Source organism: Oncorhynchus clarkii, chromosome 10, assembly GCF_045791955.1.
Source record: "Oncorhynchus clarkii lewisi isolate Uvic-CL-2024 chromosome 10, UVic_Ocla_1.0, whole genome shotgun sequence".
Taxonomy (NCBI): Eukaryota; Metazoa; Chordata; class Actinopteri; order Salmoniformes; family Salmonidae; genus Oncorhynchus; species Oncorhynchus clarkii.
In genome coordinates this window covers 60,436,638-60,497,585 of record NC_092156.1, presented here as the reverse complement: position 1 = coordinate 60,497,585, position 60,948 = coordinate 60,436,638, and the positions used below count along the sequence as shown (strand labels likewise).

At 46.1% G+C, this 60,948-nt stretch overlaps 5 protein-coding genes across 9 annotated transcripts; 2 read left to right on the top strand and 3 right to left on the bottom strand.

Moving 5' to 3' along the window:
* Positions 1-1,690: 1,690 nt before the first annotated feature.
* On the bottom strand, positions 1,691-9,196 carry LOC139418876 (NADH:ubiquinone oxidoreductase core subunit S8a). Its single transcript, XM_071168636.1, has 7 exons — positions 9,122-9,196; positions 7,575-7,619; positions 7,137-7,202; positions 6,745-6,834; positions 6,230-6,402; positions 3,156-3,284; positions 1,691-2,887 (listed from the first exon to the last, which is right to left on the bottom strand). The coding sequence occupies exons 2-7, from the start codon at positions 7,615-7,617 to the stop codon at positions 2,756-2,758; spliced, it is 633 nt and encodes a 210-aa protein (XP_071024737.1). The 5' UTR covers positions 7,618-7,619; positions 9,122-9,196; the 3' UTR covers positions 1,691-2,755.
* A 20-nt stretch (positions 9,197-9,216) lies between these two features.
* Positions 9,217-12,232, top strand: LOC139419303 (pinopsin). The gene is made up of 7 exons (XM_071169249.1): positions 9,217-9,223; positions 9,932-10,077; positions 10,403-10,592; positions 10,904-11,042; positions 11,354-11,518; positions 11,838-11,919; positions 12,008-12,232. Exons 1-7 carry the CDS (start codon positions 9,217-9,219, stop codon positions 12,218-12,220), a joined length of 942 nt encoding a protein of 313 aa, XP_071025350.1. The 3' UTR covers positions 12,221-12,232.
* Positions 12,233-12,264: 32 nt separating this feature from the next.
* LOC139418875 (transmembrane protein 187) lies at positions 12,265-13,621 on the bottom strand. The gene has a single exon (XM_071168635.1). It carries the CDS (start codon positions 13,499-13,501, stop codon positions 12,752-12,754), a length of 750 nt encoding a protein of 249 aa, XP_071024736.1. The 5' UTR covers positions 13,502-13,621; the 3' UTR covers positions 12,265-12,751.
* Positions 13,622-22,171: 8,550 nt separating this feature from the next.
* Positions 22,172-36,208, top strand: LOC139418873 (uncharacterized). Of its 2 annotated transcripts, none has more exons than XM_071168634.1 (8): positions 22,172-22,350; positions 23,037-24,506; positions 24,744-24,919; positions 26,726-27,224; positions 27,694-27,784; positions 27,889-28,109; positions 29,364-29,475; positions 36,056-36,208. In XM_071168634.1, the coding sequence occupies exons 2-7, from the start codon at positions 23,037-23,039 to the stop codon at positions 29,460-29,462; spliced, it is 2,556 nt and encodes an 851-aa protein (XP_071024735.1). In that variant the 5' UTR covers positions 22,172-22,350; the 3' UTR covers positions 29,463-29,475; positions 36,056-36,208. The 2 variants fall into 2 exon arrangements, with proteins under 2 accessions (XP_071024735.1, XP_071024734.1); XM_071168633.1 differs by having other exon boundaries at positions 22,234-22,350; positions 35,549-36,208.
* Positions 36,209-43,098: 6,890 nt separating this feature from the next.
* Positions 43,099-52,293, bottom strand: LOC139418872 (lectin-like). 4 transcript variants are annotated; one of them, XM_071168631.1, is made up of 7 exons: positions 52,226-52,293; positions 51,567-51,668; positions 50,447-50,598; positions 46,294-46,434; positions 43,797-43,911; positions 43,443-43,558; positions 43,099-43,253 (listed from the first exon to the last, which is right to left on the bottom strand). In XM_071168631.1, exons 2-6 carry the CDS (start codon positions 51,640-51,642, stop codon positions 43,485-43,487), a joined length of 558 nt encoding a protein of 185 aa, XP_071024732.1. In that variant the 5' UTR covers positions 51,643-51,668; positions 52,226-52,293; the 3' UTR covers positions 43,099-43,253; positions 43,443-43,484. The 4 variants fall into 4 exon arrangements, with proteins under 4 accessions (XP_071024732.1, XP_071024733.1, XP_071024730.1 ...); XM_071168632.1 differs by having other exon boundaries at positions 51,567-51,659; positions 52,226-52,291; XM_071168629.1 differs by having other exon boundaries at positions 43,099-43,558; positions 52,226-52,292.
* Positions 52,294-60,948: the final 8,655 nt, after the last annotated feature.

Sequence of the window (60,948 nt, the reverse complement as noted above, 5' to 3'; positions counted from 1 at the left end):
CTCAGAGAACTAATAGGATGTCCAGCTTGTACAAAATGAGCAGCAACCGGATCTTGCCACCTCAACTGCCTTCCATTTGGTTTACCTCTAAAAGTGTAAGCCATTGCGGGTGGGGGGGGGGGGGGTTAAGATGGTCATACCATGGAACATTTAGCTATTTGACTTAGAATTGTAGGATCCCTTTAGGTATTTAAAAAAAAAAAGCTAAAATATTGAATTTGGCTACTACTACTACAACCAACATAAATGCACTGAATAACACATTCATAAATGGCAAACAAGACAGTAAAAAAATGTATCATAAGGAATAAGGTTTTAAAGTGTCTGTCCTATTTCTATGAGATATAAGAAAGCTCAGAAAATATTTGTATATGTTTTTTTTACACATTTAACTGATTATTTTTTGGGGCACAAAACTAACTCCGTACTTCCACGTGTTTGTATCGGTTACCTTCAGACGTGTCCCGTGACACTTGTGTGGGTCGTAGAGCAAAATGGAGAACACCATCATGTTCATCGTGTAGGCTAAACCGTTTGGACACTATAGACATTTTTGTGAGAAGACCCATTTTTCGGGATGTCTCATGGTCTGACAAACACTGCTGTAGCTCGGCCACCTTCCACCACCGATGCGGAAGAGGTGGATTGAGACAAAGCCCATGCAAATAAAAATGATATCTCTATCTTAATGATTTGTTGAGCGAGAAGACTATTGATAGTCACAACTATAATATCTTCATTTTTCATAAAGATGCTGGTTAAAATTATAAAGAAAACAAGAGCTTGTATACATTTAAACTTTTCCATCTTACATCATATGGACTGAAATTGAGGTTCTTATTGACAATTTTCAATTCAATTTCACCACAGCACACTGAACTGTTAATGATGGCATGGACAAGCTGAGGCCCCCTATGAAGCCTGGTCAAAAGTAGGGCAATATGTAGGTAATAGGGTGCCATTGTACTGTACTGAGCCAATCGACTAAGCACACTGACACATCATCCACAGATACTGGCACACGTTATGCATCAATGGCATTAACCTAAACCATAAATCAACCACGTTTTCAGATGCAAGAGCAGCCTTCATGGAATTGTAACCTTATTTAGACAGAAAGGTCCAATGCAGCCGTTTCATCTCAAGATCAAATAATTTCTGGGTAACAGTTTAGTGTGATTGTTTTCAATTAACATGGTCAAAAAGAAACAATAATAGCTTCTTTGCAAATAGCAATTTCTCAGGCAAATATTTTTGAGAAGATTGCCTGGGAGTGGTCTGAGTGGGGAGGAGAAAACTGGATATGAGCTGTTATTGGCAGAGAGGCTTGGAACTCTTTCTTATTGGTCTATTAACTGGTCCTGTATGGCTCAGTTGGTAGAGCATGGCACTTGCACCGCCAGGGTAGTGGGTTTGATTCCAGGGACCTACCAATACATCAAATATATATACACAGGACTATAAGTCGCTTTGTATAAAAGCGCCTGCTAAATGGTATCTATATGTAACTAATTTACCGGATGAAAAACAGGCAGTCTTATTAAACAGCTCTTACACTGAAAGGGAATTATCATAAATGTCACAGTATACTTCATACCCCACTGTGAAAATATATATTTTTTAAACACAAAAACACAGGAAATCACATTTTGACTACATTGGGACTTTAAAAGACAACACTGCAACGCCATTTGAAAACTTCGGACAGAACAATATTTATTCTTCATAATTTGAAGTCCACAAGTATTGAACCTTTGTACAATTCATGACAACAAACCCCCATTTAACTTTGTGTTTGCAGCAGGCTAATATATCTACTAGTTTGACGATATTATAATCGAGCCTGAGTATCATGTGCCAACTGGTTGTGTAACGCTTTCTGACCAAATGATAACACTTTGCCCTTAAAACAGTAGGACTGCATCCCAAATGGCACCCTATTCCTTAAATAGCGCATTACTTTTGACCAGAATCTTATGGGCCCTGGTCAAAAGTAGTGCACTATATAGCAGGTAAGATGCCATTTGGGACAAAGTAGGTAGTTGTCCCTAACCACTAACACATGGTCAGATTTATTTCCTTGCCCCTAATGGTTAAGGTTACTTAAATCTGATCCTAGATCTGTGGTTAGGGGTAATATCTTACCTCGAATCAGATAAACAGTACTGCTGAGGAAAGACATAAGGGGTGTGTTCAGTAGGGCACAGCACTGTGGAACAATCAGATAGAAATATGGTACGTAGAACAAACATGCCTCTCTGACAAGTAGAATAAAGAATCATGTCAACTCTATTCATGTAATTTCTTTCTGCAAATTTCCACAACGTATCCCTATTGAATGTGCCCCAGGATAGGCATATGTGGGCGGGATGCCGGTACTGGAGACTGAGGGTGCTTCTCTCTGTGGGTGAACTGAGCTTATTAATACAGTGGTCCACACAGACCTCGTTCTGGAGAGCTGTGGGTTCCTGCTGTTTATTTGTCCCATTCAATATTTATGCAGTATAGATATATGCAATATAGATAAACAGTGCTGTCTGGATCTCTGGAAACACATCTGGGTGTGAACCATTGATCTGGATCAACTGTACAGTATGAATGGATGTGTGTCTGTGTCAAAGAGGCTGACGAATATCTATACAATGTGTGTGCCAGTCTGTCATACTGCATCTGTGTGCGTTTCATGGTTATCAACAGAGTATGGTCAGTCAGTCGGTCGGTGTGTGGGTGTGTGTGTATCTGCGCACCAGTCAGTCTATCGATAGAGGTAATCAGCTTGTATGTTGGCAGCAATCTCAGCCTCCCACTTGTCTCCGTTATTGAGCAGTTTCTCTTTGTTGTAGAGCAGCTCCTCATGAGTCTCTGTGGAAAACTCAAAGTTGGGGCCCTAAGGGAGAGAGAGGTGAAAGAGAGGGTGGAAGAAGAATGAGAGTGGAGACACCAAACCAAATAGTTTTACAGGTCCTTTACGCCAACCTCAGTCACAGGGATCTGAACAGCCAGACATCTACAGAGGAAGAGGGGTTGGTAGAGGGGTAGAGGGGTTTTGTGCCAAATGGCACCCTATTTCCTTTTGGTCAAATGTAACGCACTAAGTAGGGAATAGGGTGCCATTTGGGACACCGGCCACAGTAGAGGTAGAAGGTCCAGCTCACCTCCACGATGGCGTCAACAGGACAGGCCTCCTGGCAGAAGCCACAGTAAATACACTTGGTCATGTCGATGTCGTAGCGCGTCGTCCTCCTGCTGCCGTCCGATCGGGGCTCTGCCTCGATGGTGATGGCCTATGTAATGGGGGGTGGGTAAATCACGTTTAGGGCAGTGAGCCTGAAGGTGTTGTGGTATAGCAGACATAGGAAACGGTAAACGGTGCACTTCTTTTGACCAGGGCCTATAGGGTGCACTATGCAGGGGTCTATGTACGTGCACCAATTTTGGACGCAGCCATGGAGGTATTTCCGTTGCAAAGTGCAGGTGTTTTGATGCCCTGGGAGGGTTAGGGATATGCAGATGCGAATAGTACAGGAGTGTAAACACTACAGGGGCCGGTTGCACCAGTTGGGCCGTAACTATGTCAGATGTAAAATGCGCTCAATGCCGGACCAAAAAAAAACTATACCCGTTGCACCACCTGGGAGCAAGCCTTCTATGAGCGGTCTAGCAGGGAGCAGGCGGCGTAGGGTGTTCAATTCAGACTGTCTTCCCAATACCGATAGAAATAACAGTCATCCATTTTCAAAAGCATGTGAATCTCGCGTTCGTAATTCACAACGTCCGCTGACCTTTGGAGTTGCCTATGCACGAGTCATTAGCAAAATAATACTGTAGATTTGGGCAACATTATAGCATGCTAAAATGTTTCTGATCAGTGAATAGATGATCAGAAACATGAATAAATGAGCTAAATTAATGAATAAATGAGCTGCCACCTCCACTTATTTTCCCAGCCAGAGACCAAATATACAGACGGAGATTCGTTGAAACAGAATCACATCGGACAAGTCATCGGCTTTTGGTCAGGAGTAAACAGCAAAATCATCAACTTGTTATAGGCTACATAACATGCTATCAAAATGGTCTGATCAGTGGTAAATAACAGATGAGTCATCTAGACTAGAGGTCGACCGATTAATCGGAATGGCCGATTAATTAGGGCCGATTTCAAGTTCATAACAATCGGAAATTGGTATTTTTGGGCGCCAATTTTTTTTTTTTAACCTTTATTTAACTAGGCAAGTCAGTTAAGAACACATTCTTATTTTCAATGACGGCCTAGGAACGATGGGTTAACTGCCTTGTTCAGGGGCATGACTACAGATTTTCACCTTGTCAGTTCGGGGGATCCAATCTTGCAACCTTACAGTTAACTAGTCCAACGCAATAACGACCTGCCTCTCTCTCGTTGCACTCCACAAGGAGACTGCCTGTTACGCGAATGCAGTAAGCCAAGGTAAGTTGCTAGCTAGCATTAAACGTATCTTATAAAAAACAATCAATCATAATCACTAGTTAACTACACATGGTTGATGATAATACTAGATATTATCTAGCGTGTCCTTCGTTGCATATAATCTGACTGAGCATACACGAATCTAAGTATCTGACTGATTAGTGGAATTTATTTCCTTAATGCGTTTGAGCCAATCAGTTGTGTTGTGATGGTATACAGAAGATAGCCCTATTTGGTAAAAGACCAAGTCCATATTATGGCAAGAACAGCTTAAATAAGTAAAGAGAAATGACAGTCCATCATTCATTTAAGACCTGAAAGTCAGTCAATATGGAAAAGTTCAAGTACGTTTAAAGTTTCTTCAAGTGCAGTCACAAAATTGCTGAAAAGAAACCACTACTAAAGGACACCAATAATAAGAAGAGACTTGCTTGGACCAAGAAACACAAGCAATGGACATTAGATTGGTGGAAATCTGTCCTTTGGTCTAATCAGTCCAAATTTTCGATTTTTGGTTCCAACCGCCATGTCTTTGTGAGATGCAGAATAGGTGAACGGATGATGACCCTATAAGTGGTACCCACTGTGAAGCATGGAGGAGGAGGTGTGAGGGTGCTTTGCTGGTGATACTGATTTATTTAGAATTCAATGCATAGTTAACCAGTATGGCTACCACAGCATTCTGCAGCGATACGCCATCCCATCTGGTTTGCCCTTAGTGGGACTATCATTTGTTTTTCCAACAAGACAATGACCCAACACTTCCAGGCTGTGTAAGCAGTATTTGACCAAGGAGAGTGAGTGCTGCATCAGATTACCTGGCCTCCACAATCACCCAACCTCAACCCAATTAAGATGTTTGGGAAGAGTTGGATCGCAGAGTGAAGGAAAAGCAGCCAACAAGTACTCAGTATATGGGGAAACGCCTTCCAGACTGTTGGAAAAGCATTCCAGGTGAAGCTGGTTGAGAGAATGCCAAGATTGTGCAAAGCGGCCATAAAGGCAATTGGTGGCTACTTTGAAGAACCTAAAATATATTTAGATATTTCCATCATAAGTTTTTGGTTACTACACGATTCTGACAGTTAGCCTAGTGGTTAGAGCGTTGTGCCAGTAACCGAAAGGTTGTTGGATCAAAACCTTGAGCTGACAAGGTAAAAACCGGTTGTTCTGCCTTTGAACAAGGCAGTTAAACCCACTGTTCCCCGGTGGGCCATCATTGTAAAATAAGAATTTGTTCTTAACTGACTTGCCTATTAAATAAAGGTTAAATGTAAAATAAATAAATAATCCATGTGATATACACACACTTTATGGGGGAATGTTGGAGTTGAATATGTTGTCCTCAGGGCACTATTGAAAATGAGACCCGTGTCTCAATGGGCTCCCGATTTAAATAGAAGTTAAAAGATATCATATTAATTCCCACAGTAACTCTTTATGGATCCATCTAGTTGTGGTTAAGAAAAGGTTCATGCATAGTGGTGGGCTATGCAAAGGGATGGACTGTTCTCTCTATGGAAGTGACATGCCGTGCAAAGTTTAGAACTGCCACGAGGATGGCAACAGCCTAGTAACGGGCGCAGCCTAGCAACCATAATTATGAAGCATTAAATCTCATGCTTACACTGGACTAAGCTACGACAAGTCTTATTTTGGATTGGTGCAAACAGGTGTGAATTCTGATCGAAGTCTGACGTAGCTACACCTGACCTAGCATTTATGACCACGTTTTTACACCCAACTGGTGCAACAGGTCACAGGTGTGTTTCTATGTACCTGGGCAGGGCAGATGGCTTCACACAGCTTGCAGGCGATGCAGCGCTCCTCTCCAGAGGGGTACCTGCGCAGGGCATGCTCACCGCGGAAACGGGGCGACAGGGGCCCCTTCTCAAACGGGTAGTTTATGGTGGCCGGCTCTCTGAATAGGTAGCTCATGGTCATGCCCAATCCTGGGGGAGCAAGAAGCAGGAAGTGATGTTATACACTGCACTGGCTGCATCCAAAATGGCACAGTACAGATTTAAGGTAAACTCTACTTTGTCAGTATGTAGCCTTTATCAGTCATTGAAAGGCTGATCCCTGATCTTTTGGTGCCCTCTTGTCAACCCCTATGAAATGTGTCACAGGAGTTTGCAAAATAGCAACAAAAAAACCTGGGACCAGGTTATTCAGTGGCTGTGTCTGAAATGACACCCTGCTGTCCCTGGTCAAAAGTAGTGGACTATATAGGGAATACAGCACCGTTTCAGACATGAGGGTTGGTGTCACGAAGAGTCAGGAGTAAAACTGACCTCTGAAGAGCTCTGTCCACAGCAGAGTCTGAGCGGCTCGGTCTGTTATGGACTTCATGTCTGTGGGCAGATCCTGAGCATTCACATACTCTACAGAGAGAGGAAGAGAGAAGGCGAGAAGGAGGGAGAAAGAGAGGGAGGTAGAGAGACAAAGAAAGGGAGATTAATGTTGAGTGAGTGTCTGAACATTCATACTAATCAAAGGCAAACAAAGTGCAGCTGTGTGGGGATCACAGTGGTCAGGTGTATATGAGAGACACTGGGTGTGCTCGTTTTGAATTCCCAGGTGCCCCAGATGGGTGGGGATTTCCCTTTAGGACTAATGGAATGCCGCCCACCCAGTGATGCAAAACGAACGCACCTTGAGAGCCGGGGTAAGAGATCGTACTTACTGAATCCCTCTCTCTGGGCCGACAGACTGATTGGACGCACCAGATTGTGTCCAGCCGCAAAGGCGCCTGTGGGGGTGGGGGGAGGAGTCAAATTATGACCTAAAAGGCAGAGGATGGAATGGAGCTACCGGGGAAGTGTTTTCACCACAAGAGGTCAACAATTAGCAAGTAGACTTCAATGACAGCTAACAGCATTGACTCGTCTTAAATTATTACATTGAGAGCATTTAGCACACACTCTTATCCAGAGCGACCTACAATCAGTATCTTCATAGATAGTTGAGATGTGTTTTGGGTATCTGTATCCACTGTTTACCCCAAATAACTAAGTATTGCCTACATTTCCTCTTGAACTGTTGATGACCAGAGTGACTTTTCTATCACCAAAGCAGTGCACCACACCATCAATATCCATCCCTCCCTCAGGTGAGGTCTTACCTGGCCGGGACACGGAATATAGTACACGCAACGCCGCAGACATGTCTGGAACATGTCAACAACACAGGAAGAGGTAGAGAAAGAAAAACAGAAACAAGTAATTATTAATCATGTGACACACAAGTGCAATACAGGGTATGTGCATATAAATTGGCATATCATTTAAAAAAACTGACCTATTGAAACCTGTAGCCAGATCATACATTGCACACATTCAGAAAACCTGTATTGGTCTTACTTTGTTTGTCATGACATAATGTAAAGATGTGCCTTATGTTATCATCCAAATAACTTGTCTGTTTGTCAACAAACAAACCATAGGTAGATAGCTAACTTAAGTTCCATAGCTAAGAGGTTAGTATGTGTTCTTGTTACTAAAATCGTTTGTGTGTGATGATCATTATGACCCTTTACTTTTTAATTTAAAAAAATGTATTCATAATACAAAAATCCGCTTACATTGCTACATCAAACATGTCTAACAAAACAAAACACAGGTATTAACAAGAAAATACTCAAACATACAAAAAATATCATCAAAATAATACAAAAAATAAACAATTTTAGTGCAATTGTATTTACTCTGAAAAAATATTATTATAAAGATTCAGGAAGATGTTATTCTTGTTATTCACTAGGGTTAATGTTTTAATAAGATAATTAAATTCAATCAGAAAAATGTGTAATTTTAGTATAGAATTTTTGTTTGTGTAGGAAGTATTTGACAACAAGAATTTAAAAAAAATTAACAATCATTTCAGTGGTCTTATCATTGCAATAGTAAAATATATCTTTCATGTCAAAAACATAGGCAGTGTTCATAATGGTAAATAAGTATTTAGCAAGGTTTCCCCAAAATTCTGACACAAATTTACATTCAAAGAACAAGTGAGACAGATTCTCACCTTTTTCACAGAAAACGCAGATATCAGTAGCCACACATTTGGATATCATAGAATTACATGGATATATCTTATGTAAAATGTTGAAGTGCACTTCCTTAACTTTGTTTGGTATACAGTATTTGTTATTATGACCCTTATATGTCAAGCCCTCTGCTGGTCCTTGTGACGACAGAGAGAAGAAGTTACTACACTAAAATTAATATATGTTAACAGCATAGGTTAGTTAGTACGTTAGCTTGCTAGTTGAGGGCATGAGTGTTCTAGCAAGACAAATGTTTTCCCAGAAAACAAAAGCCAACCGTCTACCCAGGTGACCCAGGCCCTGTTCAACGCAATTTTTACTGCGTGACATGATATATTGTAGCAAAATGTATTACTACCATAACGCTTTACGCTATGACAAATGCATGTTGTTAGATAGGTACTAACAAGCATTGGCGAGCCGGCTAGCAACAACCGGTTAGCCATAAAATCCTCAAGGACTTTTCCAATGACTGACGTTATGTAGCTTTAGCTGTAAAAGCAGCGGTCATACAAGTACCAACAGGCAGTAGAAATATCAACAAAGATATTATGTGTTGTAAAATATCTTTAAAACCATTGCAAATAAGTATGTAGTTGATAAAATAACGTAAAACTCACCGACGTGTCGCTATTTGGCCTTCTAAACCAGAACAGCGGACGATTTGAGAAGTGCAATTTGCGTAAGCAGGAAGTGAAAGAACGTTATGACAGATATGTCGCGTTGGACGTCAAAAAGTCGCCATTTTTGTTGTGGCACAGGTGGTAAGTTCAAAAGTTTGAAAATATGATTTTCTGTCCTAAAATACAGTGCTACGTAAAATTATTAAATGTATTGTTGTTGTTTTGAATTGATTGTGCTTCATTCAGTATTCAGTAGTGATATTTTACACACGCACACACACACACACACACACAGCTCGAATCCCTGAGCTGACAAGGAACAAATCTGTCGTTCTGCCCCTGAACAGGCAGTTAACTCACTGTTCCTAGGCCGTCATTGAAAATAAGAATTTGTTCTTAACTGACTTGCCTAGTTAAATAAATGTAAAATAAATAAATAAAAATAAAGAAACACACACACACACACACACACTCACACAATGCTTAATAAGGGATTTGCCAGTGGCTAATGAAGCAGGATAGTTTTAATTGGAGATTGTTTTTGATGACGGTCTCACTTTGTGTAATCTTCACTCTCCCATCCATAATTCCCTCTATCTCCTCATGGTTGTGGACTCTAACCAGCCGTCTTAAAAGTAAGTACGGTACTTTATTACAATTACATGAATTATTCTATAATAGCAATGATTTTCTACACATTGTGAGGCTTTCAAGATTGTATAATTTGACTAACCAACAGTAATTGACTGCATTCATTTATATCCTTATAACTTATAATCACTGTTCTTTCTCTTCTCCATCGCTCAGTGAACGATTGGGCCAACAGCAGCACATCGGTAGTGTTGGAGCGGTCCTGGACAAGGGTTGAGAGGTCAGTGCTGGTGGCAGTTCTGAGCGTGGAGATGGTGCTGGGGGTCATTGGGAACTGTCTGGTACTACTGGTAAAAATCATGGTAGGTAACTGTTATTAACTCTGAGTGTGTGTGTGACTACACACACACTTCTCTCCCTGATATACTGTTAGGAGATCTAACCAAGGACTCGTATATCCTCTTTGTAACCCAGTGTTCTGACTGTAGCTTACTTCTGTGAGTGCGTTATAGTTTACATATGCCTGCCTGATGGTGGCACTCTTTTACAAAATGTCACAGTACAAACAAGCTCTATCTGCTGATGAAGAGACACTGAGCAATGCCAATGAGCAGAGCCCATATATATATATATATATATATAAAAAAGCTTGAAATAGAATAATCTCTCTCTCCGTCTCTTTCTTAGTGTAGGGGTCGGTTTCCCTGTAGATACTGGGTCCCGTTCGTCAGTCTGACCCTCTCCGACCTTGGCTCCTCCCTGCTCATCATCTCTGGCTCCCTATTGGCTATGTTGACTAAGGGTCAGAGGTCACCATGGTGCGAGGTCGTCAGCTTGCTCAAATTCGCCTTCATCACTTCCTCTATTGGAAGCATAGGTGAGACTCTCCTGGGCCTAGGTTGTAGGCGTTTTGAATCCGCATTTCACTTGGAGAAACAATAGTGTTACGGGACTGACTTTGATGACCACGTAATGCGCTAACCAACTTCTCTACACACACACTTTCCATTCTCATCATTCTCACTATTCACTTATAAACACCCACTCCTCTCCTCACACATGCAGATTTTACATCCAATTCAACAATCCTCAATCCACTTACATCTAATGTTTGTCCCAAATGGCACTCTATTGCCTATGTAGTGCACTACTTAAAAAAAAAAAAACTAATTCCTCCACTCTCCACAGCGATTCTCTGCGTACAGCGAGCCAAGGTCGTGGCCTCCACAGGAAGAGGCGCCTCTGTTGTCGTGGCTGTGGCTTGCCTGGCTTCCTGGTTGACAGGGGTGGTGTTTGGGAGCATCCCTGTGGTCTACAACTGGATCAGGTGAGGGAGGGTTGTGGTGTCTTGTAGTTTTTGGGTCATACTAGACATACAGTGAGGAAGACTAGGTCATTGTTAATTTATCTTCTCTTCCATGAATGTACTCTGGTCTATCTTTAGCCCAGTTAGCCAATCTAAATGAGGGGTTTTGCACAGAATTATAATTATTTGGCCAATAATGGGGGCCCAAGGGAAAAATGGGCTGGTGTCAGGCCCTCAAGGAAAAAAATAGGCAGGTCTGTTAGAAATGTCCAGGCCGAATTTGATCCGGTCCGTCCCTGCCTCTGAACTCTCTGTCTCTCTCTAACTCTCAGGTACGACCCTTCAGAGATGCTGTGTGCAGTGTTCTGGGAGAGCAGTTACTCTGACATGCTAGTCTATATCCTCTGTGCTTTCTTCATCTGCATCTTCCTCCCCTTCATCCTCATCCTCTTCTGCTCTCTCTTCACCGCTGCTGGCTGCAAGAGGAACTGCGACAGGTATGTGTTGTGATTTGTGAGCATTTGGGTGCATTGTAATAGTCTGAAATGGTCACCTCCCCCTCGTCTCGTTTACATCATCTGCATTGATGTGAAATAACTGCACATCAATTTCCTGATGCATGCACACCATTCTTGCTTTACCAAAGTATCTTATTCAAGCTAGAAATGGAGGTTCCATTTACATATACTCGAAAATTACAGATCAGTGCAGATGATGGAAAGGCGATGAATAGAGAAAGCAACCTCACATAGAATGAGAGGCACCCAGATTAGTACCTTCCTCAGTAACGGCTCTCTTTCCCTCTCTCCTTCATAGTGACCCAGATGACCTCTCCTCTGTCACTCCTCTGATTGTGGCCTTCTACCTGTTCTGCTACACTCCCTTCGCTGTGTCTGAGGTGACACAGACACACACTCTCTTCAGATTAATTTTGCCATTCTCCTCCCTGAAGCCAATGGTTATTTTTTACCCTCACTTCCCCACAGCTGATTCTCCTGGGTAGACTGGACCTATCCCCTGCACCTGATTGGCTGAGAACCCTGTCATCAGTGATGTCCTACCTAGACTGCGGGTTGAACCCCATTATCTACTGTGCCAATCAGGACTTCCGGGAGGCGGGACTTGCTCTGTTCTGGACCAGTAGGAAGTTATTATTCTCTGAGCCTGTGCTGACAAGCATGACAAAGTTGGAATTGTAAAGATTGACCACAAAATAAATTATGTAAAATTGGTGGCTAAAAGATTTCTCATAAAACAGTTTTAATTCCTCCAATTTGAGATATTGTGACAATGATTGTTTTGACATATTTACACATTTGTTGGAAATATATGTTGCACTGATGTTGATCTCTTAGGAGATTTGATGTTAACGAACGCAATGTCGTGCATTGGTTAAAATTACAAAGAAAAAACAAATATATATCTTCATCAGTCTTAAATCATTGGCTGACTCAGTTCTTGCTGCCTTTTCCCCTCTGCATTTTATCAAACCAGCCTACCTGTACCTACATTTCTTTTCAAATCTGAATTAGGTGTGATTGACCTACTATCTAGAATATAACTTCAGTGAATGACCGACACAGTTTTGCCATTTGTCCTTGAAGTGGGTTATGTTTCTTCTACACAATTTCTGCTCCCTTAAGTCCATGAAGACAATTGAATGAATTAACACACATTAGTTGCAGACAGACTCAGATCTATTGCCATTGATCATCCATGGACAGACTTATTCAGTCCGTTTTGGTGAAGCGCGTGAGAAAGCAGAAAGTGTAGTGGAACTGCAGAATGTCACACACTTTGGACCAGAAGTGTCCAGTGAGATGTTGGAACGGTCGGTACCGGGCCAGGGTGTGATCCAACAGTTTCAGCAACACGAAACCACTGCAGGACAGTACCGCAAGACCCAGGTATCTCCGGGAGTGGCAGTCCCCATAGTTACGGTTTACCCCTACACCTTTGATGACCGCGAATGCCACATGACATCCGAGGGCCACTTCGAACCCTTGGTCGTGCACCAGCGAAAGACCATAGCTGAGAATGGAGCATAACTCAACCGTTAACATGTACCGTGGCCGCCAACCGTGCTCGATAAAATCGCACCACACCAGCACCCACGCGAAGATGGGAAGCGTGAACCACTGGTCCAAAACAGAGGGCGCACGAAGGAGAGTCGCGAGGCGCACCCACTGCACAGGTGCGTAGGCAATGGCCATGAGTGCGAACATGTCTTTGACGTAATCCGCCCTAGTGTCTCTTTTACCGTCCGTCCGTTGAAGTAGCCAGTAGATGCCCATGAAAATGTATCCCAAATTGACCAAGGAGTTGAATGGCATTGCCAGGTAACAGGGTAGGTAGTCAACTGTCTTCTCGGCGTAGTGATCATAGCTCATGTCGACTAAAACGCTGTTGAATAGACCAGTGTTCGCCAAAACGACACAAACACAAAAGGGCACTAAAACATGTAACAATGCAGACTTCATTATTATATCATATAGTCCAACGCATTCGTACAACAATTGTTTTAGAAAGAATGGAAAATGAAACGTTTTGACAGAGCAAGTTGCGACACAAACTTTTTATGTTGTTTTTCCGGGATTGGAATCACATGATGGCGCCAATGATTTATACACTAGATGACTAATGGGCACTGTTTTGAAGACCCCGTGCCTCCATCTTGGCACTCCCCCACGTTTAAGAAAAATATGTAGGAAGTTTTGATATGCGTTTATTAATGTCTACATTTGCTTTTGCCAAGTTTATTCTATTACAGACACCTTCATGTATACTTGAATATATTTTGATCTAAACATAAAAGTAAAACATTTGAAAATATATAAAAACATTTTCTTTAAAGTATCATTTTTGTTGTTGATTGAAGTAGCTATTTACTGTACATATAGGTAGGGGTAAAATGACTAGGCAACAGGATATATATAATAGACAGTAGCAGCAACGTAGGGGGTGAGTGTGAAAGTGTGTGTGTGGCGTCAGTGTAGGAGCCAACTTCTGCTTGATCTGAAAATGTGGTTGTAGATTCCGTATGGAGGGTGTGACACAATTGCGTAGCCTCCGGAGGCACACAGCGGCCAAATTGAGCTCTGTACCGCATCACTGTGCGCCTCCCAAATTCTGTAACGGATGGCTCCGTATTGACATGATTGGTTGACAGTAGGTGGGGGCGGGAAGTCCTGTATAAACACAAACTCACTTCCTTCACAACAGCTCTGCACTGCACCGTGAAGCGCAAGAAGTATGAATGCCCTGACTTCTGCAGAGGCTGTACCACCGTAAATGATGGAGCCTTCCTTTTAGACACCACATGGTATAGAGTTCCTGGATAGCAGGGAGCTCAGCCCCAGTGATGTACTGGGCTGTACGCACTACACTCTGTAGCGCCTTGCATTGGATGCCAAGCAGTTGCCATACCAAGTGTTGATACAGCCAGTCAAGATGCTCTCGATGGTGCAGCTGTAGAACTTTTTTAGGATCTGAGGGCCCATGCCAAATATTTTCAGCTTCCTAGTTTCCGCTGGCTGCCCCTCCACCACAGAAAGCACTGAGCTAGACTGAAACACCTGCCTTTTGGAGCTGCCTTACTCAAGAAAGCAAGAAAGAGACCATGTTTGTATACAGCTTTATTATTGACAGTTTTGATATCCATTCATCAAGATCCATTACACCGCATGGCATAACAAGCTGCTTAATACTGATATAGAAATATACTTTCTTTCTTTAAACATGCATTCCAGATGAAATCCTGCGATGGGTCATGTCCGGTTGCCCGAGTACCTACCCGCTCGACCCCATCTCCAGACCGTCTCTGGAAACCTTCCATTCCTCACTTCCCTCATCAACAAATCCCTGACCACTGACTTCAAGATGGCCAGAGTCGCTCCCCTCCTCAAGAAACCAACACTCAACCACTCTGACGTCAAAAACTATAGGCTGGTATCCCTTCTTTCTTTTATTTTCAAAACACTTGAGCATGCTGTCTATGACCAACTCTCTTATTATCTCTCTCAGAATGATTTTCTTGACCCTAACCAGTCAGGCTTCAAGATGGGTCACTCACCTGAGATCGTTCTCCTCATGGAGGCTCTCCAAACTGCCAAAGCTGACTATCTCTCCTCTGTTCTCATCCTCTTAGATCTATCTGCTGCCTTTGACACAGTGAATCATTAGACCCTCCTCTCCTGCTCTCACTACTGGTGTCCCCCAGGGCTCGGTTCTAGGCCCTCTCCTTTTCTCTCTGTACACCAAGTCACTCGGCTCCGTCATATCCTCACATGGTCTTGACTTATCATTGCTATGTGGACGACTCTCAATTACTTTTCTTTACCCCCTTCTGACACCCAGGTGCTGACACGCATCTCTGCATGCCTGGCAGACACCTCAGCTTGGATGTTGGCCCACTACCTCAAGCTCAACCTCAACAAGACGGAGCAGCTCTTCCTCCCATGGAAGGCCTGCCGCTCCAAGACTTCTCCATCATGGTTGACAACTCCACTGTGTCCCCCTCCCAGAGTGCAAAGAACCTTGGCTTGATCCTGGACAGCACTCTGTCGTTCTCTGCAAACAAAGCAGTGACTCGCGCCTGCAGGTTCACGCTCTACAACATCCACAGAGTGCAACCTTACCTCACACAGGAAGCGGGGGCAGGTCCTAATCCAGACATCTCTCTCGACTTGCTGTTGGCTGGGCTCCCCACTTGTGCCATTAAAACCCTGCAACTGATGCAGAACGCAGCAGCCCGATTGGTGTTCAACCATCCCAAGTTCTCCCATGTCGCCCCACTCCTCCGCACACTCCACTGGCTTCCAGTCGAAGCTCGCATCCACTACAAGACCATGGTGCTTGCCTACAGAGCAGCAAGGGGAACTGTCCCTCCCAACCTCCAGGCTATGCTCAAACCCTACTCCCCAACCCGAGCACTCCGTTCTGACACCTCTGGTCTCTTGGTCCTCCCACCTCTACGGGAGGGCAGCTCCCACTCAGTCCAGTCAAAGCTCTTCTCTGTCCTAGCACCCCAATGGTGGAACAAGCTTCACCCTGACGCTAGGACAGCAGAGTTCCTGCCCATCTTCCGAAAAACGTCGGAGACCCTACCTCTTCAAAGAGTATCTTAAATAATCCCACAGCACCCCTCCACCCCCACCCCTAGCCTTTTATCGAATTAACACTCGCACTTGACTGCTGATAACTACTTAATTGAGGAAAATGTACTTACTATGCCTGAGATAAATGCACTAACTGTAAGCTGCTCTGGATAACAGTGTCTGCTAAATGACTAAAATGTAAATAATCATAAAGTAAAACATTTTTGAATTACCCACAATCCTGGAAAAATGGAGCCACTTGGCAAGTTGTTGCAAGAACTTAAATGATGTTTTTTAGAAATATGATTACAATTGAGTAAATTAAATCACTACATTTAGTCTCTCTTTGGTTATCCTAATAAAGATACATACATTTTGAGCAACATATTACATTGGATTTATTCTAAAATGTTGGGGTAAAATTAAATGAACAAATCACTGAAACTACTTGAATTCATTTTGATTAAGTATATTTGTATACATTTTTTTTTTGTCAATTTCAATTAACCCCAGAAATGTTTTTTTTACACTGGTGAATGACAGTAACAGTTTTGTTCTTTATCCTAGAAGTGGGCTAGGCCTATAAATCAGCATTAGTGGGAAATCAGGTGTAGTGGGACATTTGTGTTTGAGGGTACTATACTATGATACTGTACACTATAAAGTAATTTCAGTGTGTACAGAATATTAAAGTAAATGGTAAGAGTGGGTGGGGTATGTTGCAAAAGTCAGCCCAGGGTTCAACTGTTGCAACAGTATTGTGGTTATTTGTGGTAGAGGCTGGCTTTGAAACAGGTGGTCCGAAACTTGACTCTCACTACAGCAGATTCCTCTCTCCTGTGTGCCGTCAGATCCTACATTCACAATCGGAGGCCCCTTTCAGGTAACGGGTGACCTGAATCTGGACCATCATCCGTGGCAAGGTAGCATCTGCCACACTTTCGACTTCAGGCCCTTGGTATTACAGCCAGACACCTAAGATACAAAGTATTAGAAATGACATACTATGTTAACATATTTCCCTCCCCCACCCCCTATATTTTTTTATATATACATTTATTGTGACAGTCTATAAAAACATTTAAATTGGTAACAGTTATGTTCTTACCTTCATGTCTGCGGCCCAAACTTGGCACCGTTGGCCAGTTGTAGTGTCTCTCTCCTGGCCCTGTTTGAAACAATAACGCCACATTGAAATGAATACCCAGAGTTGCAACATCAATCAAGGGGCGTTTTTCTCCTCTGAATGTGCATATAACGTTAGTCAATGTTGTTAGCAAGATTGCTAGCAAGGACACAATCGGATAGCAAACTAGCCAACTTAATAACATTTTCCCCATAATTTAGCTTGCTAGCAACTGCCAAGTTCATGTTTCAAGCTAGCTAAGCAGCTAACATTAGCAAGCCATTTAACATTAGCATGCTAACCAAGTATTGTTAACTAGCTAGGCTAGCTATCTAGCTTGCGATATTGTCGTGTTTTATGTTAATGCATTACACAAATAAAACTACACACAAATGAAGAAATCTGTAACATTACTTACTTGAGCAAACAAACTTTGCATTCCAATCTGGTGGATGAACAGATGAGAACAAAAAATGTTCAAACGCTTTGGTTCCATATTTGAACACTTCAAATTAAGTCTATTGACTCCATTGAATGACCCACTATGCATTATCCAAAATCCAGGCTAGCGAATTGGTGCTCCATCTATTTACAGTCCCTTCAGAAAATATCCACACCTCTTGACTTTTTCCACATTTTGTTGTGTTACAGCCTCCATTTGAGCATGGTGAAGTTTTTCATTACACTTTGAATTGTGTGTCAATACACCCAGTCACTACAAAGATACAGGTGTCCTTCCTCTCTTCCCGTTGATAGCTTTTCAGCTTCTTCTGCTGTGTTTAAGCGGTGCCGCTGTAACCGATGTGAAATGGCTAGCTAGTTAGCAGTGGTGCGCACTGATAGCGTTTCAATCAGTGACGTCACTTGCTCTGAGACCTTGAAGTAGTGGTTCCCCTTGCTCTGCAAGAGCCGCGGCTTTTGTGCAGCGATGGGTAACGATGCTTCGAGGATGACTGTTGACGTGTGCAGAGCGTTCCTGGTTCGCGCCCAGGTCGGGGCGAGGGGACGGACGTAAAGTTTATACTGTGACATTGATGCTGTTGACCTGGATCACTGGTTGCTGCGGAAAAGGAGGTCCCTTTTTCAGGACCCTGCCTTTCAAAGATAATTCGTAAAAATACAAATAACTTCACAGATCTTCATTGTAAAGGGTTTAAACACGGTTTCCCATGCCTGTTCATTGATCCATAAACAATGCATGAACATGCACCTGTGGACCGGTCATTAAGACAATAACAGCTTACAGACAGTGGGCAATTAAGGTCACAGTTATGAAAACTTAGGACACTAAAGATGCCTTTCTACCGACTCTGAAAAACACCAAAATAAGATGCCCAGGGTCCCTGCTCATCTGTGTGAACATGCCTTAGGCATGCCACAAGGAGGCATGAGGACTGCAGATGTGGCCAGGGCAATAAATTGCAATGTCCTTACTGTGAGACGCCTAAGACAGCGCTACAGGGAGACAGGATGGACAGCTGATCGTCCTCGCAGTGGCAGAGCACGTGTCACAACACCTGCATAGGATCGGTATATCCGAACATCAAACCTGCGGGACAGGTAGAGGATGGCAACAACAACTGCCCGAGTTACACTAGGAACGCACAATCTCTCCATCAGTGCTCAGACTGTTGTAAGGCAGGTCCTCACCAGACATCACCGGCAACAACGTCACCTATGGGCACAAACCCACCATCGCTGGATCAGACAGGACTGCCAAAAAGTGCTCTTCGCTGACGAGTCACGGTTTTGTCTCAGGGGTGATGGTCTGATTCCAGGGGTGATGGTCGGATTCGCGCTTATAGTCGAAGGAATGAGTGTTACACCGAGGCCTGTACTCTGGAGCGGGATCAATTTGGAGGTGGAGGGTCCGTCATGGTCTGGGGCGGTGTGTCATAGCATCATCGAACTGAGCTTGTTGTCATTGCAGGCAATCTCAATCTCAATCCATACTGCTCGTTCTGTGTGTGATTTCCTGCAAGAGAGGAATGTCTGTGTTCTGGCGTCGCCAGCGAAAAGCCCAGATCTCAATCCCATTGAGCCCGTCTGGGACCTGTTGGATCAGAGGGTGAGGGCTAGGGCAATTCCCCCCCAGAAATGTCCGGGAACTTGCAGGTGCCTTGGTGGAAGAGTGGGGTAACATCTCACAGCAAGAACTGGCAAATCTGGTGCAGTCCATGAGGAGGAGATGCACTGCAGTGCTTAATGCAGCTGGTGGCCACACCAGATACTGACTGTTACTTTTGACCCCCCATTTGTTCATGGACATATTATTCCATTTCTGTTAGTCACATGTCTGTGGAACTTGTTCAGTTTATGTCTCAGTTATTCACTCTTGTTATGTTCATACAAATATTTAGTTTGCTGAAAATAAATGAAGTTGACAGTGAGAGGACGTTTCTTTTTTTGCTGCGTATAATTAATCTACTTAGACTGTGAATTATTAGGTATATCACTTTTTGTGTCATCCTCAAAGATTTTAAATGCGTTATGTCCACGTGTATGTCCACGTATTGTGTTTTTAAATGGGCAAATAAATCGAATCAAATTAGGATCAAACAAATTTAAGGTATTCCAGTATTAATGCTAAATTGTAATTATTTTCGCCTCTAGGTCCTATTTATTGCCTACCTCCCTACTGTTCTACATTTGCACACACTGTACATAGATTTTTTGAATTTCCTTTTATTTTGTGTTATTGACTGTACGTTTGTGTAACTCTGTGTTGTTGTTTTTGTCGCACTGCTTTGCTTTATCTTGGCCAGGTCGTAGTTGTAAATGAGAACTTGTTCTCAACTGGCCTACCTGGTTAAATAAAGGTACAATAAAATACATAAAAAAGGTATTTATAAAATAAAACCGCTTGCAGCCCATGGCTGGCTGTGGTTAGCATGAACGTGGTAGGCCGCATTTGAGATGAGAGAAATTCCTTATTGCTTTTGTCTTTCAAATGGAGTAATGTCTCGATGGCTCACCTTGGACTTATACCTTTCCCCTGAGTGGAGAGGACAGCTGTAGTCACATATTGAACGGCAAACTCCGCTCACTTTCTGGCTGTATGAATTTATAGGTGTTAAAGTAATTTCAATGTTGAAAGATAAGGATCAAATAATTCCACTCTGAAACCTTATAACGGTATGAAATTGATTAGAATCATACAATTATTATCTAATGGTTTTGTTTAGGTTTAGTCAGTAAAATTCTATATCTGTACAATATATCTTTATAGTATCTTAAACACAGACTGTCTGAGCAAAATTCGGTGCCGACCTTGCTAGGGGCATCTGAGGGATTTGGGAGAGTGCAGGGAGTGCTTCCCACGGTCTCCTTAATCTTTGTCGGCTGGGTAGTGATACAGTATGTGCGTAGGATACCTACTGTTTGTGTGCGAATGTAAGTGCGTAAGGAGCGAGTATAAAATGAATGGTTTTGTACAACGGACAAGCCCTCTCATGAATAAAAATGTTGACTATCGTAGCTGGGCCTCCGTCTGTTTCATTCAACCAGAAACATACAAATTCTGGGGTGGCAGACTGAGTAGTTTAATTGAAGTGGTTTATGAACATTGAGAACATAATTCTCGTAACAATTTGGTCCTTCGAGCCGGATCTCAATATCTGCCTCTGCCGTCCCAAGGAACTGCTGAAAACCGTGCACGGGCGGATCCAGGATCCTTAAGACCTGACCTCTGAATTGAGGGTTTATTTCAGGCCAGTGGTGAACTGGTACACAACAGGTGGTGACGAGACCTAACCTACATTGCTTTTCCCAGTCTACGTGACGAAGGTCAGTAAATCTTTATTCACGAATTTGGGAAATTGACGAAATATGTTTGTGTGCAGTTTAGGTGTTGATTTTAAAATTCCCACAGGGCATTCTTACCTGGTGACCTATTTTTAGAATTTTGTGTAGAGAACCCTGATATAGGTAGTATTCTAGGCAATTGGAAAATAGGAATTGGGTGTAGAGCCACCAAGGCAACAGAAGAAGGTCCGTAATGACACGTGGTATCTGCAGTACCAATGTAAACCAGGTCCGTGATGACACGAAGTCTTGGTGGTAGCCACTGATACCATCAGTGGACACTACCTATGTAAACTAACGGAAAGGAGATATACACATTAGAAAAGGTTGAGGGCAATTGAGTAAGAGATTATAGAGACACACACATAGTCAGGCAGGAGAGCAACTATAGTAATTGGATAATGGGAAAAGAGCACATACATAGATCATAGAAATACATACACATAGATTATGAGAATAAGCATAGTAACTACAAGGTTTTACTAACAATGGGCAGTAAATCCTCAAAGGAGGTTCCGGAATTAACAGGAGATGAGCGGTATATGCAGTTAAAGGATAAAATAAATGTCTATTTCTGTTTAAAGTGGAGGAAGAAGTATGAATTTGACTGACCTTTAAATATAGAAAAACTGGAATCAATGATTAATCAATAAATAGGGTTTGTGGGGACAAGGTAGAGAAGCAACGGACAGAAGGGTTCGACACCGCTCGTATTTGGCTGGCTCAAGCTAGAAAAAGAGAGGAGGGGGCCAAGAAAAAGGGAGCTTCTAAGGAGGAAGAGGCACAGAAAGGAGGACAGGATTTATTAACCTTATTGAGAAAGTGGATAGAGGTAGAAAAGGGTGGAGGTGAGAAAAGACAAAGAACTCTGAAGAGAGAAGACAGAGAGGGACCTAAATGTTACAACTGTAGCAAGCCAGGACATTTGGCTAAGGAGTGTGAGGAACCATGCACGCACTGCGATAAGGTGGGCCACAATCACCGAAACTGTGTCTTTAATATAGCATTCCATGCCATGTTAAACTTTGAGTCACTGACATGCGGAATGGGGGAGGACTGGTTTTGGCAGTTTCAATGAGGATATTATTACACACACACACACACATGCACAAGCACGCAGAGGGAGAAGGCAGGAGGGAAGAGAGAGGCCGGACATGTTAGAGTTGTGTCTCTTAGGAACACATGTGGGAAAGAGAGAGAGAGGGACTAAAAGAAAGCAGCTGAGGAAAGCTTTCAATGCAAAGAGGGCTCGAGGAGAAGAGGATGAAGGGAAGAAAACACGGAGGAAGAGAATAGAACAGCGGTAAGAGAAATATACTAAGTCTAATTAGGGGTGTAAAATTTTGTTAACTTTCCCAAAGTTCCGGAGTTTTCCAGAAATCCTGGTTGGAGATCTCCGGATTCCCTGTTTATTCTCTCCTGATTCCGGGAATATTCCAACTAGAATTTCTATAGAACCTGGGAATTTACCAACATTTTTGCAACCCTAAGTCTAATAAATCTCTAAAGAACTGTGAAGTTGCAGTGATTGAAATGCATGAACATTACACTGAGAGAGAGAGGATGTAGTAACATCAACGGGTTGTTGTACAGCTTCTGTAGGGGCATATAGGACATTATGAGTGAATCCAAACTGAATAGCTTCTGTTGATAAAACTAAGTCAATATTTCTGTGAAATCATGCCATCAATGACCTGTGCTGACTTTGACACACACTGGTCAGTGACAGGCTGACAGACAGGTCGAGGGACGGACGGACGGACGGACAAACAGACACTGAGTGTATTATTACTGTAGGGATGTGGTTATGAAACAACACTCTGTATGCCTCCAAAATAGCACCGTATTCCTTATGTAGTGCACCTCTTTTTGACCAGAGCCCTATGGGCACTCTATCTGGAATGGGACCTAGTTAATAGTAGTGCACTATAAAGGGAATAAAGTGCCATTTGGGACACATTAAAAATCTCTGTATTTCTCTCTCTCTAGATGTCTGAGGCAGACAGTCACTCTGGAAGTATATCTCTGATCCAGTCCATGCTGCTCAGACTGAGCACTGCAGAAGACACGGATCAACCTCCTAACATACACCCTAACACGCACCGTAACACACACCCTAACACACCCCAACACCTCAGAACCTCAGTGGAAACAGACAGGGGATTCTATGTGACCCCTCAGGACCACAATAATGCAGAGCTCATATTCCAAGGGAAGCTTGTTTCAGTGATTGAGGATGATGATAATGGTGATTATGTTGATGATGATAATGATCCACAATTGGAAGTTCTGACTGAGAGGGACAAAGATCTGGAATCATCAGACAGGGATTCAGAGGAGAGAGAAGAGGGGAATTCCGGCATTCTATTTTTGGATGCAGGATCGAAAAAACTGGTCGACGAGGAGAAAGAGGAAACCAGCGAACCCCCTGCTGTGGTTCCCAGATGGGAGAGAAGGCAGTTGCTACCCTGTCCCCCTGGCCTGGATGCCAGACCACCGCCTCCCCCCGTTCCCCCCAAGAGGAAGGCTAAACCACCACTACACCCTACAGGGCCACCGCCGCTGCCCCCTCCACCAGCCCTCGACCCTAGCCAGAGTGTCCCTGTGTTGGGGAGAGTGGTAGGCGAGGGCGCAGGCTGTGAGCTGAGGCCTACAGGGCATGGGAGAGGGCCTGGAGGCCAGGAGGAGGATATGCTGTCATCCTCAGGGGATAGGCTGTCTATGTACTCAGCTGTCATCCTCAAGTCAGAACGCCGATTCTCACAGCCCCTTCTGGATCCTACTCTGGACTCTACAGCACAGAGGGGTGGGGGGGTGCAGCAGTTGGAGACGACTGTGTCCGTGGCAACACAGGACCCTTCCCAGCTGAGGGGGAAGGATATAGGGCGCCCCCCTAAAGCCTCTGAGCCGGTGGGGATGGGGGTAATGGGGGTACCCAAACCATTGGAATCGATCGCACCCAAGCCGCTTATACCCAAACCTCCACACAGAAACAGATCTCTGCCCCAGGGACCTGAGAGGAGAGCCCAGGACAGTCCAGATGGAAGTGCCTCTTCTGGGTCTGAAACGAGAGACATCCCCCCTGACCTCCAGTCTATACCTCCAGAGACAGAGGGAGTCAGAGAACCACCAGAGCCTAGCGAACACATCGCAGATGGGAGCGAGAGCTCCAGAACCCCTGCCGAGTTTAGGTGTAACACGGAGGAGGGAGGTTGGATGGAAGAGGGGAGGAATTTAGAAGGCACACATGAAGTTGTGGTTCAGGACGCTGCAACATGGGGGGGTGGGGGTGTGCTTGGGTCGAAACACCCGAATATTAAGACAATGAAGGGAGGAAAGGTGAAGAAATTTGCCAAGAAGATGATGAGCAGATGGAAGCAGAGTCGAGAGGAGAAGAGACGGAATGGAGAGATTCAGGAGGACGACGGAGAAAAAGAGGTGGAGTGCGAAATGCCATTGGTAAGTCTTTCTTGCTCATTTAATGCGACAACATTGCGTTTGTATTCTCTCTTTTACTACAATGAACTATCTGACATTAAATGATGAATCAAATATTACCATGTTATGTTATAACAGGTGAACCTCGACCAAGATCGACACCCAGTCGGACTATCTGACATTGATTAAGAACGAAGTCACCCTCTTTTTTTTAGGGTGACCACGGTGTGATTCTTTGCTGTGGTCTCTATTTGACAGGGGAACCTTCGTCAAGACCGATATTCAGTCAGGTTGCATACTAAAATGTCCGTCATAGAGGAAGAGGAGGACGAAGAGGAGAAGAGGAGTAGTGAGGCTGCTCCACCGACGATGGAGCCGCCCAGCCAAGCTGAGACGGAGAGGAAGCCTGTGGGACAGCGTGCACGTTTTCAGAGGTGAGAGACAGAATGAGAGGGAGTAAGAGTAGGAGGAGAGAGAGATGTTTTCAGTGGTGATGGAAAGGGAGTCTTGGGGAGTTTGCATCCACCACACCCTCTCTTTATCCTTGACTTTACTTAAGGTACTGTGCTTGCCATAGCAGAGCTCACACATTCCTTGGTCTCTGTGTGTGTGTTATGTTGATGAAGTTACAGTAACTCAGACACTACTTCCCCATAGCTGTCATGACTTCCTGGGTGCCCTGAAGTCACCACATGCACATTCTGTGCTCCGAGCTGTTAGTCCAGTCAAGTGGCATTTTTGCAATCTCTGTTTTTTTTTTTCTCCAATCGCTTTGGTGCTATTTACACAAGTATTTGGTGAATTGTCCCACACAACGACATAGGTGATCCCTTCTCCTTGACAGGAGGAACTCAATGAGATGTGCAGCATTGTAGGACCAGTGTGAACGCCCCCCCCCCCCCCCCCCCCCCCCCCTGCAAAAATAACATTATTCTGGATCCATTCTTACTGTGTAGGTGATGCATACAGTACATCTTTGTTCTTGTCAATGACAGATATATATATTTTAAACTTACTGTAGAGTAAAATCATTATAGTCCTCATCATAATTGTACATTACACTATGCATCCCTTTCCATGACATAGACTGAGCAGGTGAAAGCTATGATCCCTTATTGATGTCGCTTGTTAAATCCACTTCAATCAGTGTAGATGAAGGGGAGGCAGGTTAAAGAAGGATTTTTATGAGACATGGATTGTGTGTGTGTGCCATTCAGAGGGTGAATGGGCAAGACAAAAGATTTAAGTGCCTTGGAATGGGTCATGGTAGTAGGTGCCAGGTGCTCTAGTTTGAGTGTGTCAAGAACTGCAATGCTGCTGGGTTTTTCATGCTCAACAGTTTTCCGTGTGTATCAAGAATGGTCCACCACCCAAAGGACATCCAGCCAACTTGACACAACTGTGGGAAGCATTGGTGTCAACATGGGTTAGCATCCCTGTGGAATGCTTTCGACACCTTGTAAAGTCAATGCCCCGACAAATTGAGGCTGTTCTGAGGGTCAAAAGTAGGTTTAACTCAATATTATTAAGGTGCTCCTAATGTTTTGTACACTCAGTGTATATCATACTTTATATGTTTATACTTTACAAACATACATTTTTATTCTGTAGTTCTCAAAATTAGAATATAGGTTTACCAAATGTTGAAGTGATGATCAATTAAGAGCAGTTGGATTAAGTAACAGAACAATGTATTTTAACAAATGAGAACAGAATCATATCAAAAGTAATGTGAACACTGCATTGTGAAAGGCTATTACGTTATATGAACATGTATTACAATATGAAACTTGTGTTTCTAGATTAAACACTGATTAAGTGTGGTGAAAAAGTGACTGTGTAATTTTGTGTGTTGTACTTTGTCAATTGAAGGTGTTAAAGTTTTGAAATAATTGCCTTTTAGATTATATGTTTTGAGTTTTTTTTACAAACTAGAGTTGTGAAAATGTACTACATACTTGTGAAAAGTGTTATTATATATATTTGTTTAACGAAATGTGACCACTGGTTTCATCAACCCATGACAGATGACATAATACATATGTTATTCCCCAAATGGCACCCTATTCCCTATATAGTGCACTAATAGGTCAAATGTAGTGCACTTTATAGGGGATATGGTGTATAGTGCACTACGTTTGATCAGTGCCCTGTTCAAATGTAATGCACTATATTGGAAATAGGGTGCTATTTTGTGACGAAACCATTGACTTCAATGTTTTTCCGCCTCTATTTTCCAGCTCCTTCAGCTCTTTCAAGTTCAACTTCAGTCCCATCAGCTTGGTGGACGAGATTCTAACAGGAGAGGAGTGGTCACCATTCCTGTCCATTAAGGACAGTTCCGCCCCCTCACTGTCCGTTTACCAATCAGAGGCTGCTAGCCAACACGGTGGTGATGAAGGCGACCAATTAAAGACTGAACCAGAGTTGCGCCTCCCCAACGACGTTCAACATAACCACGAGGACATAGGCCATTCTTTATATGAGGATGTTCACTTCAGCCAATCAAGTTCGAATGAGATTGTGGACAACCAATCGGACAACAGACAACAGGAAGTAAACATTAATGACACTGGAGCTGATGCAATTGCTGTCATCAAACCGAAGATACTATTGGACAATGATGCAGCGGAGGAGAGTGAGTTGGACCACTCCAGACCCATATCTAAGGACATCCATGACTCTAAGTCCCCCATAAGGAACCAATCAAAGGACCATCTTGACTTCTCCTGTGTTAAGGTGAGCCACACGGTGGGATTGTGGGCATTGTAGTCATTTAAAGTGCAGTTGTAGGCCTCTGTCTATAGGCCTCTGTCCAACCCTGTTCCTGGAGACATAACCCCCTGTAGGTTTTTTGCTCCAACCCCAGTTGTATCTAACCTGATTCATCTTCATCTTATCAGCCAGCTAATTATTAAAAGCAGGTGCTCTAGATTAGGGTTGAACACCTACAGGACAGTAGCACTGCAGGAACAGGGTTGGAGAGCCCTGGTATATAAACACTCACTGAAAAATCTCACTCTCTTGTTCTTATTCTCTCTCTCTCTCTCTCTCTCTCTCTCTCACACACTCTCTTGTTCTTATTCTCTCTCTCTCTCTCTCTCTCACTCTCTTGTTCTTATTATCTCTCTCGCTCTCTCTTTCTTTCTTTCTCTCTCTCTCGCTCTCTCTCTCTCTCTCTCTCTCTCTCTCTCTCTCTCTCTCTCAGTCACTTGGAGTTCTGGACAGTTCTGCTCAGAAACATAAAATTAATCTGAGCAAAAAGAGAAAGCACAGACTTCCGGGGCTAAAGACGAGAAGTAAGATTGAATGACTGGAAAACGAGATGAAAGATTTGGACAAAAGCTGAGACGCTGAAATATAAAAAACATGTCTGCTGTTCTCTCCTTCTTTCCTGAAACAGAGACCTTCAAGATAAGACGCACTGCAATCAAAGCCCCGGAAATCAAATTCCTCAAACCCTCTCCTCCTCCCACCCTCTCTCCCACATCACTCCCTTCTTCCTCCTCTTCCTGCTCCTCTCCCTCCTATGTCTTTCCGTCCTCTGTTTTCTACAGCATCCCTCCGTCCGCTGAAGAACACGACTCTGGGACAACACCGACACAGGGCAACTTCTCCGTTAAGGTCAGAGTTCATTTGACCCCGTAACACTTGGCAACATTTTTGAACACTAACATTAACATGTGTCTCTGAAGTGTGTCTGAAATGGCACTCTACTCCCTAGTGTACTACAGGAATAGGGTGTAATTTCATTCAGACTGTTGCTTATTACTGAATGTAATAATGTATATTAGCATCACTAGCCAGGTTTCCATCCAACCTTGTTATGCAAGTAAAGCACAAAGATGTCAGGACATGCCTGATGGACACAACACATTTGTCGGTAAACTTTCCAAATGTCGACAAAACAAAATACGCTAGGTAAGGTGGGATCTTTTTGTGTCTGTAAAATGAATAATGTGAGAAATGGCAGTGGAAGCACCTTTATAATCAGATATTGACATAATAACCCATCATATCAACATCCGTGTTGTCTGAATGAGATTCTGTAAGATCTGAATAAATGAATTGATTAAAGTACAAGTCTATGGTGTTGTATGGTGAAATGATTGAGGGTCATAAGAAGTGAGAGATCTGACTATTATGAGGTGTTGGGGAGTTTTCAACACTTTTCAGTAGCCAGCCTCTGAGACGGCTTTAATTTAACTGTAGTTCATTGTGCTAGAAAGTAAGCATTTCACTGTACTTGTGCATGTGACAATAAATACACCTTTATGTGCAGATATTGATATAATAATCATCATATCGAAGTGAACTTGGATTCAGGTGATATGTGGTATGGTCCTCCCACTATGACTCGGGAAAACATGCAGTTTATTAGGCTACGGATGAAATAAATGATGATGAATTCTACATGGTGGGGAAAGTGCACAGTGATGAGCTTGATCCTGGTTTGACAAATCAAAATAACCTTGTTCTTTTTGTCCATAATAATCTCATAATGTATGCTAAACCAGCACTGTATCTGTATCTAACTGTTGGCTAGAGAGCACGTGCCAAAACCAGAGGGGGCACATTCACTATACAGTCTAATGCAAGAAATGTTTTCACAAAACCGTCAGTGGAGTTGAAAATGCGATGGAACTTATTTTTACGTGAACTATGTCATCACGCACAGCTTTTTATCCACAACAAGTCAATTTAAACGAAACATCTCTGGTGGGAAAATGCTTAAATTGTTTTTATGCAGATTCTAGAATTTTTGAACAGATGAACATCTGTCACAAATTGGATGGAAACCTAACTATTGGCAGAGACCACTTCAGTCCTCCAAAGATTTCAAAATGATTCCCTCTCTCTCTTCTCTCTCTCTCTCAGACTACTGAATGCAGCAGAAAGCCAGATTCAAGTCCTAAGCCGCCTCTGTCCAAGTTCATGGCAGTCCTGAGAGACAAAACCAAGAAGAAGATTCAATAGTGATGAGAACTAGGTATTGGTGATCAAATAGTAACCCATAGCTCCTTCTACTAGCCCCTACCTGCACCCTACCTCTAGGCCCTACCTGCACCCTACCTCTATCCCCTACCTGCACCCTACCTCTAGGCCCTTCCTGCACCCTACCTCTAGGCCCTTCCTGCACCCTACCTCTATCCCCTACCTGCACCCTACCTCTATTCCCTACCTGCACCCTACCTCTAGGCCCTTCCTGCACCCTACCTCTAGGCCCTACCTGCACCCTACCTCTATCCCCTACCTGCACCCTACCTCTAGGTCCTTCCTGCACCCTACCTCTATCCCCTACCTGCACCCTACCTCTATCCCTTACCTGCACCCTACATCTAGGCCCTACCGGCACCCTACCTCTATCCCCTACCTGCACCCTACCTCTAGGCACTACCTGCACCCTACTCTATCTCCTACCTGCACCCTACCTCTAGGCCCTACCTGCACCCTACCTCTATCCCCTACCTGCACCCTACCTCTAGGCCCTACCTGCACCCTACCTCTAGGCCCTTCCTGCACCCTACCTCTATCCCCTACCTGCACCCTACCTCTAGGCCCTACCTGCACCCTACCTCTAGCCTCTACCTGCACCCTACCTCTATACCCTACCTGCACCCTACCTCTATACCCTACCTGCACCCTACCTCTAGGTCCTTCCTGCACCCTACCCCTATCCCCTACCTGCACCCTACCTCTAGGCCCTACCTGCACCCTACCTCTAGGCCCTTCCTGCACCCTACCTCTAGGCCCTTCCTGCACCGTACCTCTAGGCCCTTCCTGCACCCTACCTCTATCCCCTACCTGCACCCTACCTCTAGGCCCTAGCTGCACCCTACCTCTATTACCTAACTGCACCCTACCTCTATCCCCTACCTGCACCCTACCTCTAAGCTCTACCTGCACCCTACCTCTAGGCCCTACCTGCACCCTACCTCTAGGCCCTACCTGCACCCTACCTCTAGGCCCTTCCTGCACCCTATCTCTAGGCCCTTCCTGCACCCTACCTCTATTCCCTACCTGCACCCTACCTCTAGACCCTACCTGCACCCTACCTCTAAGCTCTACCTGCACCCTACCTCTAGGCCCTACCTGCACCCTACCTCTAGGCCCTACCAGCACCCTACCTCTAGGCCCTACCTGCACCCTACCTCTAGGCCCTACCTGCACCCTACCTCTATCCCCTACCTGCACCCTACCTCTAAGCTCTACCTGCACCCTACCTCTAGCCCCTACCTCTAGGCAATACCTGCACCCTACCTCTAGGCCCTACCTGCACCCTACCTCTAGGCACAACCTGCACCCTACCTCTAGGCCCTACCTGCACCCTACCTCTAGCCCCTACCTCTAGGCACTACCTGCACCCAACCTCTAGGCACTACCTGCACCCATATCTCTAGCCCCTACCTGCACCCTACTTCTAGCCCCTACCTCTAGGCACTACCTGCACCCTACCTCTAGGCACTACCTGCACCCTACCTCTATCCCCTACTTGCACCCGACCTCTAGCCCCTACTTGCACCCTACCTCTAGCCCCTACCTGCACCCTACCTCTAGCCCCTACCTGCACCCTACCTCTAGCCCCTACCTCTTGTCCCTACCTGCACCCTACCTCTATTCCCTACCTGCACCCTACCTCTAGGCCCTTCCTGCACCCTACCTCTAGGCCCTACCTGCACCCTACCTCTATCCCCTACCTGCACCCTACCTCTAGGCACTACCTGCACCCTACGTCTATCTCCTACCTGCACCCTACCTCTAGGCCCTACCTGCACCCTACCACCTACCTGCACCCTACCTCTAGGCCCTACCTGCACCCTACCTCTAGGCACCTCTAGGCCCTACCTGCACCCTACCTCTATCCCCTACCTGCACCCTACCTCTATCCCCTACCTGCACCCTACATCTAGGCCCTACCGGCACCCTACCTCTATCCCCTACCTGCACCCTACCTCTAGGCACTACCTGCACCCTACGTCTATCTCCTACCTGCACCCTACCTCTAGGCCCTACCTGCACCCTACCTCTATCACCTACCTGCACCCTACCTCTAGGCCCTACCTGCACCCTACCTCTAGGCCCTTCCTGCACCCTACCTCTATCCCCTACCTGCACCCTACCTCTAGGCCCTACCTGCACCCTACCTCTAGCCTCTACCTGCACCCTACCTCTATACCCTACCTACACCCTACCTCTATCCCCTACCTGCACCCTACCTCTAGGTCCTTCCTGCACCCTACCTCTATCCCCTACCTGCACCCTACCTCTAGGCCCTACCTGCACCCTACCTCTAGGCCCTTCCTGCACCCTACCTCTAGGCCCTTCCTGCACCGTACCTCTAGGCCCTTCCTGCACCCTACCTCTATCCCCTACCTGCACCCTACCTCTAGGCCCTACCTGCACCCTACCTCTATTACCTAACTGCACCCTACCTCTATCCCCTACCTGCACCCTACCTCTAAGCTCTACCTGCACCCTACCTCTAGGCCCTACCTGCACCCTACCTCTAGGCCCTACCTGCACCCTACCTCTAGGCCCTTCCTGCACCCTATCTCTAGGCCCTTCCTGCACCCTACCTCTATCCCCTACCTGCACCCTACCTCTAGACCCTACCTGCACCCTACCTCTATCCCTTACCTGCACCCTACCTCTATTACCTAACTGCACCATTCCTCTATCCCGTACCTGCACCCTACCTCTAAGCTCTACCTGCACCCTACCTCTAGGCCCTACCTGCACCCTACCTCTAGGCCCTACCTGCACCCTACCTCTAGGCCCTACCAGCACCCTACCTCTAGGCCCTACCTGCACCCTGCCTCTAGGCCCTACCTGCACCCTACCTCTATCCCCTACCTGCACCCTACCTCTATCCCCTACCTGCACCCTACCTCTAAGCTCTACCTGCACCCTACCTCTAGCCCCTACCTCTAGGCAATACCTGCACCCTACCTCTAGGCCCTACCTGCACCCTACCTCTAGGCACAACCTGCACCCTACCTCTAGGCCCTACCTACACCCTACCTCTAGCCCCTACCTCTAGGCACTACCTGCACCCAACCTCTAGGCACTACCTGCACCCATATCTCTAGCCCCTACCTGCACCCTACTTCTAGCCCCTACCTCTAGGCACTACCTGCACCCTACCTCTAGGCACTACCTGCACCCTACCTCTATCCCCTACTTGCACCCTACCTCTAGCCCCTACTTGCACCCTACCTCTAGCCCCTACCTGCACCCTACCTCTAGCCCCTACCTGCACCCTACCTCTAGCCCCTACCTCTTGTCCCTACCTGCACCCTACCTCTATCCCCTACCTGCATCCTACCTCTAGCCCCTACCTCTATCCCCTACCTGCACCCTACCTCTAGGCCCTACCTGCACCATACCTCTATTACCTAACTGCACCCTACCTCTATCCCCTACCTGCACCCTACCTCTAAGCTCTACCTGCACCCTACCTCTAGGCCCTACCTGCACCCTACCTCTAGCCCCTACCTCTAGGCACTACCTGCACCCAACGTCTAGGCACTACCTGCACCCATATCTCTAGCCCCTACCTGCACCCTACTTCTAGCCCCTACCTCTAGGCACTACCTGCACCCTACCTGTAGGCACTACCTGCACCCTACCTCTATCCCCTACTTGCACCCTACCTCTAGCCCCTACTTGCACCCTACCTCTAGCCCCTACCTGCACCCTACCTCTAGCCCCTACCTGCACCCTACCTCTAGCCCCTACCTCTTGTCCCTACCTGCACCCTACCTGCATCCTACCTCTAGCCCCTACCTCTATCCCCTACCTGCACCCTACCTCTAGCCCCTACCTCTAGGCACTACCTGCACACTTCCTCTAGGCCCAACCTGCACCCTACCTCTAGGCCCTACCTGCACCCTACCTCTAGCCCTACCTGCACCCTGCACCCTAGCTCTAGCCCCTCCCTGCACCCTACCTCTATCCCCTACTTGCACCCTACCTCTAGCCCCTACTTGCACCCTACCTCTAGCCCCTACCTGCACCCTACCTCTAGCCCCTACCTGCACCCTACCTCTAGCCCCTACCTCTTGTCCCTACCTGCACCCTACCTGCATCCTACCTCTAGCCCCTACCTCTATCCCCTACCTGCACCCTACCTCTAGCCCCTACCTCTAGGCACTACCTGCACCCTTCCTCTAGGCCCAACCTGCACCCTACCTCTAGGCCCTACCTGCACCCTACCTCTATGCCCTACCTGCACCCTACCTCTAGCCCCTCCCTGCACCCTAGCTCTAGCCCCTCCCTGCACCCTACCTCTAGCCCCTACCTCTAGGATCTACCTGCACCCTACCTCTTTCCCCTACCTGCACCCTACCTCTATCACCTACCTGTACCCTACCTCTATCCCCTACCTCTAGGCACTACTTGCACCCTACCTCTAGCCCCTACCTCTAGCCCCTACCTGCACCCTACCTTTAGGCCCTACCTGCACCCTACCTGTATCCCCTACCTCTAGCCCCTACCTCTAGGCATTACTTGCACCCTACCTCAAGGCATTACCTGCACCCTACCTCTAGCACCTACCTGCACCCTACCTCTAGCCCCTACCTCTAGGCATTACCTGCACCCTACCTCAAGGCATTACCTGCACCCTACCTCTAGCCCCTACCTGCACCCTACCTCTAGCCCCTACTTGCACCCTACCTCTAGGCCCTACCTGCACCCTACCTCTAGCCCCTACCTGCACCCTACCTCTAGGCCTAAACTGCACCCTACCTCTAGGCCCTACCTGCACCCTACCTCTAGCCCCTACCTGCACCCTACCTCTAGGCCTAAACTGCACCCTACCTCTAGGCCCTACCTTCACCCTACCTCTAGCCCCTACCTGCACCCTACCTCTAGGCCCTACCTGCACCCTACCTCTAGCCCCTACCAGGACCCAGTGGTGTAAAAATACTTTAAAGTACTGCCAAAAGTTTTGAGAATGACACAAATATGAATTTCTACAAAGTTTGCTGCTTCAGTGCCTTTAGATATTTTTGTCAGATGTTACTATGGAATACTGAAGTATAATTACAAGCATTTCATAAGTGTCAAATGCTTTTATTGACAATTACATGAAGTTGATGCAACGAGTCAATATTTGCAGTGTTGACCCTTCTATTTCAAGACCTCTGCAATCCACCCTGGCATGCTGTCAATTAACTTCTGGGCCACATCCTGACTGATGGCAGCCCATTCTTGTATAATCAAGACTTGGAGTTGTGGGTTTTTGTGGGTTTTTGTTTGTCCACCCGCCTCTTGAGGATTGACCACAAATTCTCAATGGGATTAAGTTCTGGGGAGTTTCCTGGCCATGGACCCAAAATATTGATGTTTTGTTCCCCGAGCCACTTAGTTATCACTTTTTCCATATGGCAAGGTGCTCCATCATGCTGGAAAAGGCATTGTTTGTCACCAAACTGTTTCTGGATGGTTGGGAGAAGTTGCTCTCGGAGGATGTGTTGGTACCATTCTTTATTCATGGCTGTGTTCTTAGGCAAAATTGTGAGTGAGCCCACTCCCTTGGCTGAGAAGCAACCTCACACATGAATGGTCTCAGGATACCTTACTGTTGGCATGACACAGGACTGATGGTAGCACTCACCTTGTCTTCTCAGGACAAGCTTTTTTCCAGATGCCCCAAACAATCGGAAAGGGGATTCATCAGAGAAAATTACTTTACCCCAGTCCTCAGCAGTCCAATCCCTGTACCTTTTGCAGAATATCAGTCTGTCCCTGATGTTTTTCCTGGAGAGAAGTGGCTTCTTTGCTGCCCTTCTTGACACCAGGCCATCCTCCAGAAGTCTTCGCCTCACTGTGCGTGCAGATGCACTCCTGAGCAAGCTCTGTACTGGTGGTGCCCCGATCCCGCAGCTGAATCAACTTTAGGAGACGGTCCTGGCGCTTGCTGGACTTTCTTGGGCGCCCTGAAGCCTTCTTCGCAACAATTGAACTGCCCTCCTTGAAGTTCTTGATGATCCGATAAATAGTTGAATAGTGAAGCCCTTTTGTGCAAAGCAATGATGACAGCACATGTTTCCTTGCAGATAACCATGGTTGACAGAGGAAGAACAATGATTCCAAGCACCATCCTCCTTTTGAAGCTTCCAGTCTATTATTCGAACTCAATCAGCATGACAGAGTGATCTCCAGCCTTGTCCTCGTCAACACTCACACCTGTGTTAACGAGAGAATCACTGACATGATGTCAGCTGGTCCTTTTGTGGCATTGCTGAAATGCAGTGGCAATATGTTTTGGGATTCAGTTAATTTGCATGGCAAAGAGGGACTTTGCAATTAATTGCAATTCATCTGATCACTCTTCATAACATTCTGGAGTATATGCAAATTGACCATTCAAACTGAGGCAGCAGGTTTTGTGAAATTAATATTTGTGTCATTCTCAAAAATGTTGGCCATGACAGTACTTTACTTTACTATTTATATTTTTGCCTACTTGTACTTTTACTTCACTACATTCCTAAAGAAAATAATGTACTTGTTACTCCATACATTTTCCCTGACACTCAAAAGTACTTGTTACATTTTGACAGGAAAATGGTCCAATTCACATACTTATCAAGAGAACTTCCCTGGTCATCCCTACTGCCTCTGATAGGGCAGACTCACTAAACACAAATGCTTTGTTTGTAAATTATGTGTTGGAGTGTGTACCTGGCTATCTGTCAATAAAAATACAAATACAATTGTGCTGTCTGGTTTGCTTAATATAAGGAATTCGAAATGGTTTATACTTTTACTTTTGATTCTTAAGTACATTTTAGCAATTCCATTTACTTTTGATACTTAAGTATGTTTAAAACCAAATACTTTTAGACTTTCACTAAGTCGTATTTTACTGGGTGATTATAACTTTTACTTGAGTAATTTTCTATTAAGGTATCTACTCTTACTCAAGTATGATAGTTAGTCGTTTTTACACCACTACCTGCACCCTACCTCTATCCACTGCCTGCACCCTACCTCTAGCCCCTCCCTGCACCCTAGCTCTAGCCCCTCCCTGCACCCCAAACCTAGGCACTACCTGCACCCAACCTCTAGCCCCTACCTGCACCCTACCTCTAGCCCCTACCTGCACCCTACCTCTATCCCCTACCTGCACCCTACCTCTAGCACCTACCTGCACCCTACCTCTATCCGCTACCAGCACCCTACCTCTAGCCCCTACCTGCACACTACCTCTAGCCCCTACCTGCACCTTACCTCTAGCCCCTACCTCTAAACACTACCTGCACCCTACCTCTAGCCCCCACCTGCATCCTACCTCTAGCCCCTGCCTGCACCCTACCTCTAGCCCCTAACTCTAAACACTACATGCACCCTACCTCTAGACACTACCTGCACCCTACCTCTAGCCCTACCTCTAAACACTACCTGCACCCTACCTGCACCCTACCTCTAGCCCCTACCTCTAGACACTACCTGCACCCTACTTCTATCCCCTACCTCTAGGCACTACCTGCACCCTACCTCTATCCCCCACCTGCACCTTACCTCTAGCACCTACCTGCACCCTACCTCTAGCCCCTACCTCTAGGCAATACCTGCACCCTACCTCTAGGCCCTACCTGCACCCTACCTCTAGGCACAACCTGCACCCTACCTCTAGGCCCTACCTGCACCCTACCTCTAGCCCCTACCTCTAGGCACTACCTGCACCCAACCTCTAGGCACTACCTGCACAAATATCCCTAGCCCCTACTTGCACCCTACTTCTAGCCCCTACCTCTAGGCACTACCTGCACCCTACCTCTAGGCACTACCTGCACCCTACCTCTATCCCCTACTTGCACCTTACCTCTAGCCCCTACTTGCACCCTACCTCTAGCCCCTACCTGCACCCTACCTCTAGCCCCTACCTGCACCCTACCTCTAGCCCCTACCTCTTGTCCCTACCTGCACCCTACCTCTATCCCCTACCTGCATCCTCCCTCTAGCCCCTACCTCTAGCCCCTAACTCTAGGCACTACCTTCACCCTACCTCTAGGCACTACCTGCACCTTACCTCTAGGCCCAACCTGCACCCTACCTCTAGGCCCTACCTGCACCCTACCTCTATGCCCTACCTGCACCCTAGCCCCTCCCTGCACCCTAGCTCTAGCCCCTCCCTGCACCCTACCTCTAGCCCCTACCTCTAGGATCAACCTGCACCCTACCTCTATCCCCTACCTGCACCCTACCTCTATCACCTACCGGTAGGCTCTATCCCCTACCTCTAGGCACTACCTGCACCCTACCTCTAGCCCCTACCTCTATCCCCTACCTGCACCCTACCTTTAGGCCCTACCTGCACCCTACATGTATCCCCTACCTCTAGCCCCTACCTCTAGGCATTACCTGCACCCTACCTCAAGGAATTACCTGCACCCATATCTCTAGCCCCTACCTGCAACCTACCTCTAGCCCCTACCTGCACCCTACCTCTAGCCCCTACTTGCACCCTACCTTCTAGCACCTACTTGCACCCTACCTCTAGCCCCTACCTGAACCCTACCTCTAGCCCCTACCTCTTGCCACTACCTGCAACCTACCTCTATCCCCTACCTGCACCCTACCACTAGCCACTACCTCTAGCCCCTACCTGCACCCTACCTCTAGCCCCTACCTCTAGGCACTACCTTCACCCTTCCTCTAGGCACTACCTGCACCCTACCTCTATGCCCAACCTGCACCCTACCTCTAGCCCCTGCCTGCACCCTACCTCTAGCCCCTACCTCTAAACACTACATGCACCCTACCTCTAGACACTACCTGCACCCTACCTCTAGCCCTACCTCTAAACAATACCTGCACCCTACCTGCACCCTACCTCTAGCCCCTACCTCTAGACACTACCTGCACCCTACCTCTATCCCCTACCTCTACGCACTACCTGCACCCTACCTCTATCCCCTACCTGCACCCTACATCTAGCACCTACCTGCACCCTACCTCTAGCCCCTACCTCTAGGCAATACCTGCACCCTACCTCTAGGCCCTACCTGCACCCTACCTCTAGGCACAACCTGCACCCTACCTCTAGGCCCTACCTGTACCCTACCTCTAGGCCCTACTTGCACCCTACCTCTAGGCCCTACCTGCACCCTACCTCTAGGCCCTACCTGCACCCTACCTCTAGGCCCTACCTGCACCCTACCTCTATCTCCTACCTGCAACCTACCTCTAAGCCCTACCTGCACCCTACCTCTAGGCCCTACCTCTAGGCCCTACCTGCACCCTACCTCTAGGCCCTACCTGCACCCTACCTATATCCCCTCCCTGCACCCTACCTCTAGCCCCTACCTGCACCCTACCTCTAGGCCCTACCTGCACCCTACCTCTAGGCCCAACCTGCACCCTACCTCTAGGCCCAACCTGCACCCTACCTCTAGGCCCTACCTGTACCCTACCTCTAGGCCCTACCTGTACCCTACCTCTAGGCCCAACCTGCACCCTACCTCTATCCCCTACCTGTACCCTACCTCTATCCCCTACCTGCACCCTACCTCTAGGCACTACCTACACCACACACAAACTATGGCCTCAGATTTTTGGATTCCTTATGTTAAAACCTCTTAGAACTAACCCTCCCGGATCCGGGAGAATTGTCATAAACTGACACTAATTAGCATAATGCAACGGACAAAAAATATTACTAGAAAATATTAATATTCATGAAATCACAAGTGAAATATTGTGAAACACAGCTTAGCCTTTTGTTAATCACCCTGTCATCTCAGATTTTGAAATTATGCTTTACAGCCAAATCAAGACAAGCATTTGTGTAAGTTTATCGATAGCCTAGCATAGCATTATGTCCAGCTAGCAGTAGGCAACTTGGTCACAAATCAGAAAAGCAATCAAATTAAATCGTTTACCTTTGATGAGCTTCGGATGTTTTCACTCACGAGACTCCCAGTTAGACAGCAAATGTTTATTTTTGTCCCATAAAGATTATTTTTATAGCCGAAATTCACATTTGGTTGAGGAATCCACTTCGGTCATGACAACGCCGAAAAATATTCCAAATTAGATCCATAATATTGACAGAAACATGGCAAATGTTTTTAATGATCAATCCTCAAGGTGTTTTTCAAATATCTATTCAATAATATATCAACCGGGACAGTTGGCTTCCCAGTAGGAGCGAGAGGCACAATGGCCGCCTTTGTCTATTACGCACAAATCACTCTGAGAGCCACCAGCTGACCACTGACGCAATGTTGTCGTTCACGCTAATTTTTCAAAATTAAAGCCTGAAACTATGTCTTGTGACACTAGACACATTAGGGAAGCCATAGAAAAAGGAATCTGGTTGATATCCCATTCACTGCTCAATAGGGACGCATAGGAACGCAGAGCTTTCTAAATAAGAGTCCCTTCCTGATTGGATTTTTCTCAGGCTTTTGCCTGCAATATCAGTTCTGTTATACTCACAGACAATATTTTTACAGTTTTGGAAACTTTAGATCTTGTCCTGACAAAATAGCCCGTTTACTTTGGGAACGTTATTTTTCCAAAAATGAAAATAGTGCCCCCTAGGTTCAAGAGGTTAATGTGGGAAATTGGCATTGATAGACAGCCTAAGGAGCCATGTATAGTTGTTGTATAGCCTCTGTCTTCCCTGCTTGCTCAATCTTTGTATATATCTGGGTTGTTGTAAGCACTTTGTGGGTAATGTATTTGTTAAAAGTCCTGTGAACATTGCTTAATACTTAAAATGGACACCAAATATTGATACTGAGGTATGTGTGGATTATGACATCAGGTCTGATGTGCTGGTCAATGAAAATGGGAGATTTTTTTATTGTGTGTGTGTGGTCTGACAGGGGGCCTCTGTGTTCTGCATCATCACCAAACTCATCACCACAGAGAACTAGGTGCAGGGATACTGTCCCGAAATGAGACCCCTCTCACTTACTCTCCCATTGGCCCTCTGTGCCCCCCCCCACATGCTCTTTCTCTTTCTGTCTGCCTGGCTCTGTCTGTCTGTCTCTCTCTCTCTGCCTCGATGTCTGTCTGTCTGTCTGTTCGTCCGTCCATCTGTCTGTCTGCCTCTGTGTGTTACTCTAACTCTGTACTATGTGTGATACACAGAGTGAGATGAAATACAAGTGTACGCACGACAACAACTGCACTAAGTTCCTCAACAAGCCTGGGGGAAATGGTGAGGTTTCTCCTCTTTTTCTGATCAACTTTTTCTCTTCCTTTTCTTATTGTATGTTCTTAAGAAGACAGAAGATGTTACAGAATTTGCCAAACCGTTTCTCCCAGAATAATGGTTTGATCTTTGTCATTTATTGTCCCTTTCCGTCCTCCCTTTTTCTGTGTCTTATATCCTCTCCTTCTTCCTCTCTCTCTTCCCTCCCTCTCTTCCTCAGGTCTTCCGACGGGCAGGTGTGTACGTTTCAACGACACCCTTAATACCTGTGAGATCAGAGGCTGGTGCCAGGCGGAGATCGACTACATCAAGACGTGGGTAACCGTGTGTGTGCGAGTGTGTTTGAGTGTTGATGAAGGAACATGATTCTCTTTCTGACCTTCCCTCAGGCATCCTATGATGGAGGTGGAGAACTTCACCATCTTCATCAAGAACAGCATTCGTTTCCCCCTCTTCAACTTTACCAAGTGAGGAGGATGATGATGATAATGATGTTGTTGATATCGATGATGATGATAATAATTATTATAATAATGTTGTTGATGATGAAGATAATGATGTTGCTGATGATAATGATGTTGATGATGATGGCGATGATGATGATGGCAATAATGATGTTGATGATGATAATGATGGTGATGATAATTATAATAATGCTAATAATGATGTTGATGGTGATAATGATTTTTGGGATGATGTTGACAATGATGATGTTGATAATGATTTTGATGATAATGATGTTGTTGATGAAGATGCTGATGATGAAGATGATGACATTGGTGATGACGACAATAGCGATAATTTAACTCTAACTGGTCTCCTCTCTCTCATGTTTGTGTGTGTGTGTGTGTGGTTGGTTGGTTGGTTGGTTGTATGTGTGGTTGGTTGTATGTGTGGTTGGTTGTGTGTGGTTGGTTGTGTTTGCGTGTGTTTACTTCTGTAAAGTACTTGACTTGTTTGTTACAGGCAGGGAAGTTTAACATGATCCCGACTCTGATCAACATGGTAGCTGCCTTTACATCAGTTGGAGTGGTGAGCCCTTCTTTTCAGTTGCTACTTTCTATCCACAAAGTATCCACACCGTCTCTAGGCTAGTTTTAAATTAAAACATATCTGTTCCACCTTCAGTCTCTTAACTTTATAATAATATTATCCACACAGTCTCTGTAGACTAGTTCGAAAATGTCTTTGTGTCATGCATGTCTCTGTCTCCCCAAATGAAGTTATTTCTGTGGAAAATAGTTATTCTCTTCTTTTCTTTTCTCCTCTCTTCTCCCCTCATTTCTTCAATTCTATTCTATTCTACAACCTTGTTTTCTTTCTCTGCCTTAGATTGGTCGCAGGGCACCGTGCTTTGTGACATCATACTCTTGAACTTCCTGAAGGGAGCAGAGCAATACAAGGCCAAGAAGTTTGAGGAGGTAAAGTTTGAGGTGTGACACCAACACTGCTTACTGTGATATAGATATTTATCTTAATAACCAATGTCAGCCTTTGCAGGCCTGAGGCCGCATCTCAGAGTAGGAGTGCTGATCTAGGATCAGTTCACCCCTGTCCCATGATCTTATTCATTGTGATCTAAAAGGCAAAACTGATTCTAAATCAGTAAGCCTACTCTGAGAAGTTGATACATACGGCCCAGAGGAATAGTTGAAACTAAGGGTCAAATCCTAACTTCCACTTAAATCATGCTTTGATATCAACTAGAGACTAACTGAAAATTTGACTTAAGTGGAAAATAGGAGTCGCTTGACTGTGATGTGCTCCTGATGTTTTTCAAGTGTATAAAATTCAATAAAGTTATTTTCTCTCTCCCCCCCAATCTACCATTACTCCATTAGGTATCAGACACCCAGATCGAGAACTCCTTATCCAGCAATGGGCTGTATCGGAGTAGGGAGTTCATTGGAGTAGAGAAGCAGTCAAACGACTCAGGGGCCTTTTCCATTGGGCAATACGGCTAACGGACAGCCAATGGAATGGAGTGTTTGAGGGGGAAAGGGGTGGGTGGTGGCATTTTGGGAAGTTTGGCTGCAAATGTAGGTTTAGGGTGATATTGCCCATAGACCCTAATCTTGGATCAGTTTAACATTTTCCCCACTAAAGGTTATGGTTAGGATTGGGGATAGGGAAGCTGATCCTAGATCTGTATCTAGGGGAGACTTCACCCCAGATAGAGAATGCATGTATATATAGCATTGTAATATTCCTTATATTTCACATGAACCTGTAATTTACCTGTAATATTTTCATAGTGGAGGTTGTATGTGTAATCGTTAACTCTGCATGGACTATTGTATTTGAACTCCTACATCTACAAAGTATGAAAGTCTACCCACTACTTAAATAAAAGTATGTGACTTACATTTTGATTCTGGTTTGATTCTGCCAGAAACTCAAATCCTGCTAGGAACAGACAAACAAAAACTCTAGTTGTTTACTTGCTTAACACTCTTTATTTATATATATTTTTTAATGCATTTTTCAGTTTGCTAAAAGCAGGCACATCTCTATGTGGTTTGGTTTCACCGTGGGAGATCTGTGGGTTGGGGTCATTGGGGAAAGGAGCAGGAGGAGTCCAAAATGACACCCTATCCTTTATAGTGCACTACTTTGACCAGGGGGCCCGTGGGGCTCTGGTCAAAAGTAGTGCACTCTATAGGGAACAGGGTGTCATTTCGGTCACAACCCAAGAGAGAGGAGCAGGGGACTGGGTTGGTGTTACACAGACAGACACACAGTCTATACCAACACACCACTGGAGAAAGCATGCCCAATACATTGCTGCTTCATACTAAGTATGTGAGCGTGGATATTTGTCCTCAAACTCTGTTCTTGAAGGAGCACACGTAGCTCTTCTTGGTGAAACACGTGTGGTCGTTCCATTTCCCAATTTCTTGAGAATAGAGAACAAATATACAGAGAGAACAGAGAGACAAACAGAAGTTCAAATGTGAGTTCAAAATACCATCTCTTCCCACCACCTTCCAAGAAATGTTTCATTCACATTTTTGTCATTTTAGCTGTTAGCCAGTGCATTCAAGTAAGGTAGGTGAAAACAAACACATATCATAGCCATTGCAAGTAAAAACCATCCATCCATCCATCCCATCACTCCCCCCTCCATCTCTTACCGCTCCAGTTCATCTCCACACAGTCCTCGCGGCTCCCCCAGCGGGAGATGGGCTCCCCAGGGGTCCACGCTTCAAAGTTCCAGCTGGAGCCGTCAGTCCACACAAACTTACCAGACTGAGAGAAGGAGGTAGAGAGAAATGTGGATAGAAGAAGAGAGAGGTGAGTGATATAAATGTGGATAGAAGAAGAGAGAGGGGAGTGATATAAAGGTGGATAGAAGAAGAGAGAGGGGAGTGATATAAATGTGGATAGAAGAAGAGAGAGGGGAGTGATATAAATGTGGATAGAAGAAGAGAGAGGGGAGTGATATAAATGTGGATAGAAGAAGAGAGAGGGGAGTGATATAAATGTGGATAGAAGAAGAGAGAGGGGAGTGATATAAATGTGGATAGAAGAAGAGAGAGGGGAGTGATATAAATGTGGATAGAAGAAGAGAGAGGGGAGTGATATAAATGTGGATAGAATAAGAGAGAGGGAGTGATAGAAATGTGGATAGAAGAAGAAAGCGGGGAGTGATAGAAATGTGGATAGAAGAAGAGAGAGGGGAGTGATATAAATGTGGATAGAATAAGAGAGAGGGAGTGATATAAATGTGGATAGAAGAAGAGAGAGGGGAGTGATATAAATGTGGATAGAAGAAGAGAGAGGGAGTGATATAAATGTGGATAGAAGAAGAGAGAGGGGAGTGATAGAAATGTGGATAGAAGAAGAGAGAGGGAGTGATATAAATGTGGATAGAAGAAGAGAGAGGGGAGTGATATAAATGTGGATAGAATAAGAGAGAGGGAGTGATATAAATGTGGATAGAAGAAGAGAGAGGGAGTGATATAAATGTGGATAGAAGAAGAGAGAGGGGAGTGATAGAAAGACCGGTGGTGATAAAAACAAATGTACGGTGCATTTGGAAAGTATTCTGACTCCTTCACTTTTTCCATTTTTTGTTATGTTACAGCCTTATTCTAAAATGGATTAAATAAAACATTTTCCTCATCAATCTACACACACTCCCCCATAATGACAAAGCGAAAACAGTTTTTTGTACATTTTTGCAAATGTATTAAAAATAAAAAACAGAAAAACCTTATGTACTGTACACAAATAATCAGACCCTTTGCTAAGAGACTCGAAATTTGAGCTCTGGTGCATCCTGCTTACATTGATCATCCTTGATACGTTTCTACAATTTGATTGGACTCCACCTGTGGTAAAATCAATTGATTGGACATTATTTGGAAAGGCACACACCTATCTATATAAGTTCCCACTTGAGGTCAAAGGAATTGTCCATAGAGCTCTGAGACAGGATTGTGTCGAGGCACAGATCTGGTGAAGGGTACCAAAAAGTGTCTGCAACATTGAAGGTCCTCAAGAACACAGTGGCCTCCAACATTCTTAAATGGAAGAAGTTTGGAACCACCAAGTCTCTTCCTAGAGCTGTCCGTCCGGCCAACCTGAGCAATCGGGGGAGAAGGGCCTTGGTCAGGGAGGTGACCAAGAACCCGATGGTCACTCTGACAGAGCTCCAGAGTTCCTCTGTGGAGATGGGAGAACCTTGCAGTAGGACAACCATCTCTGCAGCACCTTTATGGTAGAGTGACCAGACAGAAGTCACGCCTCAGTAAAAGGCACATGACAGCCCGCTTGGAGTTTGCCAAAAGGCACCTAAAGGACTCCCAGACCATGAGAAACAAGATTATCTGGTCTGATGAAACCAAGATTGAACTCTTTGACCTGAATGCAATGCGTCACGTCTGGAGGAAACCAGGCACTACTCATCACCTGGCCAATACCATCCTTACGGTGAAGCATGGTGGTGGCAGCATCATGCTGTGGGGATGTTTTTCAGCAGCAGGGACTGGGGGACTAGTCAGGATCGAGGGAAATATGAACGGAGCAAACTACAGAAAGATCCATGATGAAAACCAGTCTCTGAATGTCCTTGAGTGGCCCAGCCAGAGCCCGGACTTGAACCCGATCGAACATCTTTGGAGAGACCTGAAAATAGCTGTGCAGCGACGCTCCCCATCCAACCTGACAGAGCCTGAGAGGATCTCCAGAGAAGAATGGGAGAAACTCCCCAAATACAGGTGTGCCAAGCTTGTAGCATCATACCCAAGAAGACTTGAGGCTGTAATCGCTGCCATAGGTGCTTCAAGAAAGTGCTGAGTAAAAGGTTTGAATACTTATGTAAAGGTGATATTTCCATTTTTTGAAAAAATGTCTAAAAACAGTTTTTTTCATTATGGGGTAGTGTGTAGATTGATGAGGGGAAAAAACAATTGAATCCACTTTTGAATATGGCTGTAACGTAACAAAATGTGTAAAAAGTCAAGTGGTCTGAATACTGTAAATGTAGATATTACGACAATCATATGTTCAATGTTAAATGTTGTGCTGCAAAGCTTCTCTCTTTCCCCTTCGACCGAACATGTCACTCTTTCCTCCCACATGACTTTGCCGCCCTCCACCCACTATCCATCACTCTTCCTCTCCTACCTGGAAGAGTTCGAAGCCTCCCAGCCAGATGCGAGGGTTTTTGGCGTTGTTCTTCATCACCACGCAAAGCAGGTTGTCGTTGGCTTGACAGTTATGCACCGACACCAGGTGGCCACCGGGGGCAGCAGACCTGCACTGTGTCTGAGAGTGATGAGAGAGAAGAAGAGAAATAGGTGGTGGGAAGAGAAAGAGTGAATTAGTGAGAGAGAAAGAGAGAGTAGGAGGAAGGAGAGAGAGAGAGAGAGTAAGCAGGTGCTGACGTAGTGATTTGGAGCCCACAAGAATGGAATGGTCTACCGTATCAAAAGCTTTGGCCAAGTCAATAAAAATCGCAGTACAACATTGCTTAGAATCAAGGGCAATGGGGACATCATTGAGGACCTTTAAGGTTGCAGTGACACACCAATAACCTGAGCGGAAGCCAGATACCAGAGAGAATCCTACAAACATCAAGAAAGGCAGTCAGTTGATTATTTACAAAGTTTTTTCAACACTTTTGATAAAGTGGACAAAATAGAAATAGGCCTATAACAGTTAGGATCAGCTTGATCTACCCCTTTAAATAAAGGATGCACTGTGGCTGCCTCCCAAGCAATGGGAACCTCCCCAGAGAGGAGAGACAGGTTAAAAAGGTCAGATGTTGATGATCAAAATATGTTGATGCATGTCGATTTTGTGTATAGACTGACAAATCAGAATTAAGTTTTTCCTCCAGGTTCTGAAATTTTGCAGACTAGCATATGGAACAACTCTGCAAAATGTGTCCTTCCCAGTGTGAGAACATAACACATAGCACCAGCGGGCATGTGGGGGGAGGGTTATTGAAATGTAACATCCAATCAAAATCTTGCCGCTGCGAGCCAGCGGACCATTCAAACCGTTTTTGCAATGCAAAATTCTCCAGACCTCCAACAGGGTTGGTCAAGTTACTTTCTAAATGTAGTCAGTTACAGTCTCCACTTTTATTTCTGCCAACCGACCTACTCATGAATGTGGTAAAATTCTGTCAACAGCTTAGCATGAAATGTAGCCATAATGCTGAGGCGGCATTGGCACGCACTATGCTCTTAAATTCTTGATGGCTGGTGGGCCGCGCACGTTACTACCACTGATAGAACAATGAGACAGATATTTCACTGGATGTATAAAAATGAAGCATCCGTTTGGCGTTTCCACTCACGACCAAATATGGTAGTGAGAGGAAGCCCACTGGCAATGGAACAAGATGGATTTTGGCCTACATTCTGCACATCTCATCGATGAAACATTTAATCTCAATACAGTTTCCTGTTCCTGAAACTGGAATATGTTATGAACAGAGTGGACTAGGTTTTGTAGACTTTAGACTTTGGGAAAGGGAAAGCGTTCTCCTGGCAACCGCCAAACCCAGATTTGTCCATCGGACTGCCAGATGGTGAAGTGTAATCACACTCCAGAGAACGCGTTTGGACATGGTGATCTTAGGCTTGTGTGCTGCTTCTCGGCCATGAAAGCCCATTTCATGAAGCTCCCGACGAACAGTTCCTGTGCTGACGTTGCTTCCAGAGCCAGTTTGGAACTAGGTAGTGAGTGTTTCAACCGAGGACAGATAGTTTTTACGTGCTACGCACTTGGCGGCTCTGTTCTGTGAGCTTGTGTGGCCTACCACTTCGCGGCTGAACCGTTGTTGCTCCTAGATGTTTCCACTTCACATTAACAGCACTTACAGTTGACTGAGGCAGCTCTAGCAGGGCAGAAATTTGATTAACTGACTTGTTGGAAAGGTGGCATCCTATGACTGTGCCATGTTGAAAGTCGCTGAGCTCTTCCATAATACAATTCTACTGCCAATGTGTCTCTGTGGAGATTACATAGCTGTGTGCCTGATTTAATACACCTGTCAGCAAATGGGTGTGGCTTTTGTATATATACACAAATTTCAATTTTTGTTGCTGCCAATACGGGCTTGGGCCCCAGGGCATCAGACCCTGTAAGCCCCTGCATTAATCAGGCCCTGGATCCACACTATGCAGCATTTGCATGAGTGCATTTTTCACTGGCTGTCCACTGGTCGCAAAAACATTGATTGATAGGCAGCTAAAACTTCTTCAATTCAACCATTATTGGGTTATAATACACGTACACAGTGTCTTCAGAAGGTATTCATACCCCATTACTTATTCTACATTTTGTTGTGTTACAGCCTGACTTCAAAATGAATTAAATATACAGTTGAAGTCGGAAGTTTACATACACCTTAGCCAAATACATTTAAACTCAGTTCTTCACAATTCCTGACAGGGATGAGGTATTTGTTCAAAGATCATTTTAAACACTATTATTGCACAGAGGATGGACTCTAATTATGTGACTTGTGAAGCAAACGTTCACTCCTGAACTTATTTAGGCTTGCCATTACAAAGGGCTTGTATACTTATTGACTCAAGACATTTCAGCTGTTCATTTTGTATTAATTTGAAACATTTTGAAAATCGTACTTCCCCTTTGACATTATGAGGTGCGCAGGCCAGTGGCCTCAAAAAAGATTCAGGTTGTAACACAACAAAATATGGAAAAAGTCAAGGGGTGTGAATACTTTCTGAAGAAACTGTATTTGTGAACATCCACAACAATCACAATCTGTAAGGCTAAATGAGAGAGCAGCAGTGTGATTCACAACAATGTGCTATTTAGATATCAATAATAAGTGATACCCGTATCACTGCTGTCTTTCTTACCTCCAAGCATTTATTCAAGTTGGATCATCTTTGGATGCCGACAGCAGTCACACCATTGGACGACATAGCTTGGACAGTAGCCTATAAAAGCTTATTCCTGCTCTTTTCCCGCAATCCATCAAACACATTTGGTGTGTCATCACAGGGGTCTCTGACTTGTGGTCAGACTCGCTCAGGCGGAACAAACATACACTTTTTTCAATGCTGATTTGAATGTCAATTTATTTTCTCACAAATATCCTTTCTGAATTTAAAAAGTAATCCTAGAAGTAATCATCTAGTTTTTCAAAAGTATCTGTAATCTGATTACAATGTTTTAGCTGGTAACGTAACAGATTACAGTTACTGTTTTTGTAATCTGTTACTCCACAACCCTGGAGGTTGTGACAGCGACTTGATTTGGACATATGACAACGCGAGATTACTACTAAGCTAACATATGGAATTGTTTTAAGATGGTTATACCAAGGATCATTTCGATATTTGATCTAGAATATTAGGACCCCTGTAAGTATAATTTTTGGGGTGTTGTTATAATTTGATGAAACATTGCATTTGGCCTTACTGCTATTAGCCCATAGAAATGCATTGAATAACATATTCATACATGGAAAAACATATAGTCAACATTAAATTAAAAGGAAGATCTGAGAGATATAGGACTAAGAAAGCTCAGGAAAAAATGCTAATCTTTTTTACCATGTTAACCGTTTACCGAGTCCCGTGACACTTGTGGGGGGACGAACAGTAGAGCAACCGAAACACCTTTGTGTTCATGACTGTTTTATGTTTCCATAGAGGGGTCATATACATTTTCTAGGCCAAACCGTTTGGACGCTGAAGACGTTTTTGAGAGAAGACAGATTTTCGAGATGTCTCCTGTAACTTTACCTCAGCCACCTTCCACCGCCGGTGTAGAAGGACAATGTCAGCGGATGAGGTGGATTGAGACAAAGGCAATGCAAAAACACAGAAATCTCTCGTTTAGACACATTTTGATGGGGATTTTTTTGTATTTCCTTTTTTATTTATTATGCCTCAAACAAAGCATGGGGGGGGCCTCAGCGGAAAAATATTTATATTTATTTATTTTAATTATGCCCATGTCACGAGGCTTCTTGATTTTTATTTTATTTATTTTATTTAACCTTTATTTAACTAGGCAAGTCAGCTAAGAACAAATTCTTATTTACAATGATGGCCTACAAATGATGTGAGGCCTGAGGCAATTGCCTCTTCTGCCTAATGGTAAGTCCGCCAGTGGGAGTAAGATGAATACATTAGAAGACACCTCTAATTAAGACATTGGATTTAACCTTCACTTCACTGTATTGCCATTGTATTGGAATGGACAGGCTGACTGACTCCAGGTAGAGCAGTAACATGCTTTGATCATGTTATTATGTCGTTCTCCTGTTACATAGAATGTTGTTTACCTCCGCTTCGGTGAAGTTGAGGGCAGCCTTGAAGTACTTGATGCAGTAGGAGCCCAGCCTGTACCAGTCTTCATAATTCTTCAGGTCACAGGCTTTGGGCATGTCACACTCTGCAGTCTCCTCCTGGCGATACACTGGAGCATCATCCCCACCTAGGGGACAATGATGGAATAACTACTCTCCTGGGGCCTTATATACTTAGAAAACAGCCACAAACGGAACATTCCTATGACACTCACAGGCCGCTAACAGAACTCTCCCATTCCATAATTCACTAAACTGATCAATGCGCACACCATATAGCCCAGGGGCCTAAGAAATGCCTACCTAAGACCTCTTATTTAACCAGGCAAATCAGTTAAGAACAAATTCTCATTTACAATGACAGCCTAGGAACAGTGTGGTTAACTCAACAGATTTTCACCTTGTTAGCTCAGGCATGCGTTCTAGCAACCTTTCAGTTACTGGCCCAACTCTCTAACCACTAGGCTGCAACCTGCTGCCTCAATATTGTCATTGTACTATTATTGTTTAGTATATATTGTATATTTTAACATTGTATTATATTAAAAGTATTGTGTTAGTTTAGGCTTTTACTATTTGATCATAATCTATCATTGTAAATGGGTGTGCAATTCAGTCTATGACTGCTAATAACCAATAACATCTACTGCAACAAAAAAATACTGTAAGTTACTACATTTGTGTAAAGAATGCATCTAATTTTCATTTGGACATGAAAGAGGAAAGCACATTTTCAGGTTTAGAACAGATTATTTTTTTAGGCTGTGTGGTCGATAATCATCATGAAAAATGTAAATAAAACTTTCAGCACTATCATCAAAATCAGGGGTGCAACTTTCACTGGGGATGGGGGGACTGCATTTTTTGTGTCCCCCCCCACAGTTTTTTAATTGGAATGTGATACAAAATGAGGCAACGGTTTGCTTTAGGACCATACGGACGCCTCCGAGCTGTCGGGGAGGCTGTTTGGAGTGTTTATTTGACTGGATTTAAAACAATATAATAATAAAAAATTAAAAGTAATGTCTCCTTACTTCTAAAATCTAAATTGTGCCCCTGATCAAAACACATACTGTAATCAATGCAACTCTCTTACCGGTACTTCTGTGGAATGTCAAAGCCATTTTTGTCCCAAGTAGTGACATCATCACAATCAGGCTGACAAACTTCATCTTGGCTTCCTCTGATTCTGCGTTTCCTTAAAACAAACAACTCAATCAGTAACGGTTTCCTTTAAATAAATGCATTTATAAATAAATCAATTGTATTAACCTTTATTTCACCAGGTAAATTATCTGAGATCATAGTCTATAGCAATATGCTATGAATGACATTAAAACAAATCTCTTGTTCTCAAATTGACTGTTCCTGGCGATTTACAAGTACCGAGCCCTGACGGATTGTTAATTTGAGTGGCTCTGCGCGCTAACCGATTGTAAAGTGCCACAGCCTCTGGAACAATCAGCAGTCCCATTTGACAAATAAAGATTTGCTTGCCCCGGTCAATTTGGCAACAAAAGTCCGTTGTTTGTTGCCCAATAAGAAGAATGCACTATTAGAATGCAATTTTGTGTGCCCCAATAAATAAATATTGTGAAACACTATCATTCCACTCTTACCGTAGATGTATTAAAGACATTTTCGGAAATTACAATGCAACAATGTAATGTATATAATGTATAGCTCCTTTTAAAAAATGAATGCAAAGCAAAAAAAAGGAACATTTGCACAATGTAATCTGAAATACAACCTTACCAGAGTGTGGACTAGGTTGCTTCTCCCTCGCTCTCTCTCCCGCTCTCTCTCTCTCTCTCTCTCTCTCTCTCTCTCTCTCTCATTTGGTATTCCCTTCTTTTAATAGCAAATGTAATCTCACCTCCTCCCTATAAATCTCACCCCGTCCTTACAGATACAGATACCCACCCCTCTACTCCTGCGTCCCAAATGGCACCCTATTCCTGTGGGTTCTGCTCCAAAGTAGAGCCCTATATAGGGACTACGGTGCCATTTGAGACACAGACTTCCTGTTAACACTCTGTTGTGGTGTGGTGGCACCAGCAAGGTTCAAGTTTCATGTTTTATTGTCACATGCACAAGTACAGTGAAATGCTTACTTTCTAGCACAATGAACTACAGTTAAATTAACGCTGTCTCAGAGGCTGGCTACTGAAAAGTGTTGAAAACTCCCCAACACCTCATAGTAGTCAGATCTCTAACTTCTTACGACCCTCTATCATTTTACCATACAACACCATATACTTGTACTTAAATTAATCAATTTATTCAGATCTTACAGAATCTCATTCATAGTTAGAGGAAATTGTATTTGTGATTAAAAGTGTTGGTAAGACACTCAATTTAGAAAGATAAATATATGATTATTTCATTACTGTGTGCAGCTGCAGTGTTATCGCTTACACACCTAAAACTGTAAACACCAAAGATGTTGGGGCTAGGACCGAGTGGTAGGGTGGAGGTTGGGCCTAGAGGTAGGGTGCAGATAGGGCCTAGATGTTTATTTTTTTATTTTCCCTTTATTTAACTAGGCAAGTCAGTTAAGAACAAATTCTTATTTTCAATGACGGCCTAGGAACAGTGGGTTAACTGCCTGTTCAAGGGCAGAACGACAGATTTGTACCTTGTCAGCTCGGGGGTTTGAACTTGCAACCTTCCGGTTACTAGTCCAACGCTCTAACCACTAGGCTTCCCTGCCGCCCCTAGGGGATAGATGTAGGGTGCAGATAGGGCCTAGAGGTAGGGGCTAGAGGTAGGGTGCAGGTAGGGGTTAGAGGTAGGGTGCAGGTAGGGCCTAGAGGTAGGGTGCAGGTAGGGGCTAGAGGTAGGGTGCAGGTAGGGGCTAGAAGTAGGGTGCAGGTAGGGGCTAGAGGTAGGGTGCAGGTAGGGCCTAGAGGTAGGGTGCAGGTAGTGCTTAGAGGTAGGGTGCAGGTAGTGTAAAGAGGTAGGGGCTAGAGGTAGGGTGCAGGTAAGGGATAGAGGTATGGTGCAGGTAGGGGCTAGAGGTAGGGTGCAGGTAGGGGCAAGAGGTAGGGTGCAAGTAGGGGCTAGAGGTAGGGTGCAGGTAGGGGCTAGAGGTAGGGTGCAGGTAGTGTCCAGAGGTAGGGTGCAGGTAGGGGCTAGAGGTAGGGTGCAGGTTGGGCTTAGAGGTAGGGTGCAGGTAGGGGATAGAGGTAGGGTACAGGTAGGGGATAGAGGTAGGGGATAGAGGTAGGGTGCAGGTTGGGCCTAGAGGTAGGGTACAAGTAGGACCTAGAGGTAGGGTACAGGTAGGGCCTAGAGGTAGGGTGCAGGTAGGGCCTATAGGTAAGGTGCAGGTAGGGCCTAGAGGTAGGGTGCAGGTAGGGCCTAGAGGTAGGGTGCAGGTATGGGCTAGTAGAAGGAGCTATGGGTTACTATTTGATCACCAAGACCTAGTTCTCTTCACTATTTAATCTTCCTCTTGGTTTTGTCTCTCAGGACTGTCATGAACTTGGACAGAGGCGGCTTGGGACTTGAATCTGGCTTTCTGCTTCTTTCAGTGGTCTGAGAGAGAGAGAAGAGAGAGAGAGAGAGAGAGAGTGAAAGAGAGAGAGTGAGAGAGAGAGAGAGAGAGAGAGATCCATTTTGAAATCTTTGGAGTACTGAATTGGTCTCTGCCAATAGCTAGGTTTCCATCAGATTTTCATGTGAATATTCACAAATCCACCTAAAAACAATTTGCACACTTTCCCACCAGAGATGTTTCATTCAAATGGATTTGTTGTGGATAAAATGCTGTGCGTGATGACATAGTTCACGTAAAAATAAGTTGTGGTTAAATGCGTTTCCATCGCATTTTCAACTCCACTGACGGTTTTGTGAAAATATTTATTGCATCAGACTGTATAGTGAATGTGCCCACTCTGGTTTTGGCACGTGCTCTCTAGCCAACAGTTAGATACAGATACAGTGCTGGTTTAGCATACCTTATGAGATTATTATGGACAAAAATAACCAGATTATTTTGATTTGTCAAACCAGGATCAAGCTCATCACTGTGCACTTTCCCCACCATGTAGAGTTCATCATTATTTATTTCATCCGTAGCCTAATAAACTGCATGTTTTCCCGAGTCATAGTGGGAGGACCACACAACATATCACCTGAATCCAAGTTTACTTCGATATGATGGTTATTATATCAATATCTGCACATAAAGGTGTATTTATTGTCAAGTAGGGGCTAGAGGTAGCGTGCAAGTAGGGGCTAGAGGTAGGGTGCAAGTAGGGGCTAGAGGTAGGGTGCAAGTAGGGGCTAGAGGTTTGGCTAGAGGTAGGGTGCAAGTAGGGGCTAGAGGTAGGGGCTAGAGGTAGGGTGCAAGTAGGGGCTAGAGGTAGGGGCTAGAGGTAGGGTGCAAGTAGGGGCTAGAGGTAGGGTGCAGGTAGTGCCTAGAGGTAGGGTGCAAGTAGGGGATAGAGGTAGGGTGCAAGTAGGGGATAGAGGTAGGGTGCAGGTAGTGCCTAGAGGTAGGGTGCAGGTAGTGCCTAGAGGTAGGGTGCAAGTAGGGGATAGAAGTAGGGTGCAAGTAGGGGATAGAGGTAGGGTGCAAGTAGGGGATAGAGGTAGGGTGCAGGTAGTGCCTAGAGGTAGGGTGCAGGTAGTGCCTAGAGGTAGGGTGCAAGTAGGGGATAGAGGTAGGGTGCAAGTAGGGGATAGAGGTAGGGTGCAGGTAGTGCCTAGAGGTAGGGTGCAGGTTGTGCCTAGAGGTAGGGTGCAAGTAGGGGATAGAGGTAGGGTGCAAGTAGGGGATAGAGGTAGGGTGCAGGTAGTGCCTAGAGGTAGGGTGCAGGTTGTGCCTAGAGGTAGGGTGCAGGTAGTGCCTAGAGGTAGGGGCTAGAGGTAGGGTGCAGGTAGGGGCTAGAGATATGGGTGCAGGTAGTTTCTAGAGGTTGGGTGCAGGTAGTGCCTAGAGGTAGGGGCTAGAGGTAGGGTACAGGTAGGGCATAGAGGTAGGGTGCAAGTAGGGAATAGAGGTAGGGTACAGGTAGGGCCTAGAGGTAGGGGCTAGAGGTAGGGTGCAGGTAGGGGCTAGAGATATGGGTGCAGGTAGTGACTAGAGGTAGGGTACAGGTAGGGCCTTAGAGGTAGGGTGCAGATAGTGCCAAGAGGTAGGGGCTAGAGGTAGGGTGCAGGTAGGGGCTAGAGATATGGGTGCAGGTAGTGCCTAGAGGTAGGGGCTAGAGGTAGGGTGCAGGTAGGGGATAGAGGTAGGGTGCAGGTAGTGCCTAGAGGTAGGGCATAGAGGTAGGGTGCAGGTAGGGGCTAGAGGTAGGGTGCAGGTAGTGTCTAGAGGTAGGGGCTAGAGGTAGGGTGCAGGTAGTGTTTAGAGGTAGGAGCTAGAGGTAGGGTGCAGGCAGGGGCTAGAGGTAGGGTGCAGGTAGTGTTTAGAGGTAGGGGATAGAGGTAGGGGATAGAGGTAGGGTGCAGGTAGGGGCTAGAGGTAGGGTGCAGGCAGGGGCGAGAGGTAGGGTGCAGGTAGGGGCTAGAGGTAGGGTGCAGGTAGTTTAGATGGTAGGGGCTAGAGGTAGTGTGCAGGTAGGGGCTAGAGGTAGGGTGCAGGTAAGGGATAGAGGTATGGTGCAGCTAGGGGCTAGAGGTAGGGTGCAGGTAGGGGCTAGAGGTAGGGGCTAGAGGTAGGGTACAGGTAGGGGCTAGAGGTAGGGTGCAGGTAGGGCCTAGAGGTAGGGTGCAGGTAGGGCCTAGAGGTAGGGTACAGGTAGGGGCTTAGAGGTAGGGTACAGGTAGGGCCTAGAGGTAGGGTGCAGATAGTGCCTAGAGGTAGGGGCTAGAGGTAGGGTGCAGGTAGGGGCTAGAGATATGGGTGTAGCTAGTGCCTAGAGGTAGGGGCTAGAGGTAGGGTGCAGGTAGGGGCTAGAGGTAGGGTGCAGGTAGGGGATAGAGGTAGGGTGCAGGTAGATCCTAGAGGTTGGGGATAGAGGTAGGGTGCAGGTAGTGTCTAGAGGTAGGGGCTAGAGGTAGGGTGCAGGTAGTGTTTAGAGGTAGGAACTAGAGGTAGGGTGCAGGCAGGGGCTAGAGGTAGGGTGCAGGTAAGGCCTAGAGGTAGGGTGCAGGTAGTGTTTAGAGGTAGGGGCTAGAGGTAGGGTGCAGGTAGGGGCTAGAGGTAGGGTGCAGGTAAGGGATAGAGGTATGGTGCAGTTAGGGGCTAGAGGTAGGGTGCAGGTAGGGGCTAGAGGTAGGGTGCAGGTAAGGGATAGATGTATGGTGCAGTTAGGGGCTAGAGGTAGGGTGCAGGTAGAGCCTAGAGGTAGGGGATTGCGGTAGTGTGCAGGTAGTGTCTAGAGGTAGGGGCTAGAGGTAGGGTGCAGGTAGTGTTTAGAGGTAGGAGCTAGAGGTAGGGTGCAGGCAAGGGCTAGAGGTAGGGTGCAGGTAGGGACTAGAGGTAGGGTGCAGGAAGTGCCTAGAGGTAGGGGATAGAGGTAGGGGATAGAGGTAGGGTACAGGTAGCGGCTAGAGGTAGGGTGCAGGCAGGGGCTAGAGGTAGGGTGCAGGTAGTGTAAAGAGGTAGGGGCTAGAGGTAGGGTGCAGGTAGTGTTTAGAGGTAGGAGCTAGAGGTAGGGTGCAGGCAAGGGCTAGAGGTAGGGTGCAGGTAGGGACTAGAGGTAGGGTGCAGGAAGTGCCTAGAGGTAGGGGATAGAGGTAGGGGATAGAGGTATGGTGCAGGTAGGGGCTAGAGGTAGGGTGCAGGTAGGGGCAAGAGGTAGGGTGTAGGTAGGGTGCAGGTAGGGGCTAGAGGTAGGGTGCAGGTAGTGTCCAGAGGTAGGGTGCAGGTAGGGGCTAGAGTTAGGGTGCAGGTAGTGTCCAGAGGTAGGGGCTAGAGGTAGGGTGCAGGTAGTGTTTAGAGGTAGGAGCTAGAGGTAGGGTGCAGGTAGTGCCTAGAGGTAGGGGTTAGAGGTAGGGGATAGAGGTAGGGTGCAGGTAGGGGTTAGAGGTAGTGTGCAGGCAGGGGCTAGAGGTAAGGTGCAGATAGGGGTTAGAGGTAGGGTGCAGGCAGGGGCTAGAGGTAAGGTGCAGGTAGGGGTAGAGGTAGGGTGCAGGTAAGGGATAGAGGTAGGTTGCAGGTAGGGGCTAGAGGTAGGGTGCAGGTAGGGTCTAGAGGTAGGGACTAGAGGTAGGGTGCAGGTAGTGGCTAGAGGTAGGGTGCAGGTAGGGGATAGAGGTAGGGTGCAGGTAGGGGCTAGAGGTAGGGTGCAGGTAGGGGCTAGAGGTAGGGTGCAGGTAGTGTTTAGAGGTAGGGGTTAGAAGTAGGGTGCAGGTAGGGGCTAGATGTAGGGTGCAGGTAGGGGATAGAGGTAGGGTGCAGGTAGGGGCCAGAGGTAGGGTGCAAGTAGGGGCTAGAGGTAGGGTGCAGGTAGTGCCTAGAGGTTGGGTGCAGGTAATGCCTAGAGGTAGGGGATAGAGGTAGGGTGCAGGTAGTGCCTAGAGGTGGGGGATAGAGGTAGGGTGCAGGGAGGGACTAGAGGTAGGGTGCAGGTAGGATCTAGAGGTAGGGTGCAGGTTGGGCCTAAAGGTAGGGTGCAGGTAGTGCCTAGAGGTAGGGTGAAGGTAGTTCCTAGAGGTAGGGGCTAGAGGTAGGTTGCAGGTAGGGGCTAGAGGTAGGGTGCAGGTAGGGGCTAGAGGTAGGGTGCAGGTAGGGCCTAGAGGTAGGGTGCAGGTAGGGGATAGAGGTAAGGTGCAGGTAGGGGCAAGAGGTAGGGGCTAGAGGTAGGGTGCAGGTAGGGGCTAGAGGTAGGGTGCAGGTAGGGGCTAGAGGTAGGGTGCAGGTAGGGGCTAGAGGTAGGGTGCAGGTAGGGGCTAGAGGTAGGGTGCAAGTAGGTGCTAGAGGTAGGGTGCAAGTAGGGGATAGAGGTAGGGTGCAAGTAGGGGCTAGAGGTAGGGTGCAAGTAGGGGATAGAGGTAGGGTGCAGGTATTGCCTAGAGGTAGGGTGCAGGTAGTGCCTAGAGGTAGGGTGCAGATAGTGCCTAGAGGTAGGGGATAGAGGTAGGGTGCAGGTAGGGGCTAGAAACATGGGTGCAGGTAGTGCCTAGAGGTTGGGTGCAGGTGGTGCCTAGTGGTAGGGGCTAGAGGTCGGCTGCAGGTAGGGCCTAGAGGTAGGGTACAGGCAAGGGATAGAGGTATGGTGCAGTTAGGGGCTAGAGGTAGGGTGCAGGTAGGGGCTAGAGGTAGGGTGCAGGTGAGGGATAGAGGTATGCTGCAGTTAGGGGCTAGAGGTAGGGTACAGGTAGAGCCTGGGGTTAGGGGATAGAGGTAGGGTGCAGGTATTGTCTAGAGGTAGGGGCTAGAGGTAGGGTGCAGGTAGTGTTTAGAGGTATGAGCTAGAGGTAGGGTGCAGGCAGGGGCAAGAGGTAGGGTGCAGGTAGTGTTTAGAGGTAGGGGCTAGAGGTAGGGTGCAGGTAGGGACTAGAGGTAGGGTGCAGGAAGTGCCTAAAGGTAGGAGATAGAGGTAGGGGATAGAGGTAGGGTACAAGTAGCGGCTAGAGGTAGGGTGCAGGCAGGGGCTAGAGGTAGGGTGCAGGTAGTGTATAGAGGTAGGGGCTAGAGGTAGGGTGTAGGTAGGGGCTAGAGGTAGGATGCAGGTAGGGGCTAGAGGTAGGGTGCAGGTAGTGTCCAGAGGTAGGGTGCAGGTAGGGGCTAGAGTTAGGGTGCAGGTAGTGTCCAGAGGTAGGGGCTAGAGGTAGGGTGCAGGTAGTGTTTAGAGGTAGGAGCTAGAGGTAGGGTGCAGGTAGGGGTTAGAGGTAGGGTGCAGGCAGGGGCTAGAGGTAGGGTGCAGGTAGGGGATAGAGGTAGGGTGCAGGTAAGGGATAGAGGTAGGTTGCAGGTAGGGGCTAGAGGTAGGGTGCAGGTAGGGTCTAGAGGAAAGGGACTAGAGGTAGGGTGCAGGTAGTGGCTAGAGGTACGGTGCAGGTAGGGGCTAGAGGTAGGGTGCAGGTAGGGGCTAGAGGTAGGGTGCAGGTAGGGGCTAGAGGTAGGGTGCAGGTAGGGGATAGAGGTAAGGTGCAGGTAGGGGCAAGAGGTAGGGGCTAGAGGTAGGGTGCAGGAAGTGCCTAGAGGTGGGGGATAGAGGTAGGGTGCAGGGGGGACTAGAGGTATGGTGCAGGTAGGATCTAGAGGTAGGGTGCAGGTTGGGCCTAAAGGTAGGGTGCAGGTAGTGCCTAGAGGTAGGGTGACGGTAGTTCCTAGAGGTAGGGGCTAGAGGTAGGGTGCAGGTAGGGGCTAGAGGTAGGGTGCAGGTAGGGGCTAGAGGTAGGGTGCAGGTAGGGCCTAGAGGTAGGGTGCAGGTAGGGGATAGAGGTAAGGTGCAGGTAGGGGCAAGAGGTAGGGGCTAGAGGTAGGGTGCAGGTAGGGGCTAGAGGTAGGGTGCAGGTAGGGGCTAGAGGTAGGGTGCAAGTAGGTGCTAGAGGTAGGGTGCAAGTAGGGGATAGAGGTAGGGTTTAGGTAGGGGCTAGAGATATGGGTGCAGGTAGTGCCTAGAGGTTGGGTGCAGGTAGTGCCTAGTGGTAGGGGCTAGAGGTCGGCTGCAGGTAGGGCCTAGAGGTAGGGTACAGGTAGGGCTTAGAGGTAGGTTGCAGGTAGGGCCTAGAGGTAGGGTGCAGGTAGGGCCTAGAGGTAGGGTGCAGATATTGCCTAGAGGTAGGGGCTAGAGGTAGGGTGCAGGTAGGGGCTAGAGGTAGGGTGCAGGTAGGGGATAGAGGTAGGGTGCAGGTAGTGCCTAGAGGTAGGGGATAGAGGTAGGGTGCAGGTAGTGTCTAGAGGTATGGGCTAGAGGTAGGGTGCAGGTAGATGCTAGAGGTATGGTGCAGGTAGTGTTTAGAGGTAGGGGATAGAGGTAGGGTGCAGGTAGTGTCTAGAGTTAGTGTGCAGGTAGTGTTTAGAGGTAGGGGCTAGAGGTAGGGTGCAGACAGGGGTATAGGTAGGGTGCAGGTAGTGTTTAGAGGCAGGGGCTAGAGGTAGGGTGCAGGTAGGGGCTAGAGGTAGGGTGCAGGTAAGGGCTAGAGGTAGGGTGCAGGTAGGGGATAGAGTTAGGGGCTAGAGGTAGGGTGCAGGTAGGGGCTAGAGCTAGGGTGCAGGTAGGGGCCAGAGGTAGGGTGCAAGTAGGGGCTAGAGGTAGGGTGCAGGTAATGCCTAGAGGTAGGGGCTTGAGGTAGCGTGCAGGTAGTGCCTAGAGGTAGGGGATAGAGGTAGGGTGCAGGTAGAGGCTAGAGGTAGGGTGCAGGTAGGGGCTAGAGTTAGAGTGCAGGTAGGGGATAGAGGTAGGGTGCAGGTAGTGCCTAGAGGTAGGGGATAGAGGTAGGGTGCAGGTAGTGTCTAGAGGTATGGGCTAGACGTAGGGTGCAGGTAGTGCCTAGAGGTTGGGTGCAGGTAGTGCCTAGAGGTAGGGGCTAGAGGTCGGCTGCAGGTAGGGCCTAGAGGTAGGGTGCAGGTA

Excerpts from the sequence above, each read along its gene's own strand:
- LOC139418873 (XM_071168634.1), top strand. The coding sequence starts at position 23,037 with ATGTCTGAGGCAGACAGTCACTCTGGAAGTATATCTCTGATCCAGTCC. Across the intron at positions 27,225-27,693 it reads TTGACTTCTCCTGTGTTAAG|TCACTTGGAGTTCTGGACAG; the intron begins GTGAGCCACACG and ends TCTCTCTCTCAG. Across the intron at positions 28,110-29,363 it reads AGGGCAACTTCTCCGTTAAG|ACTACTGAATGCAGCAGAAA; the intron begins GTCAGAGTTCAT and ends TCTCTCTCTCAG.
- LOC139418875 (XM_071168635.1), bottom strand. The coding sequence starts at position 13,501 with ATGAAGTCTGCATTGTTACATGTTTTAGTGCCCTTTTGTGTTTGTGTC.
- LOC139418872 (XM_071168631.1), bottom strand. The coding sequence starts at position 51,642 with ATGAAGTTTGTCAGCCTGATTGTGATGATGTCACTACTTGGGACAAAA. Across the intron at positions 43,912-46,293 it reads GAGGCTTCGAACTCTTCCAG|TCTGGTAAGTTTGTGTGGAC; the intron begins GTAGGAGAGGAA and ends TCCTTCTCTCAG. Across the intron at positions 43,559-43,796 it reads TGTGGAGATGAACTGGAGCG|AAATTGGGAAATGGAACGAC; the intron begins GTAAGAGATGGA and ends TCTATTCTCAAG.
- LOC139418876 (XM_071168636.1), bottom strand. The coding sequence starts at position 7,617 with ATGTCTGCGGCGTTGCGTGTACTATATTCCGTGTCCCGGCCAG. Across the intron at positions 6,403-6,744 it reads GTGGACAGAGCTCTTCAGAG|GATTGGGCATGACCATGAGC; the intron begins GTCAGTTTTACT and ends TTGCTCCCCCAG. Across the intron at positions 2,888-3,155 it reads CTGTTGACGCCATCGTGGAG|GGCCCCAACTTTGAGTTTTC; the intron begins GTGAGCTGGACC and ends TCTCTCCCTTAG.
- LOC139419303 (XM_071169249.1), top strand. Across the intron at positions 10,078-10,402 it reads TACTACTGGTAAAAATCATG|TGTAGGGGTCGGTTTCCCTG; the intron begins GTAGGTAACTGT and ends TCTCTTTCTTAG. Across the intron at positions 11,043-11,353 it reads GTGGTCTACAACTGGATCAG|GTACGACCCTTCAGAGATGC; the intron begins GTGAGGGAGGGT and ends TCTAACTCTCAG.